The 72,089-nt window shown below is 38.6% G+C and overlaps 4 protein-coding genes, 2 long non-coding RNA genes and 1 other non-coding gene across 7 annotated transcripts; 2 read left to right on the forward strand and 5 right to left on the reverse strand.

Moving 5' to 3' along the window:
- Positions 1–429: 429 nt before the first annotated feature.
- LOC130746296 (ribosome-binding factor PSRP1, chloroplastic) lies at positions 430–4,043 on the reverse strand. Its single transcript, XM_057598871.1, has 4 exons — positions 3,464–4,043; positions 2,871–3,128; positions 954–1,062; positions 430–817 (listed from the first exon to the last, which is right to left on the reverse strand). The coding sequence occupies exons 1-4, from the start codon at positions 3,866–3,868 to the stop codon at positions 687–689; spliced, it is 903 nt and encodes a 300-aa protein (XP_057454854.1). The 5' UTR covers positions 3,869–4,043; the 3' UTR covers positions 430–686.
- An 855-nt stretch (positions 4,044–4,898) lies between these two features.
- Positions 4,899–5,190, reverse strand: LOC130744798 (cytochrome c oxidase subunit 6b-2-like). The gene has a single exon (XM_057596954.1). It carries the CDS (start codon positions 5,160–5,162, stop codon positions 4,899–4,901), a length of 264 nt encoding a protein of 87 aa, XP_057452937.1. The 5' UTR covers positions 5,163–5,190.
- Positions 5,191–11,386: 6,196 nt separating this feature from the next.
- On the reverse strand, positions 11,387–11,493 carry LOC130734804 (small nucleolar RNA R71). Its single transcript, XR_009018145.1, has one exon. It is a non-coding gene; the product is annotated as a small nucleolar RNA R71 (small nucleolar RNA).
- A 17,126-nt stretch (positions 11,494–28,619) lies between these two features.
- On the forward strand, positions 28,620–30,135 carry LOC130732014 (uncharacterized). Its single transcript, XR_009016916.1, has 2 exons — positions 28,620–28,895; positions 29,782–30,135. It is a non-coding gene; the product is annotated as an uncharacterized LOC130732014 (long non-coding RNA).
- A 9,314-nt stretch (positions 30,136–39,449) lies between these two features.
- Positions 39,450–41,794, reverse strand: LOC130732015 (uncharacterized). The gene is made up of 2 exons (XR_009016917.1): positions 41,504–41,794; positions 39,450–40,026 (listed from the first exon to the last, which is right to left on the reverse strand). It is a non-coding gene; the product is annotated as an uncharacterized LOC130732015 (long non-coding RNA).
- Positions 41,795–50,730: 8,936 nt separating this feature from the next.
- On the forward strand, positions 50,731–59,316 carry LOC130746347 (uncharacterized). Its single transcript, XM_057598949.1, has 4 exons — positions 50,731–50,875; positions 51,253–51,303; positions 52,526–52,577; positions 58,988–59,316. Exons 1-4 carry the CDS (start codon positions 50,744–50,746, stop codon positions 59,224–59,226), a joined length of 474 nt encoding a protein of 157 aa, XP_057454932.1. The 5' UTR covers positions 50,731–50,743; the 3' UTR covers positions 59,227–59,316.
- A 1,346-nt stretch (positions 59,317–60,662) lies between these two features.
- Positions 60,663–61,448, reverse strand: LOC130744807 (uncharacterized). The gene has a single exon (XM_057596961.1). The coding sequence runs from the start codon at positions 61,446–61,448 to the stop codon at positions 60,663–60,665; it is 786 nt and encodes a 261-aa protein (XP_057452944.1).
- Between the last annotated feature and the right edge of the window lie 10,641 nt (positions 61,449–72,089).

Below are 72,089 nucleotides of genomic sequence, written 5' to 3' on the forward strand. Positions count from 1 at the left end.
TCAGCTGCCTCATAACAAAGGAAATGTCTGGTTGAGTTGTTGTGAGATATAGCAATTTGCCTATCAATTTACTGCAGGAAGAAATATTTGAATAAGATTCCCCTGAACTCTGATGAAGTCTGAAGAAGAGATCAAGGGGTGCGAAGAGCAATTTAAAAGATAGTGAGGCCAAGACCCAAGATCTTTTAGTATATTAAAGCAGTTTTTACTTTGACATAGAGAAATTTCACTCTCCAACCTAAGAAAATAGGGGCCAGAATCCTTGATACCGTATGACTTGTGTGTGGACTTGATAAATCCAAACTTGGACAATGTGTTTCCAACAAGAATTACATTATCCACATACATAAGAAGCACAACGAATGAAGTATCATGAATCTTAGTTGATAACCAATGATCAAAGCAATAGATGAAGTAGAACAAAACCAATGATGAAACAAAGCAGATGGCATTGTTAGATAGAGGTGCATTCTTGACATTATGCGCAGCACAAAAAGTGGTGTATGAGTGTATCTTTTTCACTTTACAATCATCATACTTCAGAACTTGGTTAGCATTTGAAATGCCAGAGCCTCCACTGTAATTGCCAATGCATTTCAGATTCCAAAGAAACTACCATTAGTAACCGCTAAACATGTACAAGCTCTTATGTTCTTACAAAAAAAAAGAGTTTTCGACGAGTCCCTTCATTCTTTTAGAGAGGCTTCTCTAGCGGGTTCAACCATTAAAGGCTCCAATTTCTCTGCTTGTCCATTTCCTTTGGGTATAATGAGTCCATAACCTCCTTCTTTTCTTTTGTATACAATATTAATCTCCCCTGAAGCAGAGGTAGAATTACATTTAGTTCCCAAGATTGCCAAAGTTAAATTAATGATACTAGAGTGAAATACAAGAAAATGGTGAGAGAAAGAAACAAAGCCAAACAAAAGATAAGGTAAAAACTACTTGCTCACCAGTTTCTTCATTTCGGAAAGCATAAAAGGCATGATCAACATTTACAAGCTGCTCAATTGCTTCAGACACAGTTAATGGTGGCATGTCAAAGTACTTTGTCCGAACAACCTGAAAAAAACCCTCAAAATTTAAGCAGGTGCAATGCAAGGGGGAGAAAATAGCACCATCTCACGACAAGCAATGTTGCATCTATCATCCAAAGACAGCACAAGAGCCCTCCAATATGCAAGCAATATTTCAATAGTTCCTTGAAGAATTAGAACACTACCAACTTAGTGCTAAATCAAGTAAGACCATTCAATGAAAACTTGAATGTTAGGTTGTGTTCAACTCAATCTACATATTAATGGAGTGTTTGGCTAGTCTCTGTTCAATTTTCATTTAAAATGCTCAAACAAAGTCTTGCCTGAAATAGATTTTTTTCCAGTTTCAGTAAACTTTTGTGCACCAAAAAGAAAAAAAGTTGGATTGGGGCCAAATTTGGTTGTAAATGTTATCTGGCAGTCTCAATCCTCTCACCACACAAATGTTTGAAAGCCACCAAAGCATATTACGGCCCAAAGAAAGAGAGTACTGTGAAAACAACCATAAGGACATGTTCATGAACATGGCTAAGTTAGATTCTAAGCTTTCTACAGTACATGTGTGAACTTTGTCATGTTAACATGAGCCAATTTTGTTTTCAGGGGAAGAGGCAGCTTGTCCCACAGAAACTTTGCTCCCTAATTGCTTGCAAAAGGAGATAACATTTTGTGAAAGTGGAGAGGTGTAGGGTCATTTGGTTCATATGCACTAAATTACTTTGCTAATTGCTATAATTAATCGCATGTTTCGATCTATTTTAATTTACTCGGAATTAATTCTGGCACTTAAAAAAGATATTCAGAGATTGCATGTTTGGAAACTGATCAAATACCACATTTTTGGAGAATCAATTTTTAAATAAAAAATTTGGAAACTCATTGAGAAACCATGATGAAAGGCAAAATTATGGTGGAAAGAAGGTATTTCCCTTAGCTTTTGTCTAACTATAGCTGATTCTCGCTATGCAGAAACAAAACTAAACATGCTACAAATGCATGTTTGAATTCCTACTGAAAATTTTCCTAATCAATTCTGCTCACACAAAAGCTATTGAGAGTAGTTTCTCGGATAATCAATTCTCTTTCTATCGTGGAAATCTACCATGTGTTTAAACATGCACTATATGTGTCTAGTAACCAGAATCAATTATGACCCACCCAATGAATATACAAACATGCAAAGAAGCTTCTCCTCATATTTGATTCTAATTTTAGATAAACTTCCAAACATGTATTCAATGAATACAGTGCTCCTCTAAATTGTCACTTCAAAACCAGAAATTTCAATTTTGCAATTCTGTTTGTAGAACAATTTTCACTTGTATGTCTAGAATATAACAAGGTATTTATTAGAAGGAAGGAGGAACTATTGGATAAAGTCTGTAACTTGTTTTCTGGAATTAATGAACACAAGGTATAGACCAATACACAAGCATGGAGCTAATCAAGATGCAATACAATTTGAACTAATTTGAGAAATAAATAAACAAAACCCAATATAAACAGCATGACAAACATGAATGGGAAGCTAAATTAAAGGCAGAATGACGGCATAATTATGACAATAAACGGACATCGCATAAGCTTCGAGAAACTTATTTAAATATGCTCGAAATAGCTTATAGGAACATGAGTTTATTCATATGCGAATATTCGCAGCTTATGAAATAAACTCAGAACAACTCGTAGATAACTCAAACTATTTCATAAGCTCATACAAGCATAAACACTAATCATGCTGCAAGATAAACTCAAATAAGCTCTTACAAATGAATCTATAGACTGTGAAATAAAACAATATTTGATGATAAGTAGTAATGTAATGCTACTAACCTCGACCAAAGTTGCTTCTCCCTCCTCTTCCAGTGGGGATATATCATCATCCTCCTCCAAGGGCACTTCCACTTCTACCGGCTCCCTAACCTTCGCCCTATTGAACCCTTTCATGTGGCGACCGTGATCAGACACTTTTTCCTTGATCTTCCTCAGCTTTCTCTGAATGATGGACGACACCAAATCTATACTTGCATAGGTAGTTTCAGAATCCTCCTCAGCCCGCACGACGCCATGCCTCTTGGTAAACAAAGTCACCTAATGCAAAATCAGAAGAATCAATCAAACAATCAACGAATTGAATTTCTAGAAACTTTCAAATGGGAATAAGGTTTTGTTAAATAACCACACCCGCTCACGCAAGAGCCCTTTGGGCCCCTTTGAGCTTGAAGCGCGAATAAATGCACATGGTAAACATGGCTCACTTACCATGTGCGTCATTAAATTCCACTTTTTAAGTGGAAAGTGAGAGGAGCAAGGATCAAACTCTAGACCTTTCGGCCATAGAGACTCTGATACCATGTAAAATAACCACTTACCCCAAAAGCTTAAGCTGTTGGGTAAGAGGCAAATGAATGTTTCACTACACTTACCTCACATCTACTAGTTCTGGGTCCTCGCCCAAACTCTCCTCCACCTCGAGTAGAAAGCCTGACATCAATCTCTCTGACTATGTGGCTGTGCTTCTGAACGGCTTTCCCCACCTTGTCCTCCACGTGCTGCTTGACAGCGTCGGTGAGGTCGAGATTCTTGCCCTGGATGATGAGTTTGACGGAGGAGAGTGGACCGTCCCATGAATTGCGAACTGCACGGAAGGTGTTTGTGGAATTGTCAGCAGCAGAAACAGTAGAAGTTGCAGCATGCTTGAGTTTGAACCCCCAGAATGTTGAGGTTAGGGAGAAGGGAGGGAGAGAAAGTGCAGAGTGTGTAGAGGAAGTGTGAGATGAGGGTGATGGTGAGGGGAAGTGGAAGTTCAAGGGAGTAGTGGCGGCGGCCATTGAAATTGCGAAGGAAGTTGAAGAGAGTGAGTGAGGATTGTAGTAGAATATGGAGAAATGGGGAAAGGGGATGAAGATGAAAATGGGAGACAGAGAGTGATAGTGAGAGTGATTGCAATGAATGTAGAGTGTCTTTTTCTTGTTGCTGGATGAGGATGAATATTCACACGCGGGCCATTCTCTTAGCCCGTCTTATCCATTACAAATGAGTGAATTATCAAGGTTTTTTTCTCTGGCTAAATAATCAACTTGGTTCATGAAAGTTCAGCCGCTTTCAACTTCATCCCTAAACTTCTAAAATGTCTCTCGTTGTGCCTGAATATGGCAAAACCCCTCAACGGTAGTCTCTGGGTTAAAAAAAGTTAACAGACGTTATTGGAAATAGTGATGTTGATTTTTTCCCCATCCAGAAGTGCTGACGTGGACATTACTTATTTTCCCCCAAAAAATGAAACTCCCAAGATACGTGTCAGATGCTGATAGACTAAAATGGTGGTCAAATTGGTCCCTGCCCAACCTCCATCTTCATCCTCCCAAGGCCAACCATCAAAATCAGAAACCCAACACCATTGAAGCCCCACCAAGCACTACCACACCACCACCAAATCCCCCTCTCACCCAGCACCACCACCACCGAAACCCTCTTCCACCAAAACCAAACTCCCTCAACCTTCATCTTATTGAACATTGGTGTTTTGTTTGAGGTGGGCAACTTTTTTTTGGTCCACCGGTGCACCAGGCTTAAGCATCATTAGATTCACGAATCTTGGAATATTCTTTAATTGAACAGTTAGGATTCGATGATGATTAAAAGGGCAAAAATGGAAATTGATAACACTTCATCTTTCTTCTTGTTCCTACTCATTCATTCAGAACAATTGCATTAAACTTTAAAAGCAAAATGGCTTTATGAATTTGTGGAGTAATGAATATCCATAAACAACCTTATTGATCCACCAACCACCATGACTGGGTGAAGGCCGTCAAATATATTGGACAAAATAACAAAAACAAAATATTCAACACTTGCTTACAAGGAGATCCAAGTTACACATGATTTCAAAGAGGTCCCTGGAAAAGTCCCATTATCCCTCTGCTCATTCCAATTGTCAACCCATTCACCAGGGCAAAGAGAGCGGTAATATTTAGCAAATCTCTCACATTCACATAATTCTTCACACTTCACTGCCAAGAACCTATGAAACTCTATGTAGCGAGTGAAACAGTGTCTGGTTTGATTAGTTGTAGGAAAACGGAAATCAACAGGTGTTGTTTTTAGCTCAATCTCCGCCATGACTGTGAGACTCGATCAACAAATGAGAACTAAGAGTGGCTCGGGCGGGCACTTCACAAGCCTTTGCCCGCCCAGTACCACCAACAAAAGACAATGGACTGGGCAACTGTAGGGATAGAACTGGGCGACTAATCAGGGTAGCGAATAATCACAGACCTTGTTCATGGACCTGGGCCTAATTTTGTCTTTTTGTATTGGGATTTGGGCCTTACCCAAATCCAGGAATCTTCTAGATAAGGACTATACCCACTATAAAAAGGGGTCCCCCATTGTACTAGACACCTTTTTTATAATTAATGAGAATATTTACTTATTTTACATCATCTTTCCATTTATGCTTTGTGTTCTGTCTTAAGGTAAGCTTACGTAAGAAGAGGAAAGAAAAGCAAACCCTAGTAGAACACTAAAATAGTAAAGATGTAATAAAAGGGTATATTCTCATTAATTGTTCAAAAAATCTGCAGTACAAGGTGATGACCTTCCCTTTTATAGAGGGTGTGGTCATGATATGGACATTTCCTACATTTGGGCTTGACAACCGGGGCCCAAATCCCTATGCATATAAGACAAATTCAAAAGAATCTTCCAGCTGGCTTGCGGATCTGTCCAAAGGGGAAGGCGAGAATCTTCAGTGTTTCACCAGTTCCCGCCATGTCTTCCTTCGTCCGGCTGGCTGCTTGTTTTGGGCGGGCATAGGAATCTTTACACCCGCCCAGTCCACATGCCCCCAAGACATGAGGCTCAGGTAGGTTGAGTCGAAATGTCTTCAATATGCTATTTTTTCGCCTGCCTTCACCATTCACTAAGTGGTTTTTGGTGGAGTTATTTGTGACTGTTAGTTGTTCTTCGCTCCCCCTTTCACTTTTGTTATTATATCGCCATTCTTCGTAATCTTTGATACGCCGCCACCTTTATGTTTTATTGTTACACCGCCACTTTTATGTTTGTTGTTACACCGCCACTTTTTATAGAGACATGTCGCCATTGTCATAACCGTCAATCACATCTTTTCGACTGACACACGCAGTCCTTGTTTTCCGGGGTTCGTCATCATTTGTCATGAATGCAGTTTCCATTTGTGCGTCTCGAGGAGTTATGCCTTTTCACCTCACACTCTTCGCTACATATCCCACTCATTCTCTCTCCTTTTTTTCTCCTATAAAACCTCTTTTAACCTTTCACTTCTTTACCTTCTAAAACTCTTTTTTACTTTCTAAAACTTCTCTGAAATTCTCTCACTTTCTCTTCTTTAAACTCCGGCGAACCTTCGTTTACTCCAGCCGTCGTCATTGCGCAGTGTTCTCCTTTAGCAGACGTTCTCCTTACCCAATCGAACTCTTCCTCCGGTGAGTTCTTTACATCCTTTCTTCTCATTTTGTTTTCTTTCTCTTTCTTGACACTGTTCATCTTCCTCTTTTAACTTTCATGAAATTACCCAGCATGTCATTGAATAGTGTTAGCATTTCTTCCATAGAACTTTCATCACCTTCCACGGAGGGGGAAATTTCTGCCCCCTCTGTTATTGAAATTCAATCCTCGCCTTCCATTCACGAGGATTCCGGACCCGCCGGTTCTGTTGATTCTGTCCTTTCTTCTAATGGGGATTTATCTTCGCCCGAATGGCGTACAAACGTACATTTGGTTGAAGATAAATGTCTGTGGCGTTCCATCTAGGGTAGTATTGGGAGCATTAATTCGCTTCGGATATCTGTCCAAGGTTTTACGAAAGTAAATCCCGCCACTTCTCATAACGAAGATCTTCAACTAAACGTTCTTCCATGCGGCGAGGATGATTGTGTTCTTTTACGTAAAGAATCGTCAGATGAATCGCCCGACTTCTTCTTCGTTTATGGTTACTTTTTCACTGATTTGAACATTAAACTTCCTTTTTCGCCTTTTATATGTCATGTTCTATCCTTTCTGAATGTGGCGCCTTGTCAACTCCAGCCCAACGCCTGGGGTTTTATCCGTTGCTTCGAAATTCTATGTGACTATTTAAGCTTCACGCCCACCTACCCTTTGTTTTTTCTTTTCTATAAGTCTGTTACCAAAAAACCTACTTCCGTGAAGTGGGTCCCTCTTTTAGCCCGCAAGAAAATGAGCCGGTTTACCGCCCTTAAGAGTCATTACAAAGTGTGGCAGAAAAAATACTTTAAAGTTGTTGAGTCGCCTGAAATAAAGAATTTGTTCCGAGATTTCGACAATAATCCTCTCTTCCCCTTTTATTGGACGAAAAATCCTCACCGAAAAATCTATGTTTCATATGACGCCTTGGATGATTCTGAGCGAGGGGTCGCCGATTATCTTCGCTCATTGCCGGTAGTCTCTGGTCATGACTTGATCGAGGCGTCAAAAACTAGCACTTTAAATCAATTTTTTAGTAAGTTTATAATCCTCACACATAACTTGTTTTTTTATTCATGCCTCATTTATAACTGTGATACTTTCCTGTGTAGCCACTATGGGTAAAGGCAAGGTCGACGCCAGCCCGCTGAAGATGAAAAAGTATCTCGCCCAATCTGCTGAGGCGGCGAGAAAAAGAGCTACGGAAGCTGAGCAGAAGAAAAAACTTGAAGGTGATTCAGATTCTGACAACATCAGGGATCCTAAGCGCCAGAAAACTTCAGGCGCCACTGAAAGAATTGCTGGTGATAAACCCTTACACCAGTCGACTCTCAATCCCTCCGGTTTAGCCTCCAGAGGTAAACCGGCAGAGAGAAAGAAGGGAAATGATAATGTCCCGCCATCCCGGGAAGATCCAAATGCAACAATCAACCGCCCACCAACTCCATTTGGTCATGCTGGCTCTAGTTCAGCCGTCAGAGGCGAGGCTCTCCCTACTTTGCTAAGCTTGTCCGATCCTTACTTCAACGGTTTGGACTTTATGAATCGAACCTTTGACAACAAGCTCCACAAAGATATTTCCGGTCAAGGTCCCCCGAACATTGCTTCCATGGCCATCCACCATGCTCTTTCTGCCGCCAGTACCGTGGCGGGTATGGCTCACTATGTGAAGGATTTGCAGGCGGCCAAGAATCGTATTGAGAAGAAGGCAGCTGACTATAAGGCTGCATATGAGAGAGCAAAGGTTGACGCTGAAACCGCCAACAAGCACCTGAAGTCTTCCGAGGAGAAATGTGCTAAGTTAACTGAAGACTTGGCGACTTCTAACCCGCTCCTTCAAAAGACTAAATCTTTGAAGGAAGCCATTAATGTCAACACACTGCTGCTCAGGCTAAGTGCTGAAAGATGGAAGAAAAATATGAACGCCTGAATGCCTCCATTCTAGGGCGTGCATCCATTCAATTTGCTCAAGGCTTTCTCAAGGCTAAAGAGCAAATCAGTGTTGTTGAACTTGGCTTTGACCTTTCCCGTATCGGGTTTTTGAAGGAGATTAAGGATGGTCAGGTAGTCGGCGATGATGATGTTGATATTAACCTCATTCCTCAATTCGATTCTGAGAGTGAACCTGAGGAAGAAAATGGTGAAGATGATCGTGGCAAGGACAAGAATGGGATGACAGGGAGAAGGACCCAAAAGCTGTCGCAAGTCAGGACAACAACGCCAACAATGAGAACCTGGCTTGATTTTATTTGTTGTTTTATTTTGTTTTAAGTCAAACTTTGTTTTGGGCTTTGCCCTTTTGTTTGTTGTTGCTCAAGACATGTATGGGCTACGCCCTTTTCTTATCTTTAATGAAGTTCTCTTTAGTTTAACTGTTGTTACCTTGAAGTTGTTATTTACTGAATTGTTAGCGTTTAGGTTGATATACCTTAGTTGATTTTTCGACGAGGCTTGGTTTCTAATGGCCACTAGAATTGCCAAGGCTTTTGATACTTGATGGCGATACTTTCTTATTCCGAAAGGATTATTCGCGGTATTTTATACCCTGATACGACTTACGCCGCATAAATTCATAATATAAATAAAAAAATAGACAATCTCTTAAAATAATCTTTTCATTACTTTCCATACATGAGAACTATTGTCCCTTCATTCTTTTACATATGTCGCCTCACTAAAAACCTTTTCAAAGAAAGGGAAAAAGAGTGCGGCTTCATTCATTTTTGTTGTTCTACTTAACTAAAGTACTACTTCAAATGTGAGGCGTTCCATGTTCGTGGAATCTTTTGACCATTAAGTTGTTCCAGTTTATAAGCTCAAACTCCAACATCACTGATGACCCTATTTTAGTAGTGGTTTTAGGGTCATTTCTTTGGTTGTTTTGAGTCTTTTTGTTGAGTCTCATGTAGTGTTTCATGCATTCTCATGCATTTTTATTCTTTTCTTTAGTTTTTATTTCGTTTTGGTAATTTAGTAGTTTTTTAGGTAGTTTTCTTGCATTTTAAGTAAAGTTTAGGACTTGCATGGTTTTGTTGTGTTTTATGAGGGACTTCTTGTGCTAATGAGCTCTTGGAGCTTCTAGAATCTTCCTTGTCTTGCTGGTTAGGTTTGGAGTGCAGAAACTGAAGGAAAAGGAAGGCCAAGAAGCATGGAATTGATGAAGAACATAAAGAGAATTGAAAAGAGGAGTTTCAGAAGCCAAAAAGTCATTTTCAGGCGAGCTAGAGCGCCTAGGCGCTGGGAGTGGGCGCCTAGGCGCTGGAAGTGGGCGCCTAGGCGCCAATAGGGTCAGAGAGCATGTTTTTCAACATGCAATTGGCGCTCAGGTGCTCTGAATTGGCGCCTGAGCGACCAGTTTCGTTAGTTTCAGCCTATAAATAAGGCTTAGGCCAATTTCTTTGATACATTTTGTCATTTCACTCATTTTTGGTCAAGTTTGAGAGCTGAGGAGAACTTTGGGGCCAAGGGAGGCTTCCAACTTGTACTTTTCCTCAGGTTTTATTTACATTTTCTTCATGAATTCACTAGCCATGAGTGGCTAGTTCTCTTTTTGCTTTGGGTTAAGAGATTCTATGAAACTTTAGTTTATAAATCCTATCTCTATGCATGAGTCTTGATTCAATCTTGTATTTCAATTCCTTATTGCATGTTTAGCTTTGGTGCACCTTTGCTATAGGCTAGATTATAATAGAATGGAAATTTGTTATGATTTAGGGACATGAATTGGAATAGATCCTTCTATACTTGCTTCTAGGAATAGAGTAGTGAGGGTAGGGTTTTGTTGGCCTGAATAATTGAGCTATCATACCTCTTATGAATGTTTAAGTACACAAGGAATTGGGCTTATCTTTCAGTTTGAGAGAATTACTTTTGTGAGGAATCAACTAGTAAGTACATAGGCTATAACAACAAGATATAAATCAAGATATCACATGCATAGGATAGGTGGACTAAAATGGATTAGATGATCAAACACCCAAGGCAATTTCCCATCATTTGTTATTTACATCGTTATCAACATTGCTCTCTTGCAAAACTTTTGTCACAATCACCCAAAACCAATTTCTGAATTTTACTGTTTTAAGAACTTGCAAACTCTAGGCTTAAATCAATAATTCTCACTCACAATCCCTGTGGTTCGATAATTTAAAACCCGGAGGTATTCGTGCACTTGCGAATTGACCAACAAGTTTTTGGCGCCGTTGCCGGGGATTGTTTGTGGTTTTCGGTTTAAGTTAAAGAGTTTGTTTGTTTGTTTTACTAAGCATTGCATTGAATAGGTGTTACTAACCTTTTCTCTGTTTTTGTGATTTCAGTTTATGCACAGTAGGCTTGGCACGGATCCATTGCTGTTTGATCCGGAGCCTGAACGTACTCTTCGCCGTCGTCGAGCCCAACAAAGGCTTGAAGCCATGGCTGCTCAAATGACGGAAGAGGAGATGCAAGCCCACATTGAAGAAAGAGTGAATGAGGCTCTTGCTCAAAGACTTCAAGAGCAAGAATTGGAGAATGCCAATCGTTCTCTCAGAGACCTCACCTCGGCTGCCATGAGCTACGATTATACGGGCAGCATAGTTTCCCCCGATGGCACGGGAAACTTTGAGCTGAGGCCGGCATTCATCAACTTGGTGAGCCAAAATCAGTATGGTGGAGGTGCTCTTGAAGATCCTCATGCACACATGGAGCGGTTTATCCGCAATTGCAACACCTACAGAGTTCAGAATGTTTCAGCGGACACAATCCGCTTGAGTTTGTTCCCTTTTTCATTGAGGGATACTGCTGAAGAGTGGTTGAATTCACAGCCCCAAGGTAGCATTACATCTTGGGAAGACTTGGCTGAGAAGTTCACCACAAGGTTTGTTCCAAGAGCCCTCTTGAGAAAACTCAAGAATGACATCATGACTTTTACTCAATCCACCGATGAGAATCTCTATGAAGCTTGGGAGAGGTTCAAGAAGCTCTTGAGGAGGTGTCCTCAACATAACCTTACTCAAGCTGAGCAAGTAGCAAAGTTCTATGATGGTCTCCAATATTCTTCGAGGTTTGGTTTGGATGCGGCTTCAAGTGGAGAGTTCGATGCCTTACTTCCACAAGTGGGGTATGAGTTGATTGAAAAGATGGCTATAAGAGCCATGAACTCTAGTAATGATCGCCAAGCCCGAAGAGGAGTCCTTGAGGTTGAAGCTTATGATCAACTTATGGCCTCCAACAAGCAACTCTCCAAGCAAATGAATGAGATTCAAAATCAAATGAAGACTACCAAGATTGGTGGTCGAGTTGCCAAGGTGGAGTGCGTGACTTGTGGAGGGCCACATGACAGCGAAGAATGCACAGAGACTAGACCGGAGGAGGAACTGAAGGTTATGGGTCAAGCTCGGAACGACCCATTTTCAAATACTTACAATCCAGGATGGAGGAATCACCCTAATTTTTCTTGGAGGCAAGGTAATAATGGGCAAGGAAATGGCTTTCAAAGACAATTTCCTAGCCAAGGATTTCAAGGCCAAAGCTCAAGACAACCTCAAGAGCGAGGAGAAGGTGAAAGTAGTGGTTCCAAGAAGAGCTTAGAAGAGTTGGTGGAAACTTTCATCAACCGGACGGAGAATAATTACAAGAATCAAGAGGCAGCTATCAAGAATCTTGAGAATCAATTTGGCCAGCTGGCTAAGCAAATAGCCGAGAGACCTCAAGGTAAGTTTCCCTCCGACACTATCCCCAATCCTAAGCAAGAGAATGCCTCTGTTGTAGCCACTAGAAGTGGGAGAGTGATGAATGAATTGAAGAAAAAAACAGAGGGAGAAAAGAGAGAGGAGATAGTGGGAGGAGAAGTAGTTGTACCTATTAAGGTGAGAGGGGAAGTTGAGCTTACTCCTGAAACTAGCAAGGTTCCGTTCCCTAAAGCATTGGCTAAGAAGAGCTTAGATAAAAAGTTTTCAAAGTTTGTTGATGTTTTCAAAAAGCTCCACATTAGTATTCCTTTTGCCGATGCTTTGGAACAAATGCCTATATATGCTAAGTTTATGAAGGATATTCTGCATAAGAGAAGAAGGTTGAAGGGATTAGAAAGGGGTTGTAGATTTGTGAGGAATGGGTAGTTAGGATTTTGTGGATTAGTTTAGTTTAGCTTTTGCTTACAAGGTGTTTGATAGAATGCCTCAATGGGTTCTCTTAGTCGATTTTTGGCAAGTGCTTGTGGTAGTTTTTCTCTCTTTGCCAAAATCACTAAGAAACTTGTTGGGTGCTCTTAGGTTGTTCTATTTTTGTTTTTGTACAAAGTTTCTTCTTTCTTTTCTTTTTATTTTTGAACTAACATTTCTAACGTTTGTGGCTTGTGTTTGGGCTAACAACTTTGCAGATGCCTGTGAAAAGAGCAAGAACCAACACAAGAGCTGCAGCTTCTTCCTCCACCTCCCAGAGTTTTGATCGCTCCCGCTTCCTATCAGCGGTTAAGGAGGAGTTCTACCGAGCTCACCTAGCACACAAGGAGTGTGTGAAGGAGCGGGGAGTTTTGTATCGGGAGGGAAGAAGAGACCTCTTGGGCATGCAAGAAGCCATGGAAATTAGGAGGTGGAAGAATTGGGTCAACCCCATTCCGTTTGCTTGTGAAGTCATGGTTAGGGAGTTCTACGCGAACACCTACTGTGACAATCAAGAGGACAGGTCCAGGCCACCGGTGAATTCATCTTGGTTCAGGGGAGATGTGATTGACTACAATCCAGCAGTCATTCGCAGGCATCTTGGTCTCCTCACGGAGGACCAAGAGAAGGAGCTTTTCCCCGAGAAGGACACTTATCATGAGCTCTTAAAGGAGAAGTCACCGGAGATCTTGGAAGACATGAAGGCAGTGATTGTTAGGCCTGGGCGGGACTGGGAAGCAGTTGATGATGAGATTATTTTTGTGAGGAGGAAGGATATGACACCGCTGGCTAGAGTTTGGGCTGAATTTTTGCAGGATTCCCTCATTCCTAGCTCTAACAAATCTGAAGTTAGAGAGGTTACATTGGTTGCTATCTATTGCATCGTGAGAGGCCATCCTATGGACGTGGCCACCATCATTGCTGGTCGGATTTATTCCCTCTACAACAGGAGTAAAGACAAGCATCGGCCCATCTTTCCTCACTTGATTTGCTCTTTGATTCATGCGGTGAGGGACAGAGCTAGGAGGCCAGTCCATGTTATTGAGAAGAGGTTGCCTGTGGCACCTCTGCTCAGTAAGGAGAGGATCGCTCAACTTTATAAAGAATGGACAGCAAGGATGCCTCAAGAGGATGAAGAGGAAGAGGATCCTGAGGAGCCAGCGGGGGAAGATGAGGAAGAAGAGGAAGAAGAAGAGGAGGAAGAAGAAAATGTTGAGGTGGTGAATGAGGTGGTTACTCCACCACGTGCTGACCCTTCTCCTGCTTGGATGGAGGCCGCTTTCGGGCGGATGTTTTTGAGGCAAGATCGCCTACACAGGGATCTTGACCTTCATTGGAGGGGAGGTAGCACATCAGACCCCAGGTACAATGGGCCCTTGGATTTTAATACCTTGGAGCAGGGGATGATAGACTTGAGCTTGATGCATGATGCCGGAGTTCATCCGGATTATGGCGATGGAAGGGGTGACCATGACCCCATGGAGTGATTGTGCTGAGGTAACTCTACTCTTAGTTTAGGTCATGCATTTTTAGCATATTTTCAATTTATAGATTTTGTTTTCTTTTGATCATGCATTGTTTTAGTTGGTTTTATTTTTGGGTCTTTACTTCCCTATACTCACATGCTTTTAGCTATGGTTTTGCTTCCCTACTAGTGCTGTTTTTGAAAATGCTTTGGTGAATACTTGTTGTTGTTTCGGGGATGAGTGATTGCATGTTGGGGAAGAGAGGAGGAGACTTCGGTCTTCCGAGTGTGTCTTGAGAAAGGAGTCGAGGTGAGTCCATTAAGGGTCTATCTTTGACCCTTCACCATAAAAATTCTCTGGAGGATCCTGACTCACTTGCAATTCTTGGTTCTGCGTTGATTTCACTCATAGCATGCTTAGTGATTCTTGCTTTATTCTTGAGACTTGTATGATTTCTTGAGATTCTGAATTTGTTGTTTGAACATTGTCCTTAGTTGTCCCATTTGAGCTTAATTGGAGAATCTTTTTGTAGCCAAAAGTTTGGGATGGTTGTTTGGTTGGAATATTGGGGGAGTGATGGTCCTTGTTGTGTTGTGTGGAGCTAGAAAAAATGAGAAATAGCCTCTTGCCCCAAAAGGAAAAAAACAGTGAAAAAGAAGAAAGAAAAAGAACTCCTAACCAAAAGTTGGAGTTGGAAAAAAAGAAAAAAAGGGTTTGAAAAGTTGGGTGCAAGAGACTTGTGCAAAGAAAAGTGTTGTAAGCTCCGGGGTTATTAGAAGAGGACCACACTCAATGTGCTTGAAAGCCTAGTTTTCCTTTAGGGACCAACCACCATCATGTTTTACCTAGCCAATGTTTCAACCCTTATGGAAGTCTCTTTGAATATTTGCATGTTTGATCTTTGTTGCTATTGAGTGAATGACATTCAGGACCTATGAACTTGCTTGTGTGCTCAGTGCACTAAATGAACATCTCATCCTAGGTTTTTTTTTAGTTCTAAATGCTTCTCATGAATGGACTCTACACTCTTCTCTCTTCAAAAGAGACATGAAGTAGGTTGTTGGGTCTTTCTCTTGAAACTAGCTGTGATTACTTTGTCCCCCTGTTTTTGTGAAGTATTCCTTGTTGTGAGCACTTGTGTGGGAGCATTTCTTGCGCTTGAGGGCAAGCGAGTGTTTTTTTACGCTCGAGGGCGAGCTGTCGTTGAGTATAGTGGTGTGATGACCCTATTTTAGTAGTGTTTTTAGGGTCATTTCTTTGGTTGTTTTGAGTCTTTTTGTTGAGTCTCATATAGTGTTTCATGCATTCTCATGCATTTTTATTCTTTTCTTTAGTTTTTATTTCGTTTTGGTAATTTAGTAGTTTTTTAGGTAGTTTTCTTGCATTTTAAGTAAAGTTTAGGACTTGCATGGTTTTGTTGTGTTTTATGAGGGACTTCTTGTGCTAATGAGCTCTTGGAGCTTCTAGAATCTTCCTTGTCTTGTTGGTTAGGTTTGGAGTGCAGAAACTGAAGGAAAAGGAAGGCCAAGAAGCATGGAATTGATGAAGAACATAAAGAGAATTGAAAAGAGGAGTTTCAGAAGCCAAAAAGTCATTTTCAGGCGAGCTAGAGCGCCTAGGCGCTGGGAGTGGGCGCCTAGGCGCCAATAGGGTCAGAGAGCATGTTTTTCAACATGCAATTGGCGCTCAGGCGCTCTGAATTGGCGCCTGAGCGACCAGTTTCGTTAGTTTCAGCCTATAAATAAGGCTTAGGCCAATTTCTTTGATACATTTTGTCATTTCACTCATTTTTGGTCAAGTTTGAGAGCTAAGGAGAACTTTGGGGCCAAGGGAGGCTTCCAACTTGTACTTTTCCTCAGGTTTTATTTACATTTTCTTCATGAATTCACTAGCCATGAGTGGCTAGTTCTCTTTTTGCTTTGGGTTAAGAGATTCTATGAAACTTTAGTTTATAAATCCTATCTCTATGCATGAGTCTTGATTCAATCTTGTATTTCAATTCCTTATTGCATGTTTAGCTTTGGTGCACCTTTGCTATAGGCTAGATTATAATAGAATGGAAATTTGTTATGATTTAGGGACATGAATTGGAATAGATCCTTCTATACTTGCTTCTAGGAATAGAGTGAGGGTAGGGTTTTGTTGGCCTGAATAATTGAGCTATCATACCTCTTATGAATGTTTAAGTACACAAGGAATTGGGCTTATCTTTCAGTTTGAGAGAATTACTTTTGTGAGGAATCAACTAGTAAGTACATAGGCTATAACAACAAGATATAAATCAAGATATCACATGCATAGGATAGGTGGACTAAAATGGATTAGATGATCAAACACCCAAGGCAATTTCCCATCATTTGTTATTTACATCGTTATCAACATTGCTCTCTTGCAAAACTTTTGTCACAATCACCCAAAACCAATTTCTGAATTTTACTGTTTTAAGAACTTGCAAACTCTAGGCTTAAATCAATAATTCTCACTCACAATCCCTGTGGTTCGATAATTTAAAACCCGGAGGTATTCGTGCACTTGCGAATTGACCAACAATCACCAATTATCCTGTAAGGCCCGCCCCAGTTGGGCGAAAGTTTGTTATGCTTGTCAGGTATAGTCTTCCTTCGAAGCACTAAGTCTCCTACCTTCATAGTTCTTGGGACCACTTTTGTTGCAAACTTCCTTGCCACCTTCACCTTTCCCGCCTCATTCCTTAAGTGTGCCTCCCGTTGTTCCTCAGATAGCATGATTAGATTTGCTATCAGATTTTTCCCATTGTCGTCCTCATTAAATCAGGTTACTCGCCAACTTTGGTTTTCAACTTCCACAGGGAGCATGGCATCATATCCATAAGTTAGACGATATGAGGTTTCCTTCGTGCTTGTCTGTTCAGTCGTGTTATATGCCCATAGGACGCCTGGGAGCTCCTCCGCCCAAAGACCTTTTGCCTCATCCAATTTTTTCTTTAAGCCCTTCAAAATAACCTTGTTGGCAGATTCTGCCTTTCCATTAGTCTAGGGATGTTCCACTGATGCAAATCGCATTTCAATTCCCATCTCCGCACAAAATTCTCTGGTGACATTGCTTGTGAATTGGGTCCCATTGTCCATTACCAAGGCCATGGGGACCCCAAACCTTCACACAATTCGTCGCCATAGAAAGTTCCTGACTTTGGCGGCTGTAATAGTCGCCACTGCTTCCGCTTCAATCCATTTAGTGAAATAATCAACCGCCCCAATGATATACTTCATTTGTGCCTTTGCTACTGGGAATGGTCCTAGAATGTCAGTCCCCCACATAGCAAATGGTCAAGGTGTCATCATGGTTGTTAACTCTTCAGGCGGGGCTTTATGTAAGTCCGAAAAAACTTGACACTTTTCACACTTCTTGACGTATTCCAGACAGTCCTTCTTCATCGTCGGCCAATAAAATCCTGCCCTCAATACCTTTACTGCCAATGATCGCCCACCTATGTGACTACAGCATACTCCTTCGTGGACTTCCGCCAAGATTCCCAGGGCATCTCTTGTGTCAACACATTTGAGCATAGGAGACATAATTCCCCGCCGATATAGTTCACCGTCTACCAACGTATAAACACTAGCCTCCCTACGCTTTTCTTTTGTGTTTAGATCATTATCCTTCGGAGGATTTTTTAGGAAAGTCTTGATTGACTCCATCCACGAAGGCTCGCCTTCAATCACTGACTTTACTGATTTTAACTTAAGTTCCACCAAGTCAATACTGGGGCGAGGAAGGGTTTCCTGAATGACTGTTTGATAATTGCTTAATCGCCCCGTACTGGCCAATTTTGCTAGTACGTCAGCCCTTTCATTTTGACTTCTTGGAACATGTTCTATTCTGATCTTTTTTATCTCCATCATTAGTCTATGTACCACTTCCAGGTATTTAGAAAGTTGTGGATCCTTCACTTGATACTCGCCTTTTACCTGTTTAACAACCAACTGTGAGTCGCCTTTGATGAACAATTTCTGAACGCCTAATTCAATGGCGAGCCTTAATCCAGCGATTAGTGCCTCATATTCTGATTGGTTGTTGCTCGCCTTAAACTCGAATTTCAAAGATTGTTCGATGACCATCTTATCCGGCCTTTCAATAGTTATTCCTGCCCTACTTCCCGTGTCGTTGGAGGATCCATCAACAGACAGGACCCACTCTCCCAGAGTTTTCTCGCCTTCCGTGGGTGTTAATTCCGCCACAAAGTCAATCAAGCTTTGGATTGTAACTTGTCCCCTTGGCTCATACTGTATATCATATTCAGACAACTCGACTGACCAGCTGACCAATCGCCCAGATAGATCGGGTTTCTGGAGTACCTATCTTAAGGGAACATCAGTTTTAACTCTGATTGAGAAACTTTGGAAGTATGGCCTAAGCCGTCTCGCTGTTTTTAGAATTGCCAAGGCCGCCTTCTCGATTTTTTGGTATCGCAATTCAGCACCTTGCAGAGTATGACTCACAAAATATATAACCTTCTGCTTTTTCCCTTCTTCTTGAAGCAACACCGTACTGACCGCCCTATCCGTGACTGCCAAGTAGAGCGTCAAAGGGACGCCTGGCGTGGGTTTGGATAGTACCGGTAACGTTGCTAATGATTCTTTCAATTTGGTAAAAGCTTGTTCACATGCCTCGGTCCATTGAAACTTCGAGTTCTTTTTCAAACAAGTGAAGAACGGAGCCGCTTTGTCGCCCGCCATTGGCAAGAAACGTGCTAAGGCAGCCATGCGTCCTGTTAACCGTTGTACTTCCTTGACATTTGTTGGGCTTTTCATTTCCAAGATCGCCTTGCCTTTATCTGAGTTCACTTCAATCCCCCTTGATGTTATCATGAATCCCAAAAACTTTCCCCCTTGAATCCCAAATGAACATTTCTCGGGATTTAACTTCATTCGATATTTTCTTAGTTGAGAAAATGCTTCCTTAAGATCGTCGCCGTGGTCACTGGACTTGGCGGACTTAACAATCATATTATCCACATATACTTCCATATTCCTTCCAACTTGCTTTGAAATTTTTTTATCTATGAGGCGTTGGTATGTAGCTCCTGCATTTTTCAAACCAAAAGGCATAGTTTTGTAACAATAATTCGCCTGATTAGTCATAAATGTTGTACTTTCCTCATCCGAGGGGTGCATCATTATTTGATTATACCCAGAGTATGCATCCATGAGACTTAAAAGCTCATTTCCAGAAGCCTCATCCACCAATTTATCAACATTAGGAAGAGGATATGAATCTTTGGGACACACCTTGTTCAGACTTGTGTAATCCGTGCACATTCTCCACTTCCCATTGGCTTTCTTGACCATCACTACATTGGCGAGCCAAGTTGGGTACTGCACCTCTCGGATGAATTGGGCCTTGATTAACTTCTCAGTTTCTACTTGCACCGCCTTGTTCTTTTCATCACTCATCCTTCGCCTTGGTTGGATGACTGGAGTCGCCCCTAGCCGTATGGCCAGTTTATGAGTGATCACGTTGGGGTCAATCCCTGGTACATCATTAATTGTCCATGCAAAGAGATCCAAATTGTCGCCCAAAAGGGTGATCAACCTTTCCTCCTGTTCTTTTGTTAAACTGCTGCCAATCTTCAAAACCTTATCCTTGATTTGCATCGATTTAGTTTCTTCCAAAGGTTGTGGGCGGAAATCATCAGCATCATCTCTTGGGTCTAAACTAAATCCTTCTTGTGGAAAAAATTATGTGATACGGTGGCTTTCCTTGGCAGCCTTTCGCCCATAGAGCGCCACACTTCTTAGGTAACATGCTATCGCTGCATTCTGATCCACGCGAAGGACCCCGACCTTCCCATTGCAGGCTGGGTATTTGACAGTTAAATGAGCGGTTGAAACTACAGCGCATAACTTGTTAAGGGTGTCCCGCCCCAAAAGTACGTTGTAGTTGGCTCTACACGCCAATACTAGATACTTCACCTGAAATTTCTTGACAAACTCTTCTTCACCAAAAGTCGTTGGTACTTCTACGTATCCCCGCACATTGACACGATCCCCTGTAAATCCCACCAGGATTCCTGTGTATGGTTTCAAGTCTGACTCATTTAACCCCAGGCGATCAAAGGCATCTCCATAAATGATGTCCACCGAAGATCCCTGATCTAAAAAAACTTTTTTCGTCATGTAATTATTAACCCTGATTGTTACTACAATCGGGTCGTTGTCATGAGGAATTACATGTGCAAAATCCTGAGGGGTGGACATAATTGGAGAGTGATTCAACCAACATTCGCCCTCGTATGCCTCGTGCACAGAATGGACTGCCGCCACATAACGCTTTCTAGCCTTGCTAGAAATCGTGCCCCCTCCAAATCCCCTGCAATGGATGAGCATTCCCCAACAGGGTCGCCCAACTCCTCAATTATCTCCTTTCCTTTTCCTTTGTCCCCCTGAGTTACCTTAGTGGCCTCCGATGTTGTTGCCTCTTTGACAAAATTTGCCAGATGGCCAGCCTTAATCAACCGATCAATCTCCCGCCGCAAGTTCCAATAATTATCTGTGGTGTGTCCCAACGTTTTGTGGTACTCACACCATCTGTTTGTATCCACATTAGTTGGTGGTCGTCGAGGCGGCGACGGATATTGCACACCATTTGTCTGTCCAACTGCTTTCAAGATGGTGCTTAGGGGAGCATTCAATTTAGTAAGTGGAACTGGAGTTGGCGAGGCACCCTGTTGACCAGCCGAGACTGTAGTGGTACCTTAGGGATTTCTGTGCCATGTATTCTAGAATCCGGATTTGGAATTTTGATATGGACCTGGCCTTGGTATACGTGGGGTTTGAGCTATCCTTGTTTCCTTTCCAGCCTTGGGTTTTTCCTGCGAAACTCCGTCGGGCTGGGCGTGTTTTCGCCCCTCCTCCCTTTCTTGCTTTTTCTAATCGTCTTTCTCAATTAAGATGAATTCCTGAACGCGAGCGCAAAGATCCTTCATGTCCCTCGCTGGTCGTCTTGTTAAATCTCGATTCAAATCCCCCGCCCTAAGGCCATTTTTGAAAGACGCCAGGCACACATCCGGGTTGTCCTCCTCCAGTTGAACAGCCATCTTACTGAAGTGCGCCATGTAGTTCTTGAGCTTCTCTCCTGGCTGTTGATGTATGCTGATGAGGTCAAACATGGTTGCCTTTGTAGTTTTGTTGGCGGAGAATTGAGTTAAGAATTTAGTAGACAAGTCTGTAAAATTGTCAATGGAGAAGGGCGGCTGTCGGATGAACCATTGCATCGCCATTCCCTTTAATGCTGAAGGTAACAATCTACACTTCACCTCGTCTGTCGCCCCACCAATTACCATTTTTGTGTTAAAGTACCTCAAATGTTCCACGGGATCAGAATCACCCGAAAAGGCGTCTAATGCCATTGTTTGCAAATGCTTTGGTATGTCCACCTTTGTGATGGCTGGAACAAAAGATTGAAATTCGACGACATCCTCAGCCTCAAGACGTTGTCCTTGCTTAAAATCTTGCCTCTGAGTTAAATATTCCACCTGGGCTTGTAACTTCTCGTTTTGGTTTTGAACCTTTTGCAAAGTATCCAACATTTGCTTCAAAGCCACGGGTGTGATACCCGTTATCACTTCTTGTGTTTTCCTTGGAACGCTGTTTTTAAGATCCTCTAAGTTTACGTACTCAGGCGGTGTTGAACGTCGCCTGACACTAGGATCTGATTTGGCTATCAGATCTTAGGGCTTTCCCGGAGCTCAATTCACCAGCGACGCTGGTGACTGCGCCACCGAGTGAACACCTTCCGAGGAAGCCTCCTGCTCTTGCTCTTGAAGTATTGCACGATTGTTGTCTTGTCCGCCGTTGCGTCCGCGCTGACGACCACCACTTCTCCGGCGATGATCACGACGACCCACACCGCACGAACGGGTTTCCATGAATCGTAACTCTCACCCTCTACGTCACTGGTAGATCTAGGTTAGAGCCACAGACGGCGCCAATGTTCTGTCTTAAGTTAAGCTTACGTAAGAAGAGGAAAGAAAAGCAAACCCTAGCAGAGCACTAAAATAGTAAAGATGTAATAAAAGGGTATATTCTCATTAATTGTTCAAAAAATCTGCAGTACAAGGTGATGACCTTCCCTTTTATAGAGGGTGTGGTCATGATATGGACTTTTCCTACATTTGGGTCTAACAACCGGGGCCCAAATCCCTATGCATATAAGACAAATTCATAAGAATCTTTCAGCTGGCTTGCGGATCCGTCCAAAGGGGAGGGCGAGAATCTTCAGTGTTTCACAGTTCCCACCATGTCTTCCTTCGTCCGGCTGGCTGCTTGTTTTGGGCGGGCATAGGAATCTTTACACCCACCCAGTCCACTCTGTTAGGGTTTACTAAGAATATTCTCTTATCCCTTAAGTAGACCTTGGTACGGAACAAAGAGATAAGCTCAAATCTTAATCATAGAAATACAAACCAGTTTTAGATGCTAGTATGCTACCCTAGAAATTAAGAAACAAGTTGTCACTTCAAATAATAAAATAAATCCCAAATCAAGGTGCCCAAAATCAATGGAAAAAATCCTAGATTTGCAAGATCAATCACTCTTGTTCACAAGATGATCAACAATTAACCAGGTGAGAATGAAACCCAAAAAATCATTCTGGATCAAATAGAGATTTGGAAGCTAAATACATATTTGTATGGCCCATGAGTTAGTAACCCATAAGTCCTCATTCATGAACATCAAATGGAAAAATCATAGATCTGCAAACACTAGCAACCAACAGTTGGCATGCATGTCCGCCGCCGCAGATCCATCTACGACACCATTAAACCCAGATCTGAAACACAATCTTCATTTTATCCTTTTCTTGGTTCCATGATCTAGCACACTCCACTCCTCCAAGTTGAGATTTTGAGCACGACCCAAGATTGTTCTGATGATGTTTTCAATACCCAGAGCGTTCCTCTCCAACGTTCTGACATCAAGCTTGGGTCTTTCGAGGCTTTTCCCAGATGGGTCACCGACGCGTGCAGTGGCACCACTGATCAAGGCGACAACTTTATGGCTGTAGCGGCGGAACCAGGAGAGAACAATGAGACCAAGAAGGTTGCCCTAGTGCAAGCTCTCGGCGGTGGGGTCGAATCCGCTGTAGACCTTGAGGGGTGCACTTGAAGAAGCACATTGCTAGTTGTGGACTCAAGAAGCCCCCTTTCTTTGAGGATTCCGATGACACTTCGGTGACTAGAGCCGCCGTGTGCCTCTTTCTGACAGTATGTGGTGTTTTTGGAGGTAGTGAGGGAGGGTAGAGGGGGAGGGAGAAGGAAAGGAAGGGGAAAAGACTAAATTATTCCCTGGTCCACCGGTGGACCAAAATGTTAATTCCCCACCCTAGTGTGCAAGGTTGTTGGTTATTATTTCCGAGTTAAGAACTAAGAACTGAGTTCTTAACCATTGGAGGAGTTGACTTAGAGTTTTTAGTTCTTAAAAATAAGAACTAGTTCTTTGTTGATCCGGAGATATAAGGGTACTTTTGTGGGTCTTTTATTTTATTTTTAATTTATTTTATGAGTTTTAATTAGTTTTTATGATATTTTTAAGTAATTTTCGTATTTTTAATTATTTTAGGATTTTATGAGTTTTTATTATGGTTTGGTAGATTTTAGTAGTTTTTATCCTATCATTAATTAGTACTTTTTAAATGATATATTTAGTTAGGATTTAGGTTGTTTATTTTTTATTATTATCTTTCTAGGATTTTATTTTAATTAACTTATTTTAATTTTATTTAGGATTTTCATAATAAAGTGAAAAGAGAAAACCAGAATAAGAGAGCTAATCCTGTGCTGATGGTTCACAGGAGCTTCCATGCACCCGCAGCAGATCCGAAGGCTGCAACTTCACTCCTCGCCATGTGGCTCGATCGTGACAGAGGTCCACCGTTAGACCATAGCACGCGCGAAGCACTGGAATCCAGCCCACTTTCACCTTGGTCCAATTTCAAGAGAACACGTGGCGGTTTTCTTTTGTCTTATGTGGTGGCATATTCACGTGAAAGAAGGAAATAAAACAGAAGGAAAAAGTGGACGGTGGCAGCTTATGGAATTTGGAAAAACTTAATATATATATATATATATATATATATATATATATGGGTTTGTTAACTTGCTCCCACTTGATTTTGTGAAGGAGTAAGTTAACAACCAACACTTTTTTTTAGATTAAAAAACCCAACTTCCTCTTTTTAGAACCAACTTTAAATGAAGGTTATTTATGTAATTTGCTTTTAAAATTTTAAATTCAAAACCTTAACTTTTCTCTCATCATTTAATTTCGGCCATCTTTCTTCTTCCGAAACCTGTTTTTCAAGCTTCTATTTCTTCTTTGCTCCATTTTCTTGTCTCGTCCGTTATTCCCATGCATGCCCTCCATTAATCTACTGATGTATGTTTTTTAAACTTTGACCAGGAATTAATAATCTTCAATTAGAAAAAACAACCCAAAATATGAAACCATGAAACAGACAACATGTAGGACTTAATTTGAATTTTTTGCTTGCTGGAATTGAAAGGAAGAGGGAAGGAGAGAGAAGTTAATTGCAGAGGTTTTTTTTAAAGAGTTGCAGAGACAAAAATACGGAGAGGAAAAAGAAACAACTTTTATTTTGAAATTAATGACAGAGATTAATAAGATTAATAAGGTGAGAGAAATAGTTAATTTTAAAATTGAAATAAAACTGAATTACAAGAATAGCCCTCAAGTTAGTTATCTTTAAGAATAAATTTGTGGAGTTTTTTTGTCTAAAAGAAAAGGTGTTGGTTGTTAACTTACTCCTTCAAGAAAACAAGTGGGAGTAAGTTAACAAACCCCATATATATATATATATATATATATATATATATATATATATATATATATATATATATATATATATCAATATCAATCAATCAATATCAATATCATCAATATCAATCAATATCAATATCTATATCAATCAATCAATATATATTAGAAAAGAACAACTTCTAGCATGATGTGTCGCTCTCACAGGCCAAGTTAGTGACGTGTCGCTCCCAGATTAATTCTCAACTAATATTTTACATGTAAGCTCTTTCTCCTTGGCCCCACTTGCCACATGTGCCCTGATTTTTCCTTACCTTATTTCTCCTTAATAAAAAAATACATTTTTAAATTTTAGATTTGATTAGGATTTAGGTTTTTTATTTCTTGATTTTATCTTAATTTATTTTTGATTTATTTTTAGAGTATTAATTAATTTTTATGGTATTTTTATTTGAATTTTCGAATTTTTAATTAATTCCGGATTTTATGAGTTTTTATTGTGATTTGCTAGATTTTGATAGTTTTTATCTATTTTTATTTAGTACATTTTTAAATTTTAGATTTGATTAGGATTTATGTTGTTTATTTCTGTATTTTATCTTAATTTATATTATTATTTATTTTTAGAGTATTAATTATTTTTATGGTATTTTTATTGAATTTTCGGATTTTTAATTAATTCCGGATTTTATGAGTTTTTATTGTGATTTGCTAGATTTTGATAGTTTTTATCTATATTTATTTAGTACATTTTTAAATTTTATATTTGATTAGGATTTATGTTGTTTATTTCATGATTTTATCTTAATATAAAATCTGTGAAAAGTGATTTAAATCAATAATACATCTCATCAGCAAAAACCTCTTAAAAATGAGAGAAAGGAGAAGTTGTAGATTTTTTTCCTTACAACTTTTTTATTTGGTAATTTTTTCTTTTTGCCTGCTTCTTGCACTTATTATTGTTGGTGCTTGCCGTTACAACTATAGAACTACATATCATGGATGAGATTTTACTGCTTATCTTTGTTCGCTCAAGCTATACTATTGAGGTTAGACTTTTAAAACTGGTGTTATCCTTTCTAATATGCTAAACGCCTAAACCAATGTTCTAACAATAAATTGATTTCCCTGACTTCCCTGGAAACATTTGACATAAATTTATCCGTAGGTACAGAACGACAATGAGGTGCATACCTCTTTCTGACTACACTCTCTGATTCTCAGCTAGCTGAAGATGAAACATGATTGATGACTCAAGATCTTACCTCGCTCTCATTTCAAGTAAGCCACGAAACATGTGAGACCAGTATTCATGGAGGTTTTTCTCAGTCCATTATATGTATATATTCACCAGATAAGAGATAGAGTTGTGTGTTTGGTGTTGCACTACTGTGATGCATATGTATATATTCACCAGATAAGAGATAGAGATGTGTGTTTGGTGTTGCACTACTGTGATGCATATATAGTTTTACTGACTTAGTTCATCAATTCTACATCTATCTATCATCATTACATATATTAAAAGTCACTTTTCGAAGGCAATATTAGATTTTATAATTAATCATTGTTCTACTATGGTTCAATTAATCAAACTTTAGTGTGATTGGAAGTCTTGCTTGCATGAGTGTGTAATTATCACATTACGATTTAGTATCAGCATATGTTTTTGATTTGGTTATTGTACTTTCAACAACAGTGCTACATAAAGCAAAGAGTTGTTTTAGCCGTTCAACAAATATAATGGGGTCTAAAATTTCTAGAGGGGTTTTCTTCCATTCATCTTCTTTAGTAGCATGTGATTAGTTTCCCCTTACAAATAGATCTGATTGGTTATGAAAACCACTGGGTCATAGCCAAAAATTGGCTTCAATTCATTCTTTGGCTTTCATATCTGTCTGCAAATTTGATTTTTATCTTTGCACTATCATAGCTAGATTGATGTTGCACATATTGCTACTATGTTTGGTGGTCTTTAGTCTATCCTACTCTAACATGTCTATCAATCTCACTTCATGAGTTCTTGATTTTCTGTTACTTAGAATGCAGATACGGCTGGAAGCTGCTGATTTGGAAGCAAGTTTCATTTGAATTAGCATGAGTTCATATTAATTCATGTTAAAGTTGGACAACAATCAGGAATAGCACCTAGGATTGCTGCTGATTTGGAAGCAAGTTTCATTTGATTTTTTAATTAGAAATAAATATTTTAATGATTTAAATTCAAAATGTGATACCTTCTTACTTTATGAAGTGCTTTTTTATGCCAGAGAACAGACTCTGGTTGCAGTGAAAACAAAATTTGCATATGATGTTAGGTACTGTGTGGAATTTGTGAGTGTGTTTGTGGATAATTTATAAGAAAAATGGTGGTGATAGTGAGGTAGAGAAATCTGAGAGAGATTTTGATGTAAATGGAGATTTTTCTTTCTTATGAGATTGGACTTTTAACTCTTATCCACACCATTCGAAATTTCCATTACTATTATTTTCGACACTTATGTCACTGACAAATAATAATTAGGTTCTGATGTAATGTATATTCTTTGTAATGGAGAATTAAGTGGTTGTTTTTAAGAGTCTTTTATATATAATTCAGATGCAAACAGTATGCACTCAGCTATCACTTGAGCACTAGAGCAAGTAAAGGGAGCATACTACGACTGCTTTACTATTCTGAATTTTTTTATCGCAGAAATGCTCCGGTAACTACAACAAGCTCAAAAGCAGAATAGCATGATGAAACTACTAGATATTATTAATGAACCAAACCTTTAAGTTCCAAACTGTCAAGACCTTCGCTAGAAATTTGTTCTAAAGTACGCCCATTAGTACTACTATAAGAGCAAAGCAACATGCTTCTTATATTGGGAGATAGACAAAAGCAGAGGTTGCCTTAGTAAGCTTTCTCACCTGGATCAACAGAAAAAGCAACTGAAACTCGATCGATGAAAGTTGGAATGGCAAGGTTTACTCTTAAAGTCTTCGGCAGGAGAAGGATACAAGAGATCGACCTTAAGACTAAATCACGTACATAAAAAATGAACCACATAATCACATACATAAAAAATCTTTTCTCTTTTTTCATTGTAGATTAAATCAGCTATTGTTTATTAGTCATCATTAAACCACATCCCCTAATATGTTTTGCATAATTTGAGATTTGGTTAACCAAATTTTTTATTAGTTATTCAATTATACGAAGTTCAATCTATGCAATAAGGGTTTTAATTTAAGACTTTTTGTCCACTTTGCTCATCATTTCATACTCTTCTATTTCATCAGTTGTTTATTATATTTTTAATGATCAAGGTATTAATTGACCTATCAAATATAATAGATGTATTCTCCGTGCAACGCGCGGGTAAAAAACACTAGTATATATATATATATATATATATATATATATATATATATATAAACTTAAAAATGTTGTTTGTGTTTTAAACAACAGCAATGCCCCCAACTTATTGGTCAATAGCAAGATGCCTAGTGTACTAGACTGCCATGTCATCCATTTTGACTAGTAATTTTAATGTTTTAAATTTGGGTCCCTAAACTTCTTAAGTTTTCAATTTTATCCTCCAACTATTTACACTTTTTAATTATTTTTGAACTTAAGAAAATCAAATTAAACCTAAAATCAAATTTGTTTTTTTTTTTTTTTGAACTCAAAAAAAAATCAAATTTGAGAAACACATTCATTAACCTAAAACCTTTCTGCTTCATACTAATCTCTCTTCAGCCGCAGCTTTCTCGCCGGTGGTGGCTCCACCACCGTGTTCCAGCTTCTAGGCCTCCTCAACCGAAGTAACTCCTCCACCCCCTCCCACGTCGCCGCAAGCCTGGTTTATTCCGACCAGAAGCACCTTCGTCGCAAGCCCCTTTTCATATGACAAGAATCACCTCATCCGTCGCAAGCACGCCTCCGGCACAAACTTTTGCGAGCCTATGTAAGCTCCTATCACCCAGGTAGATATTTTTATTATGTAATCAATACTGAAACTTGCTCCAGTACTTCATATCTGTGTCCATTTCATGTAGGAAGGGAGTCTGTACACCCACTGAGGTTCATCTTATCCGGACAATTATTTTACTTATGTGTGTATTCTGAGTACATATCAATTGTTTGTTTTTTTTGTCTCAAACTAAAAGATTTTTGAAGTTTTAATTAAATTATCTGGGTTAAGTTTCTTCCGGGGCTCTGCTTGATAGATGCATTCGTTTAGGTTCTTGTAGTTTATTGGCAAGATCAGAACTCTTGACCTAGGCCTAGAATCCAATTATTATCTATTGGCTAAAATTTCTTGTTGTGTTGGAGGCAGTGGTGGATTTGGAGGAACTGCTAATAACTCTCTTCTTGAACTAACATTCTAATACTGTTGCTCTCATGCTTCCTTTATTAATGTGAATTCTAAAATAAGACTTGGCTTGAAATAAATTATTAGTTCAAACATTCCTGGAAAGAGCATGATGTGCTTTAATCAGTAAGTGTGGAGCAGATGTTGAATTGTTGATTGAATAATTATAATGTTCTGATAAGTGTAGCAGGAGACATATCAGAACATATTTAGAAATAAGTTATCACTAGTTTGAACTTGGAAATAACAGGATAATTTAATTGCTTGGAAATTAAATAAATGTACGGAAAACTACATTTTACCTTTTATGAAGGAGAGCATCTTTATGATAGTGTATCAGGGTTTTCACTTTGTATATAGATCTTGTTTTCATACCTTAAGAAAGATTGTAAAGCTTGTCATTTGATTATTGCTTGTTTCCTTCCTTTTGTCTTAATGTAATTGGATAGTTCCTAATTGTCTGAATGTTTCAAATGTGCAAATTATGGGAGATTTAGTGTGGAATTTGGTTTATCCAATTTGAGAGAACACAATTTCAAAGTGATAAAGCTAAAGCAGTGCATATGCAATTTCAAAGTGCTAGGAAGTCCCAAGTTGGAAGACTTGAAGTACAGCAAGGACAGCAAAGAATGGTTTTAAAGTGGAAGTCCCAAAAATGCTTTGAGGAGTGGTAGAAGATATTGCTCCCTTTCTTTATGGATTTCTTGATGTAACATGCCTGCAAAGCAATTGCTTGCCATTTTCTATAAAAAAAAATTGTAAATTGATCTCATTAACTCTCTTATTGTCTATTTCAACCAATAAAATTATGTCATGTTAACTAACAATGCATGGATATGGCATTTTTATAACCTTACATGGTGGTTTTTAATTGTCATGAGACAATTTCATTGGTGAAAGAGGATATGGGATACCATTTAGGGATTGAGGATTTTTCCCCTTATGAACTTAGAATACTTGGTGATGATATGCTACACATAGAAATAAACTCCTCACTGGGTTCCTGTTTTCTGGGTAAAAACAAACTTTGGCGGTTGCAAACCGCCACAAAAAGATTGTCAGCGATACTGTTTTCTGGTTGTGAAAAACAAACTTTGGGGGTTTCAAACCGCCACAAAATGATTGTCTTGCTAAAAAAAATAACCTGCTCGTTGTATAGACCGAATAAACCAAATGCTCAAACAAATTAGTCAAATTCCTTTAATGACTTGTCTTCAGCTCCTTCCTCATAAACTTTAGACAGAAATTATCTGGTTTCTTTGAAATCCAATCCTGTGTGAATGTTTCATGATTCATCCTTGCCATTTGATTCAAAAACAATGTTATGCATACATTTCCAACTATTACAACACGGTTACCTCTATATAACATGAAGCTTCAAAATAGCATGAAAGCAAAATTTACATCTCCAACTATAACTTTGCTAAGGAACCATGAACTTCAGTAATATTTGTTCTTTACTTGTAAGAACATAAATTTAGTTTAATATTATTACAAACATTAATTAAGAAAGGTAAATAAAAGTAGCTCGAAAGAATTTAACAAAGAAAGAGCTAACAAAGTCACAATTCTATCTTGTATAAAATCATATTAGAAATATGTTACATGGAATATTTGTACAGTCAAGGAGAGGCTACAATGGAAAACGTAGAAGTGAGTCTCAAATCTGAAACTATTAATCATGACATGAATTCTTTAGACTATTCATTCCTTCCCAAGTCTCCTCTTAGCTTCTTAAATACAGTTGACAGTTGCTCTCAGGTATCATAAATCAATGCTGAAAAGGTTAACAAGAATTATGAGTAAAATTTTGAGGACAAAGGAACCAAAACTAACATGAGCCTCAGTAGTCATGTGCTATGTTTTTAAATGACTCATGCAAATTGTGAATAAGGAAAATGAAGCTTTACCTCAGATGCACACAGGTGCTTGTAGATATCACAAGCAAAAGAAGGACAGAGCCAAGGATACATGACTAAATACATCAATAAGTCCAGTAACAAAGCTCTCTAAATACATCCCTAATTCATTATCTCCCACAATGGCCAAAACCCAAAATTTGCCACTTGCCATTCCAATTTTCTCTCACTAGCAGGACTCCTGTAGATGGTTTCAGAAAAATAGAATACGATGAGATCAAAAAAACTTACAAATTTTTAAGCTTTTTGTCAATAGGCATGGAATTTGAAGATAACGTAATGTTGATGCTCCAATGTTCCATTAATCCAAATGAAAAAGTTAAGAACGTCCGCTCATACATCACATAAATCACAAATCAATGCTGAAAAGCTAAAGGCTATTTGATTTCAATCATTTTATCAAAAGATATACATATGCACTACTAAAGTTGATAATCCTGCCAAGAGAATCAGTGAATTTACCAAAGGAGAGAAACCCGAAACTCCAATAAAAAATATTTACCTCTAGGATTGAAATCAATCAAGAAGCAGAACTCAAAGCAGGGAGACTGGAAGTGACCGATGAAGCGAGAGGAAAAACTACATAGGAAAGTTTTATCAAATCTTTGAAGGAGAAATAAGATAGGGTAAGTAATGATCTCATAGATTAATGAGTAGATATTCAATTTTAGTAAATGCTTTTATTATTTTAAAAAATGTAAAAATAATATAGAGATACTATAGTCAACTATATTATTGTTGATTTGCCCTTAGAGTAAGTAATTTAATTTAAACTTTCTTCATTTTTCAAATTTAATAACTACCTATTTACTCTAGCGATTAAATTCCAGCGGAAGTGAAATCTTGCGGTATACACTATGGGAAGATTTCGCTCAACAATTTTTACAGTATGTTGCCGAAGGACACGACGGTCCAGTGGTTTCTTATTCTGCAGTTGGCTAAAATGAAAATATACAAAGGTATTATGTTGTAATTACAAAAAACTACGTATTTTTCAAATGAAAACTAATATAAAAATGATTTTTCATATTACTTAAGTATTTTTAAAAAATTTAAGAGTAAATATTAGTAATGGTATGATAAATTAAAAATGAAAATATGATTTGAAAACACAATTATATATATATAGGGAAAAACATTTTACATAAAAAACTTCATGTAAAATCCAATAATTTTTACTAACTCTTCATTTCCCTCCAACTCTTAAGTCGTCTTTCTCTTACCAATTTTGCTAACTCTCGGGAACATATATTTAGGATTAAATATATATGAGGTTGTTGTCAAATTTTATAAGTTTTGTGACACTTATTGTAATTTTGTTTGGTTGAATGCTCATTTTTTTATATTCTAATTTATTAATACATGCCTAAATAATGAGATCAATATTTACCGTGCAACGCACGGGGTAAAAACACTAGTAATAATTGAAATCATACTAATAATATCATGATATTCAATTACTTAATTTTTTACAGAAAATGTTTTAATTCATATTTTAATATTTAACCAAATATCTATATAAATTGTTCATCGATCGTTCGTGGGCCTGTTCCAAGTCTCAACACACATAGAGCAGAGAACCCACGCTATGCTATTCAAGGTTTGGGCAAATGGCGTTTATCAGTAAATCGGGAAGCTTCTCAAGTCTTCTACTATCAAGCTCATTCAGGATAATTTTGTGTCTACTCCATTAGTGTTTCAAGCAATTAAATCCATGTCATTTTTCTTGGAGGTATTTCATACAGTGCTGATGATACAAGTCTGCGAGAGGCTTTGTCTCGCTATATATGGAGAAGTTCTTGACGCAAAGGTAATCGCCGACCATGAATCGCAAAGGTCTAGAGGTTTTGGCTCTGTTGTGGGTTGTTGGTTCTGCAGAGGTTCGGTTTGTGGTCAAGATTTGTGCTGGCAGTGGTGGTTGTGATGGCGAGGTTGGGGTGTTGTTGGAGGCAGAGTTTCCTCTCCTTAGTTGGGGTTTTTCGGTTCTTTGCAGGTCGCGTGCAGTAGTGTTTCATGTTGCGAGCTACCCTATTTGTAGTTAGTTGTATTCATCATGAATGAAGAATTGAAGATGTTACTTGTCTTTTTCATGCATGCATGATTGCCATTTCTTGTTTATTAATCCAAAATTCTTGAACTAATCTGATTTGTGATTTTTATTTTTCATTTTCACATGCAGTGCAACTATGTTTGGAGTTTCAACATAATCAATGCAGTTATCATATGACACAAGAGGGAACAATGTGCCAACAATTTTGTAACAAATGCAAAGGCACTTTTAAATTTGGGTTCAAAATCTCAACCCAACCCGCAAAAAAGGATGGGTTAAACGGACTGACCCAGCGGGCCAAGCCCATTTTGCCACCCCTACTTTGAACCCTAACCTTGAGAGTTCTCATGCGTTTTGCCAACTGAAGGTCTTTCCAGCTTTACGAAAAACACTAAAGGTTTTTCACAACAACTATTAATGAGTTTTTGTTTAATGACACATCCAAACGCTTTAATTATAGATAAGCTATTCTCTATGTGTATAGCCAAACACAAATAACTTATTGAATTTAAGAGCTTATTACAAAAGATCTTATTTTAAAAGTTTATCATTTTGCCTCTCAAATTTATTTTATTCAAATTATTTGGTGCAATGAACCAGTCAATCAAACTAATTAAATGCACACAAAAAGAAAAGATCGTTAGGTCATCGACCTAACTAAGAGCTCCATTCATCTCACGCCGAGACTCTAAGAAATTCAATGTGAACCTTAACTAAGAGCTCCATTCATCTCACGATCACACTTTAAGTACTCCATGTGAGCCCTAACTAAAAACTCCATTTATCTCACGCCTACGCTTTGAGAACTCTATGTCAACCCTAACTAAGAGATTCATCCATCCCAATTGACACCCCAAGTACTCCAAATCATCCCTAACCCAATAGCTTCATCATCTCACACCGACACTCTAAGTACTCTAGGTCAACCCTAACTAATAACTTCATTCATCTCACACCAACACTCTAAGGACTTCGATGTTAACCATAACTAAGAGCTCTAATCAGCCCACGTCGACACTCTGAGTACTCTATGTCAACCCTAACTAAGAGATTCGTCCATCCCAATTGACGCCCTGAGTACTCCAGGTCAACCAAAACTAATAGTTTCCCTCATCTCACACCAACACCCTATGGAACTTTACACATATTCAAGTATCTTATTGGACTCAATAAGGAAGGTTGGACCTTTACTCATGTTTGAGTCTCTTATTGGGTCATCCCTTCTTATTAGGCCCAATAAGGTAGAGGTTGGACATTTACACATGTTTGAGTCTTACCGGCGCATCCCTTCTTATTGGGCCTAGCAAGGTAAAGGTTAGCATGTATACATGTTTTGGCTCTTTTTGGCCCTCAATTCTTATTGGGCCTAATAAGATAATGTTGGGGCTTCTCACGAGTTTGAGCCTCTTATTAGGTCAACCTTTCCTTATTGTGATTTCATGTCGACCTCAAAGGTTTATTAGACTCAATGAGGCTGCAAAAGATAAAATGTGTAATAAAAGAACACTAAGAAATTAAATTTAAAGATTTTTTTTGAAAGTAAATTTAAAGATTAATAGTGATCGATATTTTTTTCCTTTTTATTTAATTTGGCTATACATATTTTTTAGCAAAGATCGAGAAATTTAATCTATTACATATATTAGAGCGCTTATATACGAACATACCGAATTTCGTAGCCATACATTCGGCGTATTGGCAGATTTAACCACTGCAAACATGAGCTGTCATTAATGCGTATGTCTAATGTATGTTGCAAGATTTCATATGTAATGGAATAGATTTTTCATATATTATGCTAAAATTTGTATCACTTTGTTTGGTAGAAAAGAGAGATAGCGAAGAGAGAGTAGAGAAGAGGGAAGATGAGTAGAGAGAAAAAAGTGAGAAATATGATAGATTTATAAATTGTTTGTGAAATTACGGTTCTCGCACAGGACAGATGTCGAACGCGATGCTGGGACAACCGGTTCGACAACTGACTAACAGTAACAAAACCAGAAAAATAATAAAGTAGAACACAGAAGATTGGTAACCCAGTTCGGTGAAACTTCACCTACGTCTGGAGGGTTTGCATGCACCCAAAGAAAGGAAATCCACTATCTCAAGATTCAGGAATTACAGACACTCATGAACAACTCAGTTCATAGTTCACTTCCTAATCTACCCAGTGTATTTCTACTTAGAATCTCAACCTAAGTATGAGAGCCCCTCTCACTTTCTCTCAATCACTGCCACAGTGATTGGTGAACAACAATAACACAGAGTTTGTTTGACACTCAAACACAACACAGAATTGAAACTTGCTTTATAGAATCAGGGAGCAAGAACAGTTCACAAAATAACAAGAACAAAACACAACTTACAATCCTAAAACACTTGATCTTCAATCTTAGCTCTGGTTCCTCACGTTTTAGGTCTTTGTTCTATTTATACTTCAGCAGAGGCGGCACTAGGGTTTCTTGGGCTGAAGAACAACTCTGATCCAACTCATATCAGCACAGAATCTTCCAAGATATGATATGAGTGATTAACAACTTAAGAATAGAAACAAATCTCCAATCACTGATTTGTTCCAACAATAAACAACCCGCGTATATCTCCCTTTAATAAGTTACTTGAATCTCAAGTAATAACAAATCACATCCTCCAAACCAATAACAAAAGGGACCCACATTGCACGCCAGCAGGGGCGGATGTCCTGGCCTTCACCAAGGCAGATGTCACAACATCGGCTAGGACATCAGGTTGTTTTTAACAAAATTGATGACAACAAAGGAACAACAATCTCCCCCTTTGTCAAATTTTGTCTAAAAACAACTTCACAACCAGAGAGGGTAAATCACATAGAGTCAGCAGCAGAAAAAAAAAAAAAAAAACTCCCCCTCAAATCAATGCATCTTTGTAGCCAACCATAGAGGAACCCCCCCTCAAATGATGCATCCATGTAGACTGCTTGAAGTATAAATACCATATGCATAGCAGCACACACACTAACTATCCAACAAGTGTAAACTAGAAAACCAGTAGCAACTTGAACAGCTTGAACATAAACCAGTTACTAGCCTTGTCTTGAACTTATTACAGACCAAAGCTAACACTTGCAAATCACACATAGTCTTCACAGCAACAGAAACAACACATATTCTTCACCAAACTACTCCCCCTTTTTAACACAAATTTGGCAAAGGTAGCACAGCATAAACAAACCATCACTTCTAAGACCAGAATGACAACAATTCATGAACACTTCCAATAACTAACTTCTTATAACCGGTGGATGGTTCAGAACCCAAGGTAGATTGATGGATTTGGAGATCAAGTTCAGATGTGTCAACAATGGGGTTTGGATTTCCATCAGAGGGTTCCATATTCACATCTGAAGTAGTCTCGACTAATGTCTCAACATGGGGTTCAATATTGGGAACAGAAACAGATTCAACTGATATCTCATGAATCACATTAGGCACAATAACATTAGGATCTGCACTTACAGATTCACCTATGCTTGCATGAACAGTTGCTGGTGCATTTGAGACTTCAAGAGAACTTGCATCAACAAATTTCGTCCTCCATTCCTTCATAACATCTACACCAGAACTCTGAGATTTAAGAAGAGCAACATCCTTTGAATATGATCTATTCACCCTAGACGACTGTGGAGACATCTCTTCCTCGCCGAAGAACTTGACTCTAACTCCTTCTTTCGGTTTCCACTCTTTCCTTGATGAAGCTACTTGTGGATTAGTCCTTGGTTGATCATGAGACTGAGGATATCCATATAGCTTGTAACAGTATGGCCTTATATGACCAAGTTTACCACAGTGATGACATCTCCAAGTAGATTTCTTCGATTTTCTGAACTGAGGGTACACATGTCGTACAGAATGATGCGACATTGGGTCTGGCATTGGTTGCTTAGTTTGCTTTTCAGATGAAGCAGACTTATTTGCACTCTTGTAGCTGAAGCCTATCCCCTCCATATCTCCAACTGTTTTCCCAACTTCCAGAATCTCCTCTAACACATTAGTACTTTTATTCATCATACGAATAGACTTTTTCATACCTTCAAGCTTTGAGTTCAGTAATGTTACCTCCTCCTGCAGTTTTGCATTAGTGATCTGAAGTTTCTCATTCTCCTCACGCAACTTTCTGATGGTCTTTACTTCTTCTTGCAAACTGGAGTTATTACTCTGAAGTTGCTTCTTCTCAGCAATCAAATCCTTGACTTCTTTTCTCATTTTCTCACCATACGTACATGATTCCTCCCACTTAGCCAGCAACAATTTGTAGGTTTCAACTAGTTCTTCCTCATCACCATCACTTGACTCAGCATCAGAATAGCATTTCCCAATGAGAGCCTTTACATGAATAGCCTTGGTTGTATCATTCTCATGTTTGTGTTTGAGTTGAAATTCAGTATTCTTCACATTGTCCGACACATTGTCCAGGACATTTGTATTTGACATTTTGCCCAAACTCTTCAACGCTTTGTTAAGTAATGATACAGCTTCTGCAATGTTTGCATTAGTATCCTTGTCCCTCTGATCTTCATCTTCTTCAGTGTCGGACACAAAAGTTATACTCTTCGCCTTCTTCTCATATCTACCATTAAGAGACATCTCAAAGGTTTGCAAGGAACCAATGAGTTCATCAACCTTGATGTTACTGATGTCTTGGGCTTCTTCAATGGCAGTTACCTTCATATCAAACCTCTTGGGGAGAGACCTGAGAATCTTTCTTGCTAACTTTTCTTCAGACATGGGTTCCCCTAGGGCAAAAGAAGAGTTGGCTAGATCCCTTATACGCATGTGAAACTCATATATGGATTCATCCTCATTCATCTTCATAGTCTCAAACTGAGTTGTAAGAAGCTGAAGCTTTGACATACGAACTCTTGATGTTCCTTCATGGGCAGTCTTGAGAATCTCCCATGCTTCTTTAGCCACAGTACATGTGTTGATTAACCTGAACATATTTTTGTCAACTCCATTAAAAATAGCATTCAAGGCTTTGGAGTTTCCAAGAGCTTCGTCACCTTCTTTCTTTGTCCACTTATCTTCAGGCTTCAATTCAGTTGTGGATGCTATCACAGGATGTTTCCACCCCTTAACTATTGCCTTCCATGTTATACTGTCCATAGATTTGAGAAAAACCACCATTCGAGCCTTCCAGTAGTCATAATTGGTACCATCCAAAATTGGTGGCATATAGATTGATCTTCTTCCATCCATAATGTTGTCCTTGAGAACAGTATATATTCCCTGGAGCTCACCCAACAGAATAGGGTGCCTGCTCTGATGCCAATTGAAATTACGGTTCTCGCACAGGACAGATGTCGAACGCGATGCTGGGACAACCGGTTCGACAACTGACTAACAGTAACAAAACCAGAAAAATAATAAAGTAGAACACAGAAGATTGGTAACCCAGTTCGGTGAAACTTCACCTACGTCTGGAGGGTTTGCATGCACCCAAAGAAAGGAAATCCACTATCTCAAGATTCAGGAATTACAGACACTCATGAACAACTCAGTTCATAGTTCACTTCCTAATCTACCCAGTGTATTTCTACTTAGAATCTCAACCTAAGTATGAGAGCCCCTCTCACTTTCTCTCAATCACTGCCACAGTGATTGGTGAACAACAATAACACAGAGTTTGTTTGACACTCAAACACAACACAGAACTGAAACTTGCTTTATAGAATCAGGGAGCAAGAACAGTTCACAAAATAACAAGAACAAAACACAACTTACAATCCTAAAACACTTGATCTTCAATCTTAGCTCTGGTTCCTCACGTTTTAGGTCTTTGTTCTATTTATACTTCAGCAGAGGCGGCACTAGGGTTTCTTGGGCTGAAGAACAACTCTGATCCAACTCATATCAGCACAGAATCTTCCAAGATATGATATGAGTGATTAACAACTTAAGAATAGAAACAAATCTCCAATCACTGATTTGTTCCAACAATAAACAACCCGCATATATCTCCCTTTAATAAGTTACTTGAATCTCAAGTAATAACAAATCACATCCTCCAAACCAATAACAAAAGGGACCCACATTGCACGCCAGCAGGGGCGGATGTCCTGGCCTTCACCAAGGCAGATGTCACAACATCGGCTAGGACATCAGGTTGTTTTTAACAAAATTGATGACAACAAAGGAACAACAGTTTGGTAAGATAGAAAGAGAAGAAACAGATATACATTTTTTATTTAAAAATAATTTTTATTTTGTTTTGGTACATTTATGGCGTTTTCCGACACCCTTCTGGCGTTTCAAATCGCCAGGGAGTTGGTTAATGATAAAAAATGTGATGCAATTATTAGTGACATCTGTCGTCTATATAGCAATTTCTGGCGGTTTAAGACCGCCAGACTTACAAAAATTTGAATAATAAAATAAGAACCAAGCACCTACCCAGCTCTCCAATTTGAAGAGACCACCCACCGCTTTTTCTCCCCTCTATCTCCCTCCTCCCACTCACCAAACAAGAGAGATTCTTCATCTCTTCCCTATCTATCTCTTCACTATCTCTACCCTAACAAACAAAGTGTAAAATCTCCTTCCATAATAGGTAAGAAAACTGCTTAGGCGCTAGCAGCTTGGTCGGTCTTTATTTTTAATCTCTTCATCAATATCAGAATTCAGAAGCATCATGTGCTTCAATAAGAAAGAATTGTGTTAATGGGACTTCAGTGTCCAATTGTCCATTCACTATGTCATCCACCAAATTTTGAAGCAGAAAACACACAACGCAATCCCCTGAAATTTAAATGAAAAAAAATATCTATAAGAACTAAACATTATCTTATGTGTTCAAACAGCTTGAAAGATCCACGTAAAATTTGAGTTGCTGGTAAGAGATAACAAGGCTCTAATAGAAATATATATATATATATAACATGGAATGTCTGTCAATATTAGCCTAACATTTGCATAATACAATATATAATTTAAAAAAAATTTAAGAGCATACTCAATACATTTGCCCGTTCATATAAGTTCATTTATCCATATCATTTATCAATACTAAAACTCTAAAGATTAAGAACATGACTTATAAGTGATATCATTCTGCAATCAAACCAGAAACAAGTTCCTATTATTACAAACTAACAATGAAAAAAGGTGGTGACAATACTAAAAGGATTAACTCTATCAGTAAAACATAAACATTATCACTACAACAATGACCAGACCAATCTACTCTAATGGTTATTGATGTCAAATTTGGTTACAAAAAAAGCAAGAGATGGTTGGACTGCCCTACCCATTACAACCATGTTATGTATAGGGGCGGCTTAGCATTTTTCTTCTTTAAGTTAAGTAGGCTAGTTTAATTCAGCCAAAACCTTCACAAGGCCATAATGAGATACAGAGAAATTAATTTGTTATAACTATAAACCCGTACTTGTTCATAACTAAATCACCAACAACAAAATAAAAAACGAGTAATGATATATACACACCTCATTTTTTAAACACTCCATTTCCACCTCTTTTTATTTCTATCCCTCTCATCTTATCATCTATCACATCTCATATTTTCTCTCTCTTACTTTTTTTTTTCTTCCTATCTCTCTCACCATTCCACCTCTCCACCTCAAAAGAGAGGTGTGGATGAAACATTACTCAGCATAATGTCATTGCTAGAAACTAATTGTACCACTAGCAATATCAACATATTACAAAGATACGATCATTTACCCACATAAATTTCAGTTATTTGCATGAATGGGTATAAGCCATCGAATACTACACAGCCTCAAAAACTCATACTACACTAACAAAAGCATATGCTGTTTTGTAGGCTTTACCAGATATTAGTCACTTAAAATTCAGAATCAGAATGATATGACTTTTCTACATCACAACACCCATTAATCCTCTCTAGTTTTAAGTTTTAATAGTTCAGAGATTTAAACTGATGAATAGTTTTACAAAAATGAAACATCAAATTGAACCCAAAATATAAATACTCAATTAAATGGGATAAGATACAGATCGAGTTGCTTACGGTTCTGTGAATAAAATTGAGCTTGAGATAGACATATGCATTACAATAAAGGGGGAAAACAACAAACTCAGACACTCAGGTAAGAGTTTTTCCTACTACTAAGAGGTACAAATAACCCACAATGCTGAAATGTCGATTGAAAGCATGTTATACTTCTGGTGCATTTTTCAAAACAAATTGTACAATATGCATACAAGAGTAGGAGTGTGAGAGAAACCTAACCTTCAAAGAAAGCAACTGTTTACAAGGGCCCTGACGAAGCACGACCGCACAATAGAGAAGAGGAAGAACACGGACGAGAAAGACGTAGATGAAAGGACGGCGACGAGAACTCAAGCACACAACTGACGCTGGGGTTGACGAAGGATGAGGTCTCGTTCAGGCCGCCACGGCAGGACGGAGCACGACGGTACAAAGAAGATGAACACGGTGGAGAGGAGGAAGAGGAAGGATTAGGTCAATAAATTTACCCCAAATCAGCTTGAAATGTTTAAATCAATTTCAATAAGGTTAAAATCAATTTGAAAATCAGAAAATAAACATTTTGTTGAAAAAATAATTGTATTTGTATCATACTAGGATGAAATCCCGTGCGATGCACAGGTCCCTTTAAATTTTAATTTAATATGTTGCAACATATAAGATAATACTATTAGTTTTTATTGTTATAATTATATCTTGAAATTTGAGTTTTAATAACAAATGATGCTGCTGTAATTAATTATTTTTTTGAAATATGGCTGTAATTTATTATTAATAGATTACATATATACAATAATAATTGAATATGCAAATTAAATAGTTTTTTCATACATTGATAAAAAAAGAAATTGACATTTACTTAATTAGAATTTTAATTGTTGGTTATAGGTGAAATTAGATGAAGTTAAGTGTAGATGATATAAACAAATGGGTAACACCGGATATTTAATTATATATGTGCAAACAGTCTAGTTAGTTGACATATTTTTCTTGTTCTTTGCAATATTACTATGAAAATATACATATGTAAAGAAAATTAATATTACAACATGTGGCCAATTAAAGAAGAATGGAGTAAAAGATAATCAACTATCTTTGTTGTCCTTTTCAAAAACATCCTTGCGGACATATGAATAGTGATTTTAGATTTATAATTGTGAAGCATAATTTCCGATTGAAGGATCTTCCTTTCGCTGATTCACAGCACAATGTGGAGTGACTATCTGGATCAATCGCCAAAATAACGTTTTGCTGTTCTTCAGTCTTTAAATACTGCTCAGAACAACAACAAAGTTGTTGGTATCAGTTAGTTGTTAAAGCTTTTTCCCACTTGGTGGGCTGACTATATGGATAAACTTACATCATAGTGTCATACTATGAATCATGTCTAATGACAGATCATTTACCTGTTGCTCTCAACTCTGAAAAAGAGGATTCTAACCAGTTCGCTCTTGTTAATAATATTTTATAATGATAAGTTATTAGTAAACAAAGATAATATGAAACATGTAAGTGGAATTATTTATCATTTTTTTTTTCTGTCAACATATCTATACATGACCAAGTCATTCTTCCACTGTTTTCATATTTTAGGAGGATTTCTGATCTCCTTTGTTTGTAATACTCTCATCTATTACAAGATTCTAATTTTAACAGAAGAGACTAATCTCACCTTGTCTGACTTAGCCGGCTCGTAGGATTTAATTCCAAGATCGGCTAGGGCCTGCAGTGGCTTCACGTTGATGGAGGCCCTAGGGTCGATTTCTACCCGCGGATTTTTTTTTTTAAATTTTATGAAACTTATTTAAAGCAACCCTTATAATGAGCGGTCAGTGTAATGCTGCCTACCATTGATAACTAGATTGTCCAAGTTCTAAATTTCTAGTCAATATTGGACCTCGCACAGACCCTCATCACACGTAGGACTGGACCAGATCGGAAACTTAATATTTTATGGAAATTCCCTCATGTCCATCATGGGATATTTACCGGACACGATTTTCTCTTGAAATAACTGTAGGGTAGGTTGACTTCATTAATTTTATCCGGAACAACTGTGGCCAGGTTGATTCTTGAATTTTAAACTTCTAAGGATTATCTATCTTGGGTGGCCGGATAACAGTGGATCTAGGGTAAACTTTGATACCATATTAAGAGTTTGTGTTAGGCTTAACTCTATCTCAAAAGCTAGCTTAGGGGCGAGGATTGCTCTGCCCTATATAAGAACTTCTTTACCACATTTTAGTCAATGTGGGACCTTAGCATATTATTCTGTATAATTTTCTTATATTTGAAAATCTGAAATTTCTGCTTTATACTTTATCATCCAGGTTGGCATTGCTGAACTTAAAACTGCTGTTGAAAGGACTGGGGGCCTTGTTGTACTCGCGGAGAGTTTTGGCCATCCAGTATTTAAGGAATCACTTAAACGTGTTTTCCAATCTGGTGATTATGATCTAGGCCTATCTTCAAAGTAAGTTGAAGTTTTTTTTAATGATATATGGATATTCTTGAGTTAATTGTGTTTGTTGCATGTGTGGTAAAGACAACCTACTGGATCATAAATTTATTATTCTTACGTAAGTTTCTATTACGTAAGTAGTGCATAGGTACATTTGTTTAATAAGGGGGTGTTTGAAAGGGCTTTTTTAGAGCTTATTGTATGTAAGGTAGTTAAAATCAAGATTGGCGATTGAAATTCATAATCATAATCCGTATACCATAATAATGTCGTGCTTAAGCTATAAAGTATTGGAAAACATAACGACTCTAAACATCAAGTTTTTGACTACTTACAAGGCACAAAACTAAAACTGAAAAGTATTTAGTAATTCAGGTATTGAGACTTGATGGGAATCCAATCAGAAGGTAACTTAATTCTGCTATGAATTTCCTTATGCTTTCTCAAAATGGAGAACTTTTTCGATAATAATATGGATTCTACAGATTTCAGATGCGGAAAGATTAACCTAAAAGATCAGTTTCAGATGGTCAATATTTTGTACTCCTTGAAGTCCTTTGGATATGTTTCGTTATTGTTTTCATTTTCTATTTCTACTTTTATTTACAGAAATAGTTATTTTTATTTTGTTTCTTGTTCTTTAATATCTACGTAAAAAAATGTGAAAATAAAAAATCTTACTTTGCTGCTTTCTATACCAAAATTTTGAAAGCAAGAATCTAAATGAAATTAAGGTGGTAATTTTGTAAAACTAAAAAATGAAAACAAAATAATTTTTAAAACCAAACAACCAAATTTTACTTCTGTAATGTGTCCTAAATTCCCGACAAAGCAGAAAAAATATTCATTTAGATTCTTGTTTTCAAAATTTTGGTATAGAAAGCAGCAAAGTAAGATTTTTTATTTTCACATTTTTTTACGTAGATATTAAAGAACAAGAAACAAAATAATTTTTAAAACCAAACAACCAAATTTTACTTCTGTAATGTGTCCTAAATTCCCGACAAAGCAGAAAAAATATATAAAGATCAGCTAGATCTTCACTTGAATTGTTTTTTTGGTACATAGCTGCTAAAAGAAAAACAAACAGACTACGAGGTTCTCAGGAAGTGAGTTCCCCGATAGTCCGCCGCCAACAAAGGGATGGCAGCCAAGGGGGGAGTCTCCAAGGTGGTGAGCCGACTAGACCCAACCGCACCCTCTTTCAGGTGCATGTCCCCTGGCTCGAATAAAATTACCTTATGTGGAAGACACTTTCCTACGTAAAAAACAAAATCTTATTCAAGTGGTTGGGAAGGCTTTCTGCGAATATTTCACATACAAATTCATTTATTATGCGCCTCAACGTATTTCGGGGAGAACAAGCTACCTCTAGGTTCGAGTGACATATCACCCCTAACCACAACTCATTTGTTGATTCTTCAACATCAGTTGGTTTGCGTTAAAATTTTAGGTTTTTATAGTATTGCATAATTTCGAACGACACATGAAATAGTTGGAAGTCTTCAAATGATAACTTAAGGTTTCGTTTGGTAGAGTAGAGAGAGATAGAGAAGAGAGAAGTTGAGTAGAGAGAAATATGCGAGAAATAGAGTAGATTTATAAGTTGTTTGATATGATAAAAAAGAGAAGAGAGAATGAGGTGGAGGAAAGAGAAAATGTTACTTTTTATATTAAATAACAATTTTATTCAAGTAACACTTTTTTCTGGCGGTTTGTTGACTTTTGTGGGACCTCATAACCGCCAGAAATGTTAAAATAAAGCCAAAAAAATCTGATTTGTAGCTCACGTGGTTACTGTTGAAAATCTCTTCAACTTGGGGAGAGCAAATAAAGCTGGTGGACCCCACGTTTTCATCTCTCTCTCCCCTCACTCATCTCAAACCAAACAAGGGTGGTTTCATCATCTCTCCCCTAACTCTCTCTCCCCTAACTCTCACTTCTCTAACTCTCTCCTAACAAACAAAGCATAAGTGGTAAGAGTTAGGAAACATATGGGTGGAAGAGGAGAATGTTCGGGGAAGGAAATAGTTGGAATTATACTCCAGGTTTTATTTCCTGAAAGAGTAACTTAACTTGCTTTTTGATACAATCGGGGCTGTTGATTTGATACAATTTAGGGTCTTGATATGGCTTAAAGTTAATGAAAAACAATTCATGGCACCAACCAATCTTTGAATGGTCTACAAACCTGATGACATGCATAAGCTCTCTGTCTTCCAAGTTGAACATTCTGAATCATAATGTATGGTTTTGCTAAAGGGTACTGGATTTGGACTCATTTGTGTTGGCTTCCTGTGAATATTTCACATACAAATTCATATATTATGCGCCTCAATGTATTTCGGGGGGAACAAGCTACCTCTGGGTTCGAGTGACATATCACCCCTAACCACAACTCATTTGTTGATTCTTTAACATCAGTCGGTTTGCGTTAAAATTTTAGGTTTTTATAGTATTGCATAATTTCGGACGACACATGAAATAGTTGGAAGTCTCCAAATGATAGCTTAAGTGGTAAGAGTTATGAGACATATGGGTGGAAGAGGGGAAGGTTCGGGGAAGGAAATAGGTTGAAATTATACTCCAGGTTTTATTTTCTGATACCAATTGATGAAACCCTGATATTATTCAACAGAAAAATGTACAAGAAACAGATGAGTATTCGAGAGACTCATCACTCTCCTAATTCCCAATTCCCAAATGATCCCAAAGATACCTAAACCCTCTTCACACTCCCTTATTTATAGGCTAAGCCATAACTAACTAACTAACTCTAAATGCTAACCCTTAACTAACTAACTAACTCCAAGTACTCATCAATACTCCCCCCTAAACATCCACCTTGTCCTCAAGGTGGGGTAAAACACAAGCTTCTTTAAACAAACAAAAAACAAATACTCCAACAGTTGGGCCTGGCCCATTAGAGTAAGGGAATGAACTGGTCTGTAGATGATTGAGAAAGAAAAGTTCCTCTTGGGCCCGTTCCTTCTGTTTAGCATTATGGGCTTTGGCCTTGTGGTCAAACTTTGACCCAATTCTGAAAAATCTAGCTGAGCCAGCCTTGCTCTGCTTCGTGTGAACGCGTGTGCGTGTGAAGACAACGGAAAGACCACACCCAACCAGCGACGACGGAAACGAGCGTCCCCCGCCATAACTGCAAAGTCCGGTGGCTTCGCCGGCGGCCGTGAAACGGTTACCGACTTGCGAATGAGCGAGCGCCCTTTACTCTCCTCCGTGCGAACTAACTCGAGGCCACAGTATCCCACCACCGCTGTCTCAGCCAAATCCGGTGGCTTAGCTGGAGGACGGTGAAGGTGTGAAAAACGACTAGAAGGGGGGGTTGAATAACGTTTTCAATATAAAAACTTTCCCCTTAAGATTTAAAGTAAATCTTTTCGGTTTCTCTAAGATAGATGGTGCAGCGGATAAAGATAGAGAGAAGAGAGAAGCACACAAGTATTTTATCCTGGTTCACTTGATAAATCCCTCAAGCTAATCCAGTCCACCAGTTAAGGTGATTTCTTCCTTCTTAGAATGAAGGCAATCCACTAATCAGATAATTGTTACAACTGCACTTGAAACCTACAAGTGACTAACAATACACTGACTTAGCTATCACTAAGATTCACTCTCTTAGTCTTCTCTAGGATCCGATCAACCTTGATCTCCTAAAGGAATCACCACTAAGATTCACTCTCTTAGTCTTCTTAAGGATACTGACCTACCCGGTCCCTTAAGGAAAATCAAACAACTGTTTGAGGTTGGTGTTTACAAAGGTTTGCTTCTAAATAAGCTGAGTGTAAACTAAATAAGAACAGATGAAGAAAGTAGAAGCTTGAATCTTTTCTTGTATTGCAGCTCTTGATCTCTCTCTCTCTTGCTTTCTTCTTTTCTTCAGCCTTTTATAGTCCAAGGTGCAAAGGATATTTCTGTTGAGAGAATATGACCGTTGGAGGGCATTTCTGGAACTTCCAGAACCTGCTGTGGCTGAACCTTGGTAGGTAGGAATTTCAGAATAGTACACTGCTCTTGTACTTCTTGATAGAGACATTTGCCTTTAACCAATGACTTCTGATCAGAGGAATGCTTCGTGTTGGAACTTGTGAAGCTTGGTGATCAGAGTTAGAGGGATGCTTGGATCCTCTGACCTTCGTAACTTCTGCTTCTGGACCTTCAGAGCTTCTGGACCTTCAGAGCCTCTGGTCCCTCAGAGCTTCTGGTCTTCAGATCTTCTGATCCTCAGATCTTCTGATCCTCTGATCTTCTGATCCTCTGATCCTCAGATCCTCTGATCTTCAGATCTTCTGGACCTTCAGAGCCTCTGGTCTTCAGATCCTCTGATCTTCAGATCTTCTGATCTTCAGAACTTCTGACGAATATATCTTCTGGTGTCAGAATCAGAACCTGTTTGTCAAAACACTCAAGACAAACATTAGAGTATCATAGTTGTTCATCCACAAATAAATACTTGTTATCATCAAAACATAGAGTTGTACCACATGACCAAATCTTGATCTTACAGACGGTTGGCCACCAAGTCCGATCTGCAAGAATCGCCAAGGATGAAGTGTGAGCTGCCACCACTGCGGTCTGGTGGCTTAGTCTCCAGTTGAATGGCAACCATCGAAGAGCAAAGAACAGAGGTCTGAATGAAGACCTCCGTCCAGCAAAAGAACGTGTCCGGCAGTCGATTGGCGGTTACCGCCGTGCAGAGACATGAATCCGGCGGTTTCCGCGGCGGCCGTCTCTCCCAATCGAACCCTAAATCACTGATTTGGGGCAAAACGATTGGTTGCACCTTCTTCCTCCCATGAATGCTGCAAATCTGCCATTTCTCCATTGAAGAACCTTCCTGTAACCGCTTGATTTTGATTTCCCCTTCGGCGTCGATCTTCTCCCCTTTCGCCGTCAACGTGCAATCGATGTAATCAACCACGGTGACCGGTTGACACCGTGACACCTCCGCTGTTTGCTCCGCCGCCATTGCAAACTCCGAGTCTTTCCGCGACGCTTCCATCTCAGAATTCTCCGGCGAATATGGCTTGATCTCTGATTTCGCCAACAACACTGAATTGGCCTCAGGTTTGGCTTCCACCACAACAGTTCTTCGTTCTGCCTCCAAGACTTCTTGCTTCCCAGGGATTTCTTCCTCCTCTGAATCTTGAACTGGTTCTGGCATGTACGGTTCCAATTCTGGTTCGAATTTCCTCAACAGAGCCTCCACAAATTCCCACCATGTTGCCTTCTGATTGCGTCTTCTCCAGCAAAACCACCACATGAAAGCTTCACCAGTCAAAGCCTTCTCTGCCCCTGAGAATTTCTCCTCTTCGGATACTCCCTTGGCCTCACAGTGTTGCTCCACCATAATGAGCCATCCGTAGGCCTCTCTTCCATCAAATTCTGGAAACATCTTCACGAATTGATGGCAATCACAGCACCTAGATCGGTGCTCTGATACCAATTGATGAAACCCTGATATTATTCAACAGAAAAATGTACAAGAAACAGATGAGTATTCGAGAGACTCATCACTCTCCTAATTCCCAATTCCCAAATGATCCCAAAGATACCTAAACCCTCTTCACACTCCCTTATTTATAGGCTAAGCCATAACTAACTAACTAACTCTAAATGCTAACCCTTAACTAACTAACTAACTCCAAGTACTCATCAAAGTGTAAGTTAACTTGCTGTTTTATACAATTCAGGGTTGTTGATTTGATACAATTTAGTGTCTCGATATGGCTTAAGGTTAATGAAAAACAATTCATGGCTTCAATCTTTGAATGGTTTACAAACCCGATGGCATGCATAAGCTCTTTGTCTTCCAAGTAGATCATTTTGAATCATAATGTATGGTTTTGCTAAATGGTGATGGATTTGGACTCATTTGTGCTGGCTGCGAGTTGGTATGATATGTTGCATCGTGGGATAATGTGAAGTGTTCACATAATGGTCTTTATGGAATTGGTGTCTATGCACTTTGTCCTTTTATTTTGTATCTCTTCTATTCTACTTCTTGTATGGGTTGGGGCACCCCTTGTGCTCCGTTTAATACAAGTTTTGGCTTATTAAAAAAAAGTTAACTTGCTTTTTCCAAGTCAAGAATTGAACTTAAGGGAGGCCACTATAGAAATTTAGTAAATTAAAGTGGGGTGAAATATGGGAGTGAGAAAATCAATTCCCAAGTTTGGGTTGGTAAAAACTGGCTTACAAAGACCTTTGGGTCAGTTTAGCCTGACTCACATAATTTGTGAGCTCATGCGGGTTCGGATCGGGTTGAATTAAGCTGGGCTAGCCCGCTCTTTTATTTATTGGTTTTGGGTCCAAATTTCTAGAGAGCCCCTGAAAGTCCAAATTTCGCCGCCATCACTCGCACACGCCTCTCTCCGTCGCCCTCCGCCGCTCGCACACGCTGCCATCGTCCCTCTCACCTGGTGAGGTGATTACTACTAATGATAATGTGTTTAGAACTTGGTATCCTATTTTTTAGGCAAAAATGTATGAAGCTAACTTATACTTTAACCCTTTTACAAATAGACAATTGTGCCTCTTGACTCCATTTGGTGAACTGGGTGGTGTCACAGCGTTGAGAAGTGTGAAGGAGATAGATGCTTACTCTCTTAATTTATAGAAGAAATAGAGGAATTAAGTATAACATTGGATTGTTATGTTTTATGTAGGGATTCAGGTTACTGTTCTCAATTTCAATCCGTTATGTTTGAATTTCTTCAAGTAGTAAATATTTCCTTAATTTAAGCTTGTGTGTGTGTGTCTTCTGTTTTGGTGTTGCTGTTTAATACATTCTTGAGCTGTTGATTGAAAGTCAAAATCTTAAGTTTTTGTTTTTGATGTTTGAACCTAGTTGAAGATTTTCCTGTGGTTCTGGTCTGTGGTTTTAACTATAATATTCCTTTCTAATTGTCATTTATTTTTATAATCATGCATTCATGTGTATAAACTCTCCTTCCTCCATTTTAGATTTGTAATGGTGTGTTAGTTTTAACTACCAATCTATGTGCAGGCATATGGAGGCAAATGCAACATCGCATTGTGATAATGAGGATCAAGATGAATATGTTTTGCTTGACTTGGATGGTGTTTCTGACCTACTTGACATTCCACCAAATGCAAACTATGTTCTAACTGTAACTTCCCAATTTGCAGCCCTTGAATTCATTTTTTTCATTGTGTTTATCAAATTAACCAGCTTTGTAAATTTTCAATACTGGAGCATTGATATTTTTCTTTGATAGAAACTGGATTATTTTTCTTGATTCAATTGCTATCTTACTACACAGCTCACACCATTTAGGATTTTTTCCAGAACTTCTTGTGTATCAATTCTATTAAGCATACTGCTATATTACCTCTCGAACTTCTAATTTCATTATGGTTGCTTGCTTTTCTTTTTACTTTTCTTTTGCATTGTTCTTGTAATTTGTTGTCCATAAGCAACCTTATTCTTGGTATATTGTATTTTACCTAGCAAAGTATGCTTACATTAAGTTATTGTTATTTACAGGGCCTTGATACTTTAAACCCAGTATTGATCATTGATGACAGATTTAAGCTGGTAAGTTGTCTGCTTTAAATTCCCTATAGCCCTTTAGTTTTTTTTTTTTCTTTTATAATTGAGAATTTTTGGGTTAAGTAATATTTTGATGCTCATTTGAATTTGTTGAAGCTTATAGTGATGAAATCTATCCATTTGCTATATATATATATATATATATATAAAATATATATGGGGCATATCAGGTGAGAGTAGTGGTTTATGGTGATAGATGAGAGGAATTAATTCTAACCATTAGATCTACATATACGGTGAGGATGCAATCTCATAAATAACTGCACGTTACTCTCATTTACAACAACTTTCTAATACCACGCGCGACTTTAGTCACTCTCCCCACACGCCTCTCTCTTCCTCCCCTTTCTTCCCTCATCCCTGTACGTTCTAATTTTCCTTCAAACCCCCGGTTCCTAATATTTGGTTTTGCTTATTCCTGAAGAATTTCAGCTTTATTAATTCATCAATCTCTTCATAGAATGTCATTTTAAATGGACTTTCCAAGCTATTCAATTCACTAACAAAAAATCCCGTTGAATCTTCAAAATTGGATCAGGTGTTTGAAGAAGAAGTCAGAACAAAGAGACACTTACAATCAGCCATGGAGTCCCAAATTCCAGAAATCCCTAATTCATATCAGCCATGGACTCCCAAATCCCAGAAATCCCCAATTACGATTACAGAACTTTCGCAGCGCAAGGATTATTCATCGCTCGAAAGGAGGGTGGAGTGAAATAGAGCTTTGGTCCACTGGAACGCTGCGAGGTTGGAGTTGGCAAAAACGTCGTTGGGGACGCTGGCAGACGGCAAGAAGATTGATCAGAGAAAAAACAACAGAGAAGAGGCAGAGTACAAGAGGGAGGAGAAACAGAGGGAATAGGTCACGTGAGTTGTTTAAAGGGAAGTTTAATCTCAACCGTATATTTTAATCTAAGAGTTATTAATTATTCCTCTTATCTCACCATAAACCACTCCTATCACCTGATATGCCCCCTGTATATATATCTTTGATACTATGTATAGGATTAGGCAGATAATTATAATGCTGTATTTCAAATGAAGTTCCAGCAATGAAAAGTTGCTTTTATCTGTTTTCATTATTCTTCTTCCATTTGATAATTTAAAATTTTTAAGATGGGGATTCAAGTTACTTCAATTCTGTTTTTCCGTTCTCTGAATGGATGATGGTCTTGTAAGGTTTATTATGGTTTGTTGTTGTCTACAGATCGGGGAGTATGAGGAGACAATTGGCACGAGTATTGCCTTTACAGAACAAGGTGAGTTACAGTCCATGCTTGTAAAATACTTCTGAAGAAGGGAACTAAGTCTTTAGTCTTGGAAATTATTCGATGTCTCCCGTGTCTTGATACCCATTTTCCTTGTTGGCAAAGAGTCAAATTTTTTTTTATACTAGTTTCCTTTGAATAGATAACTGATTTCCAAAGCTGATATTTCTGTCAGTGTCATGTATTAAGTTTACCAAATAAACATTGGAAAAAACTTAGATCAAGTTGCATATATTATTTTCATCAAGTTCTTCATTCAAACAATAACAAGTTAATTTTGTTTTTAAAAGTAAATGGCATTCACCCAAAAAAAAAATTGGTTGAATTAAAAAAATTATGAACATGTCATTATATAATTGGAAACTCCTATGTAAAAGATATAAGGAACTTGATGTAAGTTTTATCCTAAAACGTTTACCTATAAATATTTCGTAGTGGTTTTACTGATAGTTTTCCTTGGTCTCCCCCAACTTCGAACTACTGGCCTATAGTTCTTGTCAAATAACCACTTAATCCCAAAAGCTTAAGCTGTTGGGTAAGGGCCATTTTAATGGTTTTATATTATATTCTAACACGCCCCCTCACGCAAGAGCCCTTTGGGCTTGAAGCGTAGATAACTGCACAGGCCCACCTACCATGTGCTTAATTAAATTCCACTTTTTAATTAGAAAGTGAGGGGAGCAAGGATCGAACTCTAGACCTCTCGGCCATAGAGGCTCTGATACCATCTCAAATATTAGGGTTGAATGATTTTATTTCATAGAATTATGTTACAATACATCAGCCATATATACAAAGCTGAAATACTAATTTAGGAAATATAATAACTACACCTATACAATTAAATCCCTATGATTCAGGGATATTCCCCTCCTACATTATAAATGTGATTTGCTAAATAAGGAAATAATATAACTAACAATAAAACATATTCTGACATCTCAAATATTAGGGTTGAATGATTTTATTTCATAGAATTATGTTACAATACATCAGCCATATATACAAAGCTGAAATACTAATTTAGGAAATATAATAACAACACCTATACAATTAAATCCCTATGATTCAGGGATATTCCCCTCCTACATTATAAATGTGATTTGCTAAATAAGGAAATAATATAACTAACAATAAAACATATTCTGACACTCCCCCTCAAGCTGGTGAATAGGTATTTTCCATTCCCAGCTTGGAAACAATCCTCTCAAAGTTGTTGCTATTCAGCCCCTTCGTTAGAAGATCTGCAAGGTTGTTTTGTGAGGAGACATATAGAGTGCAGATTAGGCCACTGTCTAATTTTTCTTTGATAAAATGCCTGTCAACCTCAATATGTTTGGTTCTATCATGCTGCACTGGGTTATGAGCTATGCTAATAGCGGATTTGTTATCATAGTAAAGTCTTATTGGTTCATCCGACTTTATTCTCAAGTCTTCCAACATGATCTTCAGCCACAGTAGTTCACATATCCCTTGTGCCATTGCCCTGAACTTTGCTTCGGCACTGGATCTAGCTACCGCACATTGTTTTTTACTCTTCCAAGTCACAAGATTCCCTCCAAGGAAAGTGCAATATCCTGTAGTTGACCTCCTATCCACAATTGACCCTGCATAGTCAGCATCTGTATATGCTTCAAGACTTACATTCCCATTCCGTTTGAACAAAATTCCCCTGCCTGGGGTCCCTTTCAAATATTGCACAATTCTTAGTGCAGCCTGTAGATGGACCTCCTTTGGTTGGTGCATGAACTGGCTGACTAGACTCACAACAAATGCAACATCAGGTCTAGTGTGAGATAAATATATGAGTCTGCCAACTAGTCTTTGATACATTTCCTTGTCAACTGCAGTATCTTCTTCTGCATTTCCTAGCTTCAGATTTGGATCAATTGGTGTACTTGCAGGCTTGCATGCCGTCTTACCAGTCTCTTTCAACAAATCAGTGATGTATTTCTGTTGGGATATGAAAATCCCCTTTTTAGAATGGGCCACTTCAATTCCCAAAAAATACTTCAACTTTCCCAAGGTCTTAATTTCAAATTCCTTGGCTAGATGTTGGCTTAACAGTTGTTGCTCCTCCTCCTCATCATCACCTGTCACGATAATATCATCCACATACACCAGTAACACTGTTACTCCCCTTGACTTAGAGTGTTTAATGAACAAAGTGTGGTCTCCTTGACTTTGTTTGAAGCCCAGACCAATCATAACTTTAGTAAACCTTCCAAACCACGCTCGTGGTGATTGTTTTAGCCCATACAATGCTTTCTTAAGCTTGCAAACAGTGTTGACAGCAGTTTTTCCACCATATCCAGGGGGCAATTCCATGTAAATCTCCTCCTCAAGTTCTCCATGGAGGAAGGCATTCTTTACATCAAATTGTTGCAAGTTCCAGCCATAATTAGCAGCTAGGGATAATATCACCCGAACTGTATTTTTTTTTGCAACTGGAGCGAATGTTTCCAAGTAATCCACTCCATAGGTTTGAGTGAATCCCTTGGCTACTAACCTTGCCTTGTACCTCTCAATGTATCCATCAGCCTTGTATTTTATTGTATAGACCCACTTGCATCCTACTGGTTTTTTCCCATTTGGAAGAGGAACCAATTCCCAAGTACTATTCTTTTCTAGTGCTTCCATTTCCAAGTCCATGGCTTGCTTCCATTTCCTATCAGTCAATGCCTCAGATAGGGAGGTAGGTGTGGTTATAGTGTTTAAGCTTGTAAGGAAGGCTTTATGGGTAGGTGAGAAGTGTTTAAAGGATAGGTAATTGGCTAGAGGGTAAAGTGGCTTCGTGGTGCATTTTCTAGTCTCCTTCCTAAGGGCGATTGGAATGTCCAGGTCCTCGTAAAGTGGTGCTGAACTGGATTCTGGTTCATGTGCAGTTGGGAAATCAGAGATTGATTCAGTGGAGATTAAAGGATTAGGGGAAGTTACCTCATGTAATGTTGGGTCGGATTCTTGGACATGGACAGTTTCTGGAATGACCTTTGTCTTCCTTGTATAAATCAATTTTTCCCAAATCTTACATCAGCTTCATCTTCCTCTTGAGTGGATTTAGTGGGTTGAGCCTCCTTCTCATAATCCGTTGCACTTTCAGTCCCTACTTCTGGTCCGAAAATAAAGTCAGTGAGCATAAGTAGATCATCTTCCTTTCCTGTAGTCTCCCCCTGAAGATGATCTTGGTGAAAGTAACTTTCTTGCTCGAGAAAGGTGACATCTCTGGACACCAAGAGTTTTTGAGATGGTGGGTGATAACATTTATATCCCTTTTGTGTGGATGAGTATCCTATGAAGACACATTTTAAGGCTCTTGGGTCAAGTTTACCTCTATCACCACTATGAACATGGACAAATGATACACACCCAAATATTCTTGGAACAAGTTGATTGGACGTGGACACATTAGGATAGAAAGAGGACAAAACCTCCATAGGAATTTTTGAGGCTAGAACACTGGAAGGTAATCTATTAAGTAGATAACATGCAGTGAGAACAGCATCACCCCAAAATTTCTTAGGGACCTTATGCTGAAAAAGGAGAGCTCGGGTTTGGTCTAGTAAGTGTCCATTTTTCCTCTCAGCAATCCCATTTTGCTGAGGTGTTTTGACACAGGATGATTCATGAATGATGCCTTCCTTTTGACAAAAAGAATTAAGCCCATGATTAAAGTAATCTTTGGCATTATCAGATCTAATCCTCTTAATGCTAACACCAAACTGATTCTTTACCATTGAGAAAAAATTCTGAACCACGGAGCTGACTTCGGACTTTTGTTTCAGTAAGAAAATCCATGTAACCCGAGTGCAATCATCTATAAAGGTAAGGAACCAACGGGCACCGGAAACATTTGGGACATTTGAGGGACCCCACACATCAGTATGAATTAAATAGAAGGGAAATGTGCTCATATTATTACTAATGGGAAAAGGTACACGCTTGTGTTTAGCAAGCTCACACACTTCACAATGAAGACTCTCCACTTCTAATTTGTTAAAAAGGGAAGGAAATAACAATTTTATGACTCTAAAGGAAGGATGTCCAAGACGACAATGATGTAAGAGGATTTTCTCCCTTTTGGTCTTTATTGAATCAGCGAAAAAAGAGTTGCTGCTGTTGTGTAGATCTGGAGGCAGATTCGGGTTGTCCAAGTAATAAAGGTCATTCCATTCTCTAGCATGTCCAATCGTCCTCCCCGAGTACTTGTCCTGCAGTACACAACCATTGTCATAAAAAACAACTTTACATGATAAGTCATTTATGAGTTTTTTTATGGAAATCAGACTAACAGACAATTTGGGAATATGAAGGACATTTTTTAGGGTTATGGTTGGGGTTATTTGAACTTCTCCTTGACCGGCTGCAGTCATGAGAGTGCCATCTGCTGTGGATATTTTCTTATTGCTAGGGCAAGGGGAGTACGAGGAGAAATTTTTAGGTAGGGGTGTCATGTGGTTAGTGGCCCCAGAATCCAGTATCCAGTATTGGTTATAGTTTGTATATGAGGCATTGAGTCCAAAAGGAAAAAGAAACTCACCAAACATATCTGAACATGCGAGAGAACAAGTACCTGTTGGTTTAACCAACTTGCTGAGGAACGATCTCATTTTCTCTACTTCATCCTGGTTAAGTTGAATCAGACCTCCTTTATTTTCTTCATTGGTTCCAGCAGCTATGTGCGCCTGTCCTCCCTTTCTTGTGTTGTCTCCTTTTTTTCCCCACTCCCTGTCTCGGTTTTGGGGCCCCCACTCTCTACTAGGTGGCTTTCCAACCAGCTTCCAACATTTGTCACGAGTGTGGCGAGCCTTGTTGCACTAGGTACACCACTCCTTCACCTTTCTTCTCTATATTGCTTATTCCCCCCTTTTTCTGGTCTGCCATCATGGCCGAGGCCCCAGAAGCTATCATGGCTGAGTTTTCCACAGTTGGGGTTTCTAGCATTACTCCCCTTCTGCTTTCTTCACTTCTGACCATAGCTACTACTTCATTAATTCACGGAACCTTTTCTTTTCCAAGGATTTGAACTCTCACCTGATCAAAATTAGAGTTAAGCCCCACCAGGAAATCATAGACTCTATCCTGCTCAATATACTCTTTGAGCACTGCTGAATCTGCTGAGCACTTGGCTTTAATGACCCTATAAATGGTCTAACTCCATCCACAATGATTTGAGTTGATTGGCGTACTCTGTAACGGTCTTGTTTCCCTGTTTTGCTGCCACAGTCTTCACCTTCACATCATATATTTGAGCAGCATCTTTAGCATTGGAGTATGTCTGCTCCATAGCATTCCAAATCTCCTTTGCAGAATTAAGAAACATGCAAGTATCGGTGATCTCTGGGATCATTGAGTTCCATAGCCATGCCATGATCATAGAGTCCTCTTCATCCCATTTTGTAAATTTGGGATCTTCCTCCTTAGGGGCATCTTCAGTCAAGTGGCTAGCTTTCCCTTTACCTTTCAAAGTTCTAAGAACAAGCTGGGACCATTTCAAGTAATTCTGCCCATTCAATCTGTAGGCAGTGTAGAGGTTCTGCAGCTCTCCATGAGTTTGGGATTTATTATCCCCAGAGTCAATGTTCCTTGACTCAATATCCACTATTTCTTCAATTGGTTCTCCCATGGCAGCAGCAGTACAGTGAACGTATTGCAATGGGAATGTATTCGGGACAGCAACTAAGGAACAGTCACGACAGCAATGAAGGCTGCTCTGAAAGGGATGATCAACAGCAATGAAGGCTGCCTTGAAAGGGATGATTGACAGCAATGAAGGCTGTCTTCTAGGGTTTTGGTTTGCACAGTCAGAGGCGGCTCCCAGAACTTGAGAGCTCTGATGCCATGTCAAATAACCACTTAATTCCAAAAGCTTAAGCTGTTGGGTAAGGGCCATTTTAATGGTTTTATATTATATTCTAACAGTTCTCAGCTACTTATCTATTGGCATAATTACTAGCACCTGTTGTTAGTTGACGCTGCATCTCTTTCAGTAATCATATGTACTGTTTATTCCATTGCAACGGTATATAATGAGGTTTAGTTTTGCGTTGAGAAACCTCCAAACCATGGTTTTGACAAAAGCTACTACCTATTGCTTTTGCCAAAACTAGGGTTTTGAAGATCCCTAATGCAAAACTAGTTCATGTAACTATTAGTTTCAAGCAAACTCAAAATTAAACTTGCAGAAGTTCATCCTATGTAGGAGCATCCTCTGTTTATTTTTATTTTTTCTCTAGCTGCCAATCAAATGGTCAGTTAGTTTTTGTTGCTAGAAAAATAGCTAACCTTTAAGAAACTCATGTTGTTTGGAAGACATGCTTGTGTGAAAATACTTAGTTTCATTAGTTTCCTACTTATTATGACTGCCCAAAATAAGTTGTTTGATCAATAAGCCCTTTGTGCAGATACCCCAGTGGTTCATGAAGTGACAGGACCATCCGAAAAGAACCTTTTCTCCGGCACAAGACTAATCGATTCAAGTCAACCTTCAACAAAGCAAGTAAGACCATTGTGTCAGCTTCACAAGGTTCTCAAATTTAAATTATCACCTGATTCTGAAATTCGAATTTCCACAGCTGAGAAAGAGGCCAAAATGAATTTGAAACCTAATATATGTTCAGCTTCTACATATTTTGTAGATTAACTAAGAACATTAACATGGATACTGATTATTGATGGCTGTATACTTTGTCTTTGGTGAACAATGGATTGCTGATGATTTGTGTACAGAGAACCTTGTATGTTTAAGGATCACTGTGCTTCTTCCAGATGAATAATTAGTTCAAAGAGCATTTTTCAATAGGGGCCACATCATTCTTTGATATATATTTAAGGTCATGCCTTATAATTTGTCAATCAATAAGTTAATTTGTATTTGTACCTAAAATAATTTATCATTGACTTCCAGTTTTCTTCTGAGAACTGACGCTATTATCGAAATAACAAAACTGCACAATTTGACTTAAATAATTACCTTCTATTAATCTTTTGTCATGTAATTCTAAAATTGTATTTTATTTTAACGTGATCAATAAGTCATGCTCAATGATTTAAAAAAAAAAGTCATGCTCAATATTTTTTTATGTCAAAAAAAATATTGTTGAAAGAGAACACGTTTTATTCACGGGTGTGTACAAACTACAAAAGTCACCCAAGTCTAGACTCCTGATAGAAGTAGTGAGACGGATTTATTCCATTTTCTCCTTAGTAGAGTAATTTTTTTTGAAATATCAATATTATTAAAAACAGACCAAAGTCTGGAACTGTTACATTGCCAAAAGCATAAGGAAAGACCATGCTTCCCAAATGACACCCCTTAAAATAACCCACGAGACAGCTCAAAGCAATACAGGAAATAGCAAAACAAGCATAACTTGCAGACCCTGTACCGGAGAAAGTAGCAACAGACCTGCTTCTTTGCCCTGCCACAAACCTTTCATGGCTCCGACGAATCTTCCAATAGCACCCACAATGGAGAATGCCTTTCAACTCCTATATTCGCCAATTCATCAGCCCTACAATTACCTTCCCTGTATATGTGTTTAATACCAAGTCAGTTAACCTCATTCATCATGAAGTCAATCTGGTTTAACACGTTGGCTAGCTTCCACGACCTTCTTTCTTTTGAAGCTACCCAGCCAACTGTCGTGGTCGAATCACTCTTAGTGATCAAATTCTTGAACACATATTGTTGACAGAAGCGTAAGCCATAGAGGATTGCTTTGATCTCCGCTTCATACGCCCATCCAAACCCATTTCCCACAGCAAAATAACCCAACAGTTTCCTATTCGAGTCGCGAATCACTCCTCCCACCCCACTTGGGCGTGGATTACCCTTCGATGCTCCATCGACATTGCATTTAAGAATTTAGTGTCTAGTGGGAGCCAAGATACAGATCGGGGAATAGATATGGGAGTAGGGAATCGAATGCTACCAATGTTCCTTGTTATCTGATCTATGTCAAAGGGGCCGCTTGGCCAAGCATTCTTTACCCACCATGCTATTCTCATCTGATACATGTCCTGAATCTCCAGCTAATCCACCGGTTTTTCTCTGAAAATAGTGTTGTTTCTTCTAATTCAAATTGCCCAGACAAGTGTTTCCCATATTGTGTTATCCCCACTTCCATGTGTTTCCCATTCCTCCTTTAAGGTCAACAATGACTCTGGACTTGACCATGACATCCCCACACCTTTCATTATGTTATACCAGAAATCTCTTATACGAGAGCAGAGAAAAAATAGGTGATGATTATTTTCTTCCCTGAGATTGCAGAAACAGCACAAGCCATGATCATCGTGTAACACCCCTCTCCTTCTCAAGTTTGCTTTTGTAGCTAACTTATTATGACACACTTTCGAGAACAATAGACTCACCTTTGGAGGCAGAATTTTCTTAATCTTTTCTGGTATTATGACTGAATCCTCCGCCTGCACATTCTCATAAACCCAAATGCACAACCCGCGAACCGTGAAAAATCCGTTGGCACTTCCACACCAAACAATCCGTTGGCACTTCCACATCAAGTAATCTTCTGATTCTTTGGCTGGTGTTATAGAGTTGATCATGTTAAGAAATGTGGTATACAACTCTAGCTCCCACCTAAAGAAAGCTCGCCTAAACGAAAGGTCCCAAACCCATTTGTCCCTCATAAACAATCTTGTATCCAAAATCAGTGCCAATTTATTACTGCTCATCGCAAACAACCGAGAAAACTGGATGCTCAGAGGTTTGAAATTAACCCATGGGTCCATCCAAAACCGGGTATTATTTCCATTCCCAACCCTACAAAGCAGTTGATCCTTGAATCCTACAACAAGTAATGAGTCTTCCTTTATCACAACAATATTTCTCTCATAATGCATGATCATGAGCCTCCCTCTTCCATTGCAGAGTGTAGCAATAATGTTATGTCATCCCATTTATATTTGCCAACAATTATCCTTCGCCACAGACTCTTTTGCTCTATCCCAAACCTCCATGCCCACTTGACCAACGGGGCTTTATTTTTCCATGCTAGATGCCCCAGCCCAAGACCACCATGTGAACTTGATTTGCAAACTACGTCCCATGGTATCCAATTCACCTTCTTGCCCCTCTCCTCTCTTCCCCATAAAAAGGCTCTGAAGATTTTTTCTATCTCAGATATTACACCTGCTTGAGTTTTGTATAGACTTATCCAATAGACAAGGATTGAATTAAGCGCTGCCTTGAGAACTAGTAACATTCTTCTCAAAGGTGTGGATTTCATGTTCAACCTGGCCACCACTAGCAAGAACCTCTTCCTCAGCCACAACCTCTACCTCAGCCACAACCTCCTCCATAGCCACATCCTCCTTCTCAGCAACAACCTCTTCCTTAGCCATAACCTCTTCCTTAGTGTCAGAACTCAAGTATACTACCTCTTGGGTAGGGGGTTCATCATGCCCTTTTTAACTAGGTTTTGGATAAGGGAGATGGGATGATGTTTTGTTCTTCTCTTTCCTCCCTTTTTGACCATGTTTTGGATAAGGGAAATGGGTTGGTGCTTTGTTCCTCCCCTTTTCATCTTTAAACCTATTTCCCCATTGATATTGAAAAATCATATCATGGTTTTTTTCAAAACCATAAAATGAAACCAAGGTAGGAACAACATTATAAAGAAAACCTCCACATAATCCTGTCAAAACTTTCAACTTTACATAGTTTCCCTTAGGGTCAGTGACCTCCACCTGAGTCTTAATTTCATTTTTCTTCTTTTCATAAAAATCTTTTGGCAATTTCACGTAAAAATCTTCCAGATTTATAGGGATTGAAAACATATGCGGACTTCTACTACTAGAGCAACCAGAGCAACTACCACTAGGATCCATTGCTTCACAATAAAAATTGAGGGATATTTAATCACTCAAAGGATAACAAAAAATTGAGATAACAAACAACTTATATATAAAAAAAAAAATCAACCAAGCCACAAGGGCACAAATTTCATTACTGTCAACAAGAACAAGAACAACAAAAACTGGAAAAACGCAGAGAGATTACGCAGCACAAACCCTTTCTCCCGAACAATGTCAAAATTTCTATGAAAAATTTATTAATTAGGCCGCCATTTACACCAGATCAACAAAGATTGCATTACCCCAGAAAAACAAAGAAAATATCAAACCCCTGCACCCCATTAATCGCACAACACCCTGACAAGATCAACATGCAACACAAAATTCCTAAAATCCCTAACATCAACACTCAGAATTTATTGTTTCCACAATGAAGAAAAGAAAACCACTAACCATGTCACGGTGGTCAGATAATGATAGAGATGATCTACGCGACAAAAGCTTCGTCCTTTTCCAGCCAACAACAACAAACACCAAAGCATGGAAATAAAAGAAAAGCCAAAACGATTAAAACGATAAGTAAATTTAAACTGACGACAGAGAAGAAACAAAAAAACAAAAAACACAACGACAAAGGAGAAAGAGAGGACAACAGGAAAGAGTGAGACGAAAAACAAGGTACCTTGGTTGTCGGTGGAACTTCAGCAGAGAAAGGAGAGACAGAGTTGCACTGAGCTTGGTCTTTGTTTGGGAAACTTCAAGCTTCTCAAGGAAGATAAGTTTCAAAACGTTGGGAAAAAGGTGAAAAGGTCATTCAAGTCTAACTACCCCAATCATGGTTTACTTACCTTGGCTTAACTTAATTGTTTTTCCTTTTTCTGTTATTAAAAAATGAAATAACTTAATATAAAAATTCATGCCACTTGTCCCGATCTAATTAGTCCACGTCATCCCCAACTTATTTCTGTATCATACCCAAACTAAATGTTGTGGTATCTTAGCATGCAACCTTTTATGTGAGTGTGAGGCTGCATGTGTTGACGTGGCACAGTCAGAAAACACCACGGTGGAACAACTCGGAATCCACGCAGGTACTACCGACGCCACCGTGTTTTTATGTCCCCTTTCCTTTTTCATGTAATTCAACGCTATCAGATTCCTCAAATTTTCTCTTCTCTCTCTCCAATGCTCCTTGGAAACATGAAAATGCTCCATACACACACACACACACCCACACCTCGCAAAATTCAAACTTTTACTCTGATTTCGTTAAATACCTTCCAATCCAATCACTACCTATGTCCCTGCTCCTTTTTTTTTTCCTTCGATTTCTCTCTAGAAGCTTGTTCCTTTCCTTTTCTTTTCTCTCCTTCTAGGTAGGGCTAGCTTCACTGCTACTTGATTGAATTCATGCTCTTCCATTCTGATCTAACACCCACCTTTTCTTTTTCACTAGATCAGTGTGTTTGATTTCAATTTTATCTAATCTGTTTGTTTGCTTTCAAAAATTCACTCTTTTGTCTATTTGGGTCTTTCAAATTGCAGGTGAAAAAAGCCCTCTTTGATCTTCAATTTTTTTTGTCGGTGGGGGTGTGATTAGTTAGTTCTCTTCTCATGTTTGATTCCCAATCACCCGCTAGTTATAGACCTCCTTTTTCATACTCAATCTCCCATCTTTTTCTCCCCTCTGATGTGTTCTTCATATACTGCTTCAATTGTGTTGGTTCTTCTACAAGTGTACAGAATCTACCCGGTTTTAAATTATCGAACCACAGGGAATTAGATTGCAAATTCAGTTTAAGATTCAAGTTCAAGGTTGAAAAGCAAGTAAAATTCAGTTTTAATGATTGGTTGTTTCTTGAGTTTGTAAAAAGACAAGTGATCAAGTAATAAAGCGATTGAAATTCAGAGATGAGATTGCCTTGGGTTCTTGCTCAACAAATTCAGTTTAAGCAAACCTTCCTATTCAATTAATCCTGAGTTTCTCCTTGATGTTCTAGCCTAGATAGTCATCTATCGATGCCTCGTAAAGAAAACCCTTTCTAATCAAAAGATAGATTCAATTCCTTAATAACCTAAACATTTGCTAGAAGCACTAAGCATACAATTCAGGCCAACAAACCCCAACCCTTCCTCTATTCCTAGCAGCAAGTATAGAAGGAGTAATCTCACAACAAGTCCCAATTCTATAACAAACTATCGTTATGATTATAGAAAAGTAAAAAGCTAGCATGCATTCAAGCTTGAGAGATAAAGCATAGGAGTGAGATTCAAGGGTTTACTCAGAACAACATGAATAGGAAATGAATGAAAGCTAAAACATCCAAAGTCTTACAAAGAACCTAAAACAAAAGGGGTTTTAGCCAAGCATGGCTATGGAATCCATACAAGAAGATAAAGATGAAACCTGAAACATAGTGAAGGTATGAAAAACGGTAGAAAGGGGGGGGGGGGGTTTGAATAACGTTTTCAAGATTAAACTTCCACCTTAAAGATTTTAACAAATCTTTTCGAGATCTAAGTGCTAAAGATGAGAGATAGAAAAGCACACAAGGATTTTATCCTGGTTCACTTGATAAATCCCTCAAGCTAATCCAGTCCACCCGTTAAGGTGATTTCTTCCTTCTTAGAATGAAGGCAATCCACTAATCAGATAATTGTTACAACTGCACTTGAAACTTACAAGTGACTAACAATACACTGACTTAGCTATCACTAAGATTCACTCTCTTAGTCTTCTCTAGGATCCGATCAACCTTGATCTCCTAAAGGAATCACCACTAAGATTCACTCTCTTAGTCTTCTTAAGGATACTGACCTACCCGGTCCCTTAAGGAATATCAAACAACTGTTTGAGGTTGGTGTTTACAAAGGTTTGCTTCTAAATAAGCTGAGTGTAAACTAAATAAGAACAGATGAAGAAAGTAGAGGCTTGAATCTTTTCTTGTATTGCAGCTCTTGATTTTTCTCTCTTGTCTTTCTTCTTTTCTTCAGCCTTAAATAGTCCAAGGTGCAAAGAATATTTCTGTTGAGAGAATATGACCGTTGGAGGGCATTTCTGGAACTTCCAGAACCTGCTGTGGTTGAACCTTGGTAGGTAGGCTTTTCAGAATAGTACACTGCTCTTGTACTTCTTGATAGAGACATTTTCCTTTAACCATTGACTTCTGATCAGAGGAATGCTTCGTGTTGGAACTTGTGAAGCTTGGTGATCAGAGTCAGAGGGAATCTTGGATCCTCTGACCTTCGTTACTTCTGCTTCTGGACCTTCAGAGCCTCTGGTCCTCAGATCTTCTGGTCCTCAGATCTTCTGATCTTCTGATCTTTAGATCCTCTGATCTTCAGATCCTATCCTCAGATCCTCTGATTCTCAGATCTTCTGATCCTCAGATCTTCTGATCCTCAGATCCTCTGATCCTCAGATCTTCTGATCCTCAGATCCTCTGATCTTCAGATCTTCTGATCCTCAGATCCTCTGATCTTCAGATCTTTTAATCCTCTGATGAATATATCTTCTGGTGTCAGAATCAGAACCTGTTTGTCAAAACACTCAAGACAAACATTAGAGTATCATAGTTGTTCATCCACAAATAAATACTTGTTATCATCAAAACATAGAGTTGTACCACATGACCAAATCTTGATCTTACAATCTCCCCCTTTTTGATGATGACAAAACCATGTATTTTGATGAACAACTCTAAACAAATAAACTGAATACACTCAGAGTATAAGGTATTAGAGTTAAAACTTATCCTGATGTGTATGGTTTATTTTGCTCATTCTGAATCCAAGTCACTGCTTGATTCTGAGCTAAGCTCCCCCTGAATCTAATACTTAATATCAACGTTAGTAATATCTAGATTCTGAGCTAAATAATATAGGAGTTGTCAAGATACTATTAGTTCTCCCCCTTTTTGTCATAAGCGAAAAGAATGAAGGTGGAAAAAAAGTAAGAGCATAAGGCGAATACTCCCCCTCAGAAGGAATACCAAGTGATACTTGGCTTCTGATTAGTATAGATTCTTCTGATGAAAGCAGAAGTGTGGTTCAGGTGACATCTCCATTCTGGACAAAATTTCATCTTCAGATTACTTCAGAATGAGAAGCTATGAACCTACTCTTCTTCTGATGACGCAAGTCAGAAATTGTAGTAGCATCTTCTGATGTTGTTGCTTCTGGTTTGTCAAGTTCTGAGTCTTTGTTTCTTTCTGAAACAGTCATGCTCATCCCTGCAAGCTTTTTCAGCTAGCTTTGACTTGTCAGAGTCAAGCTTATCATTAATTCTAACATGAATAGCGTTCAGAATATCAACAGAGGGGTTCTTATCAAAAACCAATGATTCCTTGACCAAATCTTACTCTACTGATGCCTCCAAGATCAACTTCACCTTCAGGTTCAAGTTTTGGATCTTGGGACATATGTCTTTCTCCCGTCATGTGTTGCTTGCATCCCCTGTCCAGGTTCCATGGTTGGAGTTTCGATGGACCTATTGAAGATTTCTGCAACATATATAATCTTATCCCTAGGTACCCACTTTCTGGGTCCTTTCTTGTTAGTTAGCCCAGAAGTTCTGACAACTTTGGGTCTTTCAACAGGATAATATAAAGGAATTTGAGCATGATATTTTGACATAGAGAAAGTTCCTTTCTTAAGAGATGATGAAGTAACTTCAGAAGGTTTAGAATAACCAATGCCATATATTCCATTTCTGCTTACGCCATAGATCATTGAAGCCATTAAGCTTCTGTCTACGCTTTTAGCCAGGAATCTTTGAAAAGATTTTTCATATTTAGATTCATTCTTACTAACAGATGCATCACAAGCAATAACTTCTTCTAACTTAATAACGTGATTTTTGAGCACAGAGTTAGAGTTGACTAAAGCATGATTACTCACATTTAATTCAGAAATCTTTTTCTCATGCTCAACAGAAGTTTCAGAGGCAGCAGAGAAATTCTTTTTCAACTTTTTATGCTTAGTCAAGAGAGAGTTATATTTATCCATAATTTCAGACAAAGCATCTTTAAGTTCAGAAGTTGAGAAAGAATCAAATACCTCATTTTCATCGTCAGAGTCTGGATCTCCTTCTGATTCTGAGTCAGAGTCAACAGCATCTTTTGACTCTGCTTCTTTGTCTTTGACAATAGCCATGAGTCCTTGGACTTCACCATCAGAGTCAACATCCTCTGACTCTGATTCATCAAAAGTCACCATCAGACTCTTCTTGGTCTTGAAATGCTTCTTTGACTTTTTGTCCTTTGATGAGTCTTTGAATTTGCTCTGCCTGTGCTTCCAGATGCAGTTGAGCTTTCTGGATATCAGAGTCAGCTCATCCTCATCAGAATCTTCAGAGGCTTCTTCAGATTCTTCTGCTTCTGCTTGGAGAGCCTTAGCCTTTTCAGATTTGGATTTCAAGGCTATAGACTTCTTCTTGTGATCTTGATGTTCAGCACGCTTTAGTTCATGACACTTCAGTATGCTTATGAGTTCTTCCAAACTCATATGCTCAACATCTCTTGTGAGCTCCAAGGAAGTTATCAAAGGCATCCAGCTTTCAGGAAGACCTCTAAGGATCCTCATGACATGATCCGCAGTGGTGTAGCTATTGTTGAGGGGTCTTATTCCAGCAATAATCAACTGGAATCTGAAAAACATATCCTCAATGGATTCGTCAGGTTCCATTTGGAAGGATTCATATTTCTGGATCAAAGACAGTGCCTTTGATTCTTTCACTTTCTTGTTTCCTTCATGAGACATCTTCAAGGATTCAAAGATGCCCTTGGCGGAATCACGATCAGTAATTTTCTCATATTCTTCATATGAAATGGCACTTTGCAGAATAGCTCTTGATCGGTGATGATCTCTGAACTCCTTCTTTTGATCTTCACTCATCTTCTCCCTTGGGATCTTTACACCATGTTCATCAACAGGAGGGGTGTAGCCATCAACAACAAAATCCCAGAGATCAGGATCAAAGCCAAGAAAGAAGCTTTTGATTCTATCTTTCCAAAAATCAAATCTCTGACCATCAAAGATAGGTGGTCTTGCACTGTATTGATATTTGCTTGTAGTAGTAGTGGAATCCATGAGTTTTTCACACTGGCCTGGATCTACTGAACACTGTTAAGTGTGGTAATCAGAACTTGCGCTCTGATACCAATTGAAGGTATGAAAAACGGTAGAAAGGGGGGGGGGGTTTGAATAACGTTTTCAAGATTAAACTTCCACCTTAAAGATTTTAACAAATCTTTTCGAGATCTAAGTGCTAAAGATGAGAGATAGAAAAGCACACTGACGAACGCACCGTCGCGGGTGCGTGTCAAAGTATTTTTGCTTTGAATGCAGTACAAGGTGATAAACACCAGGATCGTTCTCACAAGGACTTGATAGATTATTAATTGATATTAGAGTAAAACAAAAGCAAATAAAAAGAGGGTTTTTTTTTATTGATTTGGTAGAAGGTAACAAGCAATAATTAAATAGATTAAACAGAAGAAAGAAAGTGTTAGTCCTCGGATTATAACATTCAAGTGGAACAAACCTTCATTGGTTACAAAAGATTAATTCTTCCTTATCAATTCCCTAATTCGTGAGAACTAATTAACTAAGCGGAAATTAATTCACAGTTTCCTAAACTAAGCGATTAAGAAACAGTTACGAACTAACATGAACTAAGCGAACATGCATCAACTCTTATTCCTAAACCTAAGAAATTAAGCAAACCCTAGATCAGAAATAGAGATGAAAAGAATTAATAAAGAAATAAATTTGCATTAAGAACAGAACCTCAAGTTTGCAAACACAAGAATATTAAAAATCCTAAGACTAACTATGGAGTTTAGCAACTCATACTAGAAAAGATGGAGAGATATATTAGGAGAAGGTGGAGGAGATGATGGTGAGATGTGGTGAGGTGGTGGTGAGGTGGTGTGATCTAACAAAAGCCTAAAATCACTTATTTATACTAATAAATAAACTTGTTCATCAAGTAACAATCTTTGTTATCTAAATCTTTTCTAAATCTTCACAAAATCGGGCCCAAATAAAGGAGTAAGCTGCTGAACAATCAGACATTCGTGTGTCCCATAATAAGTTTGAATCTTCAACTAAGGTAAACATAAGAGTTGTAGGTCTTTAAGTCAGCTTCGCGGGCCTTCAATCGGATCCTAATTCGGAGTTCTGTAGCCTAAGATATGATCATTTTAGTGCAGACTGTTCCAAACTCGCAGGATTAGCAACAGCAACTTTGCAAGGCAATTGTGACCATGTTAGAGGCTTGTTCTTCAATTGTGCTGAACATGAAAGTTGTAGGGCTTCGAGTTAGCTTTCCAACGACATATTATGGGCCTTATTTCGATATTTCTAGCTCCCGATTCAACCTGTTCTAGAAAAACAGTCATAGAAACTAAAAGTGTAGAATTAAGCTCTTTTCCATGAATAATCCAAACAAACACTAATGGTCAAAACATGGCTAAGTCATAACAATTAAGCATAAAAATGTATATAATGAAGCCTAGAAAGACACACATAAAGTGAATCAATTATGCGCTTATCACACACAAGGATTTTATCCTGGTTCACTTGATAAATCCCTCAAGCTAATCCAGTCCACCCGTTAAGGTGATTTCTTCCTTCTTAGAATGAAGGCAATCCACTAATCAGATAATTGTTACAACTGCACTTGAAACCTACAAGTGACTAACAATACACTGACTTAGCTATCACTAAGATTCACTCTCTTAGTCTTCTCTAGGATCCGATCAACCTTGATCTCCTAAAGGAATCACCACTAAGATTCACTCTCTTAGTCTTCTTAAGGATACTGACCTACCCGGTCCCTTAAGGAAAATCAAACAACTGTTTGAGGTTGGAGTTTACAAAGGTTTGCTTCTAAATAAGCTGAGTGTAAACTAAATAAGAACAGATGAAGAAAGTAGAGGCTTGAATCTTTTCTTGTATTGCAGCTCTTGATTTTTCTCTCTTGTCTTTCTTCTTTTCTTCAGCCTTAAATAGTCCAAGGTGCAAAGGATATTTCTGTTGAGAGAATATGACCGTTGGAGGGCATTTCTGGAACTTCCAGAACCTGCTGTGGCTGAACCTTGGTAGGTAGGCTTTTCAGAATAGTACACTGTAACGCCCCGATTTCCGGGTGTCACTTTAGTAACTCAAAAATAAAATAAAGCGGAAAAGCAGGTATTTTTTTTCCGTTTTGTTCAAATAAAAAGACTTGTCGAAAAGAAGACTCAACCCAATCGCGATTAACAGCGATTAATATACAATATAAGTACAGCTCTCGCTGCAACTAAAAACATCGTCACGAGTGTCCTCAAGTGACGGAATGTAACCTCAAATAACTAAAGGTATTGCCCAACGGCAAACAAGTGCGACCCATAGATAGAGTCATGAGTTTTATAAATACAGTCTTCCCAGAAAGAGTTTTATAAATACAGTCTTCCAAGAAAGTAAGTCAGCCTAAAACGTCCTCCGAAGGACCACCTACGTCCGACAAACTCCCTGTGATCCTCATGGAAAAGAACCACACAAAAAGCTAATAGTCGGGGACCTACCCTGCCCCAAAATAAGAAATGAAAATCAGAGCTGTGACAACAAAACCCCATATACTACACCCCTAACATCGACTCTCATCCGATCCTGCAAAAATTCCGGGTCCACGTCGAAGGCTCAGTAGTAGTCATTTCGCTCCGGGTCCTCCCCGAACGACGAACCATCACGAATCAACTGTTGAATGTCTGGCAGCAGGCCAACCGCCCAAACACAACCATACACACAAAGCCAAGGTGCGAGGGTCAACTCACAGAATATGATAGATAATACAAGCAACATGTGAAGAATAAGGGGTATATATATATATATGTTGTATATATACATATAAATTCTGCATTGGCTACCCTAAGGTATATACATGGCATGTTATCGAATCTCTAGTAAAAACACAATATTCAATATCTCAACAATTCCACAAATAACATAACGATGATCACCAATATCAAATCATCAAAATCTCAACATATGAAGTTAGGTGATAAGGTTAGTCAAACAATGTACGTCCTCCCAACGCACACGTGTCTAACTAAACAAATGTTCCCTGTCGTTGCCCTAGGGTAAACGACGATGAAATCTCACGCTTCCATGAAGTCTCACGCTTCAATGGGGTCTTACGCTTTCACGAAGTCTCACGCTTCAGTGAAATCTCACACATTCACGAAGTCTCACGCTTCAGTGAATTTTCACGCATTCACGAAGTCTCACGCTTCAGTGAAGTTTCGCGCCTTCATGAAGTCTCCCGCTTCAATGAAGTTCCACACCTTCACGAAGTCTCACGCTTCAGTGAAGTTGCACGCCTCCGCAAAGTCTCCCGCTTCAGCAAAGGTGTACGCCTCCGCAAAGTCTCCCGCTTCAGCGAAGGTTCTCGTCTCCACGAGGTCTCCCGCCTCAGTGAAGTTTCTGCTTTCACGAAGTCTCACGCCTCAGTGAAGCTTACACACTTTCACGAAGTCTCACGCTTCAGTGAAGTTCCATGCTTTCACGAAGTCTCACGCCTCAGTGAAGCTTCCCGGCTCATCCTTTGGATGGCTAAATAAACTGCTCAAAGAGCGAAGGAGTACCAATGTACTTGGAAACTTATAGTTCCCCCGGCTTATCCTTTAGATAGCCAAACAACAA

Source organism: Lotus japonicus, chromosome 1 (assembly GCF_012489685.1).
Source record: "Lotus japonicus ecotype B-129 chromosome 1, LjGifu_v1.2".
Lineage (NCBI taxonomy): Eukaryota > Viridiplantae > Streptophyta > Magnoliopsida > Fabales > Fabaceae > Lotus > Lotus japonicus.

Coding starts and splice junctions, on each gene's coding strand:
- LOC130746347 (XM_057598949.1), top strand. CDS start 50,744: ATGTGCAGGCATATGGAGGCAAATGCAACATCGCATTGTGATAATGAG. Junction 50,876..51,252: donor ATGCAAACTATGTTCTAACT/GTAACTTCCCAA, acceptor TGTTATTTACAG/GGCCTTGATACTTTAAACCC. Junction 51,304..52,525: donor TTGATGACAGATTTAAGCTG/GTAAGTTGTCTG, acceptor TGTTGTCTACAG/ATCGGGGAGTATGAGGAGAC.
- LOC130746296 (XM_057598871.1), bottom strand. CDS start 3,868: ATGGCCGCCGCCACTACTCCCTTGAACTTCCACTTCCCCTCACCATCA. Junction 3,129..3,463: donor CCAGAACTAGTAGATGTGAG/GTAAGTGTAGTG, acceptor ATTTTGCATTAG/GTGACTTTGTTTACCAAGAG. Junction 818..953: donor TTTCCGAAATGAAGAAACTG/GTGAGCAAGTAG, acceptor CCTCTGCTTCAG/GGGAGATTAATATTGTATAC.
- LOC130744798 (XM_057596954.1), bottom strand. CDS start 5,162: ATGGCGGAGATTGAGCTAAAAACAACACCTGTTGATTTCCGTTTTCCT.
- LOC130744807 (XM_057596961.1), bottom strand. CDS start 61,448: ATGCATTATGAGAGAAATATTGTTGTGATAAAGGAAGACTCATTACTT.